The following is a 72,089-nucleotide window of genomic DNA, read 5'->3' as shown; positions in this document are numbered from 1 at the left end:
TCGCGCCACTGCACTCCAGCCTGGGCGACAGAGTGAGACTCTGTCTCAAAAAAATATGATAATAATAATAATCACATTTACAGAATAAAGGAAATACACATGATTATCACATTAAATAAAAATTATTCCATAAAAATATTCACTCATGATAAAGCTTCTTATCCAACTAGAAATAGAAGAACATTTTTTTAACCTGATAGAGGATATTCTGCCAAATCTGTAGCAAACATATCTAATGTAGAAAAATTAAAAACATTTTCTTTGAAGTCAGCAAAAAAAAAACAGCTATTGTTAATTTTGTTCAACAGAGTGTAAAACTGTAAATAAGTTGTAGAAGAGATTTATAAAGTTTCAGGGTTTTAAAGGAACCAACACAATTACATTTATTTATGACTGACATGTCTATATTATATATATCCATATTATTTATAGATACGAATTTCTAAATCATGCAAGAGATGATTGCCCTAGGCAATGAGTCATACTAAATTCAGTCTGCTGGTTACTACTGGGAAAGAGGGAAGAGGAAAGGGATTGGAGAAAGCTATGGAAAGGTCTTCGTACCTACAATTTTTTGTTTTAAGATCCAAAGTAAATCTGATTAAATGTCAATATTTGACAGCTAAGCAAGAGATATATAATGTTTGTCCCAATACTTTTTAATATTTTTCTGCAGGCTGTAATTAAAAAAAATTGCTAAAACCTGGTCATGCCTGCCTGGAAGTTTTTCAAAAAAATTTGTTATTATTTTTTTAAAAGGTACATTACCATTGTGTGATCCTGAATGGAAACAAAGCTGTGAACAGTGTGACTTTAAAATATAAACACAAACTATGACCCCTGAAATACATCTACGTACATATATGTGTCAGGGGAGTGTGTGTAAGTGGGTACATTTTTTTAAGCCATTGATGCTTACTGGTTTTGGTTATCAACTCATCTGACACCAGTCATTGGGCACTAAAATGCAGGTCGTTGATTTAAATGCTTTGTATGCAATTTTGTTCCTAGAATACATATAAGATGTAATAATAGAATAGTAAAGCTATCTAATTTGAGGTTTTTAAACCATCATATTCATCCTCATTGCTGAGACACCACTGAAATGATAATGAATAAATTTTAAAAATATGTAACCTTATGATGGCTTACAGGACAATACAAGGAACAAGAGAGTGCAACAGATCTTTGAAAAAAGCCTGTGATACAGAAAAGAAAGTTGGCCAGGTGCGGTGGCTCATGCCTGTAATCCCAGCACTTTGGGAGGCCGAGGAGGGCAGATCATGAGGTCAGGAGTTCAAGACCAGCCTGGCCAACATAGTGAAACCCCGTCTCTACTAAAAATACAAAAATTAGCCGGGCATGGTGGTGTGTGCCTGTAGTCCCAGATACTTGGGAGGCTGAGGCAGGAGAATTGCTTGAACCCAGGAGGCAGAGGTTATGATGAGCCAAGATTGAGCCTCTGCACTCCAGCCTGGGCAGCAAAGTGAGACTCTGTCTGAAAAAAAAAAAAAAAAAAAGAAAGCCAAGGAAATGGAAAATCTCACCCTGGAGAAAACAGATCATGCAATAGGCAGAAGCCACCTTCTTTCTTAACCTAATTACCATATTAAGAGAAATTTGAGACTATATTATCTGCAATGGATGAAATATTTATGTCTGCCTTGTACACTAAAATCCTAACCCCAAGGTGATGGTATTAGGAAGAGGGTTCTTTGGGAGGTGATGAGGTCATGAGGGTAGAGCCCACATGAATGGGATTAGTGTTTTTAAAAAAGAGGCCCCAGAGACCTCCCTGACTTCTTCCACCCCGTGAGGACACTGCAAGAAGACAGATCTGTGAAGACAGCCCTCACCAGACACTGAATTTGCTGGCAGTTTGATCTTGGACTTCCCAACCTCTAGAACTATGAGAAATAATTTCGTGTTGCTTATAAGCTACCCAATTCGTGATATTTTGTTATAACAGCCCAAATGGACTAAGACATCGTCCCTGTAAAACAAGAACCAGATACCATGATAATAGAAAGAGAGCAAGAAAGAGTTCTTAGAAATTGTGTGTGTGTGTGTGTGTGTGTGTGTGTGTGTGTGTAAGATGTATTGTTTTATGAAATCTCTATACCCAGGGAAAGTATCAGTGCAGTGGGAGGGCAAACAAAGGCATTTTTAGACATGAATGGATTCAGAAAGTTTAATTCCTAATTCCTACAAAATAACTTGAGGATATGTTTTAGAAAAAACAAGGTTGCAACTAGAGAAAGAGGAAAATATGTGACCTAAGAATAGGCAAAACAAGCAGTAAAAATAAAGGAAATCCTGGGACATTGGGGTGCAGCTGCCCTGGAGCACTGTCTTTATAGATTTGCTTATTCTGGACATTTCGTATAATCAGACCAGAAACGTTTTTGTGTGAAATGTCTGTAGAACGTAATAAACCCCATTATTTTGAAAATTATCGGTGGCACATTTTTACCTTTTGATTTTTGAAAATGATCAAAAGTCACTGAGAACCCAAACTGTAAATAAAGTCAAAGATAAAAGTGGGTAACACTGTAAAAAAGGCATGATGTGACTATAAAGTGAGGGTAACTGGTTTCCTTGTATGGCTTATAAACTGGCTATAAAACTACAAAAAAGTTTCAAACAATGAGAGAAGAGCTAAAATATGTATGTAACCTTCCAAAGATTATGTTGTACCTATTCTACACCACTCTAATGTACAAGCTTATTACTCCTTTTTCAACTTCATTACACTATTCAACTATAAAGGCACATATTTAGAAAGAGAATATTCAATACATTCTAAACTTAAATTGGAAATTATGACTTTAGTCTTTTCAGCTGAGATGTACACAAAAGAAGCTATCCTTGCAGCTAGAAAGATTGAGCATTAATTGCTTATTTCCCGTCTCACATTCCTAGATGCATAGAAACCAGGTAGTTCTCCTTCTATTATTGATAACCTGACAGGAACATCAGTCTATTTGTGGAGGGCAACAGAAGGAAATTATGCAAAAGGAAATGATGTTGAGCTTCCGCTAGCTACTTTCAGCTCTGGTGATAGAACAAATAACTGGTTTGGAGCATGAAACCCATGACTCTGGTCATAAAGCATTGACCAATAAAGTGGTCCATAGGGGCCTCTGGCCAGCCCTGCCCTGCCCTGCCTTGGGCTGGGCTTCATGCAGGGTCATTTGGCTGTCCTGGTTGCCTTGCCGGTGCCTAGGGAGGGATAAATAACATCATCCTTCACCTTGCTGTATCAGAGAGTCTGATCTCTTCTTTCTGTCTCCATCGAAGGAAGTAAAAGTAATGCAAGAACATTCATTTATCCTTTTTAACAAGTATTTATGAATTTTTATAGAGTTGTGTACTCATCAACATAATCTAATTCTAGAACATTTTCATCACCCCCAAAAGAAACCTTACCCCAAAAAGAAATCTTACACCCAATAGCTACCACTTCCCATTCCTCCTCCCACCCTTCAGCCCTAGGAAACCACTAATCTACATTCTGTCTTTATAGATTTGCTTATTCTGGACATTTCATATAGACCTTACAGTATGTGGCCTTTTGTGATAGCTTCTTTCACTTAGTGTAATGTTTTCATTTATCCATGTTGTAACATGTATTAGTACTTCATTTTAAAAAAATATCGAATAGTTTCCCATTGTTTTACCACACTTTATTTTTCCATTACCAGCTCAGGGACATTTGACTTCTTTCTCCATTTTGGAGAGTAAGAATAATGCTGAACAATCAACAAAGAGATAACCTACAGAACAGGAGAAATTATTTGCAAACTATATCTGATATGGTTAGGCTTTGTGCCCCCACCCAAATCTCATCTCGAATTATAAATACCCAGTGTTGGGGGAGGGGCCTGTTGGGAGTTGATTGGATGATGGGGGCAGATTTTCCCCTTGCTGTTCTCGTGATAGTGAGTGAGCTCTCAAGAGACCTGATGGTTTAAAAGTGTGTGGCACTTCCCCCTTCTCTCTTTCTCTCTCTCCCCTGCTTCACCATGGTAAGGTGTGCTTGCTTCCCCTTCACCTTCTGCCATGATTGTAAGTTTCCTGAGGCCTCCCAGTCATGCTTCCAGTTAAGCCTGTGGAACTGTGAGTCAATTAAGCCACTTTTCTTCACACATGACCCAGTCTCAGGTAGTTTTCTATGGCAGTGTGAGAATGAACTAATACACTATCCATCTGACAAGGCATTAATAACCAGAATATATAAGAAACTCAAACAACTAAATGGCAATAAACCCCAAATAATCTGATTTAAAAATGGGCAAAAGACCTGAGTAGAAGTTTCTCAAAAGAAGACATACAAATAGTCAACAGGTATGTGAAAAAATGTTTGACATCACTAATCATCAGGGAAATGCAAATCAAAGTCACAATGAGATATCACCTCACCCCAGTTAGAATGTCTTTTATCAAAAAGACAGAAAATAACAGATGCTTGCAAGGATATGGAGAAATGGGGAACACTTGGATACTATTCGTGGTAATGTTAAGTAGTAGAGCCACTAAAGAGAGCAGTATGGAGGCTCATCAAAAAAACTGAAAATAGAGCTTCCATATGATCAAGCAATTCCACTGCTGAGTATATATCCAAAAGAAAGGAAATCAGTATATCAAAGACATATGTGCATCCTCATGTTTTTTGCAGCACTAGTCACAATAGCAAAGCTATGGAATTAATCTAAGTCTCCATCAATGGATAAATGAATAAAGAAAATGTAATAATACACAATGGAATATTACTCAGCCATGTAAAGAATGAAACCCTGTCATTTGCAGCAACATGGATGAAACTGGAGGTCATTATGTTAAGTGACATAAGCCAGGCAGAGGAAGACAAATATCAAATATTCTCACTCATATGTGGGAGCTTAAAAAGCAGATGTAATGGAGGTAGAGAGTAGAATGGTGGCTACCAGAGGCTGGGAAGGGTAGAGGGAAGGAGGAGGTAAAGAGGACTTGATTAGTGGATACAAAAATACAGTTAAATAGAAGGAATAAGTTCCAGTGTTCAATAGCACAGTAGGGTGATTATAGTTAACAATAATTTATTGTATATTTCAAAATAACTAGAAGAATTGCAATGTTTTCAACACACAGAAAAGATAAATGTTTGAGGTGATAGATATCCTAATTAATCTGATTTGATCATTACACATTATATGCACATATCAAAATATCATGTGCACCATAAATACGTACAACTATTATGTATCAATAAAAAAGAACAATGATGCCATGAACATTGATACACAAGTCTTTGTGTGTACATATGTTTCATTTCTTTTGGGTAGAGACCTAGGAGTGGAATTGTTGGATCATATGGTAACTCTATGTTTAATATTTTGAGAAACTGTCAAACTGTTTTTCAAAGTGGCTGCACTATTTTACATTCCTGCCAGCAATGTCTGAAGGTTTTAATTTCTCCACATTCTTGTTAATACTTGTTATTGTCTGGTTTTTTAAGTTACATTCACTTCGGGGTTGTGAAGTGGTGCCTCATTGTGGTTTTGATTTGCATTTTGCTAACTACTATGTTAAACATATTTTTACGAGCTTGTCATTTATATATCTTCTTTGTGGAAATGTCTATTCAAATCTTTTGCCCAAGTCTGCGTTCTTCAAACATTTTTAGCTCATATACGCCCTAGAAGAATGTTGAAAATTCATTGGATTCTTTTCTTAAGTTTAGACAGTTGCAAAAGATGTAATTTCCATTTTATTTTATTATTTTATCTTATTTTGAGACAGAGTCTGGCTCTGTTGCCCAGGCTGGAGTGCAGCAGTGCGATCATGGTTCACTGCAACCTCCACTTCCTGAGCTCAGGTGATCCTCCTGCCTCAGCTTCCTGAGTAGCTGGGACTACAGGTGTGTACCACCTCACCTGGCTAATTTTCGTATTTTTTGGTGGAGGTGGGGTTTCACCATGTTGTCCAGGCTGGTCTCAAGTTCCTGGACTCAAACAATCTACCCGCCTTGGACTCTCAAAGTGCTGCGATTACAGGCATGAGCCACCATACCTGGCTCCAGTGTATTTAAAGTATAGGTATTCTAAAATAAAATTGTGAAATTAGGCTTGGTGTGGTGGCTCATGCCTGTAATCCCAACACTGGGAGGCTGAGGCAGTAGGATTGCTTGAGGCCAGCAGTTTGAGACCAGCCTGGGCAATATAGTGAGACCCCTGCCTCTACAAAAAATAAAAATCTTAGTCAAGCATGGTGGGGCATGCCTATAGTCCCAGCTACTTGGGAGGCTGAGGTGGGAGGATCCCTTAAGCCCGGGAGTTTGAGGTTACAGTGAACTATGATCATGCCACTGTATTTCAGCCTGGGTGACAGAGTGAGAACCCGTCTCTAAAAATGTGAAATTACTCTTTTCAACATATCAAATGGAACCTAAATGAAATGCCAACATGTACCTATCATCATCCAATTGACACTTACATGAATAAGCTCTTCTTTACCCTTCACTAATTTTATAGTTCCTTTTTCTCCTTGGACTCTTATTTCTATTACTCTTCCCCACATTGTTTTACCTTTAATATATTTTACATTTGCAAATCTTTTTGCTCAAAACAGGACCTTATAAATTTTATTAAGCAATTATTAAAATAAAAATAAACTTTTCTTTTTTTCAGGATATGCCCACATACACATGTACTATAAAATTACTGAGAAACATAGTTTACCAAAATAAGTATGTAAGTATACAAATAAGTATATAAGTATACAGGAATACGAGCTTTACATTAAAAGTTTTATACTAAGTTATAGCAATGTCACTCAACATTTGAAATGTTTCCAAATTTTAAACCAAAAAGCACATGTTGACCTATTATAAAATGTATTTATTTATTTATTTTTATTTATTTTAGAGACAGAGCATTACTGTTACCCAGGTTGCAGTACAGTCACACAATCATAGCTCACTGCAGCTTCAAACTCATGGGCTCAATTCATTCTCCTCCCTCAGCCTCCTGAGTAGCTGAGACTAGAGGCACACCGCAACATTTGGCTATTAATTTTTTTTTTTTCTGTAGAGATGGGGTCTTGCTATATTGCCTAGGCTTGTCGCAAACTCCTGATCTCAAGTGATTCTACCTGCCTAAGCCTCCCAAAGTGCTGGGATTACAGGCGTGAGCCACCATGCCCAGTCCTATAAAAATACTTTCATGATCAGAGGATTAATGGATTAAATACTCCTTTGAGTTTGTTAAAAGCTGAGAATAGGGACGCACTTAGCTTGCATAGGAATTTCTCTCTAGCTGATTAAAGTAAGTTACTCCATTTCTGGGAAATACACCAAAAGAGGCTTTACCAAGTCTTATCAAATGACCCTTAATTCTACCTAGTTATTTTTTTCTCTTAAAAACACTTTATTTAACCCATTAGACTTATAAGGATTGGAATAAGAATACTTTTAATTTCAATGCATCTTTATCAATGCAATATCACAAAATTATTTTCTTATGTGACTTAAATGCATTTTTGTCAAAATCTTACTGTTGAAGATTTACCTCATTCGCTTTAGGGTAGAGGTGGGAAGGAGAATATTTGCAAGTTTGAAAGCAGATTGATTTTAGAGAAAACTACATATGGCGATGGGAGATCTAGAAATAGATTGCCTTTGTACTATCTATGCCTGTGAACCCCTTAGAAAGATCTCCAGTCTCCCCAGGGGAACATATGGCCCAGTTTGAAGACAGTTGTTCTTGGTTAGTGGCAGAACTAGGTCTAGAATGGACACCTCAACGTCAAATCCAGTACCATTTCTACCCTCCATGCTATTCCCAAAACTATATAGACTTTCACAATTACACACAGAGCAACATGACATCCATAACATTTAGTTGTCAGGAAAAGATGCTGCTGCATTTGGCTGGCTTCATTGACACTTTTTCTTTTTTGAAGTAAGAGCAGGCTCATCACTCACATCCCCTAAGATGTGTCACCATAGTAACACCTAGAGATTGTTGGCTTACCGTCTCTCTAAACCCCAGGCTCCACCGTCTGCTATTCCCTGGACTTTGCAGACCAATTTATAGTTACTTTCTTCAAAGGGAAATCAGCAACACACAAATTTTAGGAAGAGATAAAGAACCAAAGAGTTAGACAGTAGGCACTGGGAGAGAGACTATTCAATTCCTCATGCTTGGGTTTGAGTCTTAGATGAGAAAGGTGAACGGATCTGAGTACATGCTCCTTTCCACACTTAATCTGAAAGTGAGAGTAAGAGAAGCATCTGCTTTTCTCCCCTTTCATTAATAATGAACCCATGAAAAGAAAAAAAGATTGGAAGAAGGAAAGTGAATATTGTTGTGTTACATGAATGGAAACCAATTCAACTGATTAATATTCAGCTGTTTATTACTTAGCCTTATTCTGTAGGAAAGATGAGTTCAATGCAAATAAGCAAATATATGTTCCCCAAAACTTCAGTTAGTAGCTCTCTTTCTTCCCTCAAAAATCTCATTCTGCTGGCTCTTGCTCATAATTTGTCTTTTTGACTCATCTCCAAACTAAGATATTAGCAAGTCTCAGTTTGGGGACAAATGCTGTGCTTTTAAGCTCTCATTCATGATCACTGCAAGATGGGAATTCTCCTTGGCCATAGCTTGTTCAGTACTTTAAACCTTTTTAGTTTTTTTGAATCAGAGACTCTCAGCTTGACAGACAACCAGAGAGGCCATCTAGGGTCAAGGCCAGCTCAGAGGTGAAGTGCTTTTTTTTTTTTCTTCTAAAATGCTCTTGCTTCATGCTTGGAGCAGTTCCTTCCACCTTTGGACAGCTCTGAATGTTACATGCAGCTGAGCGTTCTCTCCCTATAACTCCCATCCATTTGTACACTGAAGAGTGTTAAAACAGAGCTATGGGCTTTACTTAAGTAATCTTTCTAAATTTCATTTTGGGAACGAATTTGGAAGGCAATTTTAATTTGGATAACTTCTAAAGTAAGTATTAATCAGTGTAATGGGCAAAAACTGTTTTGGCATGAGAAAGAAAAAAACACTTTGCAAATTGAAATATCTAAGGCCTATTCAAAAGCACATCTGTTATCCTAATGTGATTTGGTAGTGCAGTTTATTAGATTTCTAGGATGAAGTGATCCTGAAAGCTGCAGGGAATCTTTGTTAGAGTGGTTTTTTTTTTTTTCTCTTCCAGATAACATAATAACAAAAGGAATTGCTGGTTAGCAATAAGACATTGAACTTGTATCTGGAGAGAGACGCTCTAATGCAATTTGGCTCTTATAAGTTATTTTAGTGGATGTCTATTTTTGCAGGCTGCTAATAAAGCAGAGTGTGGACTTACTTGGCTTGTGTCTGTGCTGCTCTGCTCAAAAGACGATTATATGGATGAATGATGTGATTTCAGCATTTTTGACTCTGATTATTGCAGTGGGGTTTTTTTTTTGCATTAATATATAAATTTAAATTTTGTAGGAGAAATAAAAAAGAGTGTGAGATCTTATTTGCACACCATCTCTCAGGAATCTTGCACTTTGGTCCTAGCAGGAAGTGTGAGAATTCAGCTGGACCTTCTCCTCGCTGTGTGACTTTGAACAATAATCATAAACTCTCTGAATTTCACATTCCTCATTGTAAAGTGAAAATAATGCTTACCTTAGCAGGGTTCTGTGAGGACTTAATGGCTGAGTTCCTTTGGCATACTGTTAGTTTAAACCTTCATTATTATATCTTTGAAATGAACATGATTTTAATACCTAATTCATTGGGACTTTGTGATGATTAAATGAAATTATCCAAGTAAATTACTTTCCATGGTGCTTGACATAAAGATACTATTAATATTATTGCACATAATTATGCTTAATGAATGCAAATTCCCCTTTCCCTTATCCTCTTAACTTACAGGATTATGATTTCATTTTCCATCAATCCTCCTTGGTTTGATTACCTGATGTGTGGGTTATTCTGCCATTTTGCTTCTCCTCTTTCTATTTCCTACTCCCTTTGGCCTTTTCCTGGTTGCCCAGCACCTTGCTGGAGTATGTAAGAGTTGAAAAGGAGCTTGAATGAATGCCTGTCAATGTACAGATTATTTTTCCCTAGATACAGGGTCTTGCTCTGTTGCCCAGGATAGAGTGCAGTGGCACATTCAGAGCTCACTGCAGCCTCAAACCCCTGAGCTCAAGCAATCCTCCTGCCTTCAGAGTAGATGGGACTAAGGCACGAGTGCCACCATGCCTGGCTTTTGTACAGAATTTCTTTGGCCAAACGTCAGGTGGGGAAAGACACCCAAAAGAAGCTTTAGTGTTCTCCCTTGATTTAAATACACCCAGGATTAATTGACTGACATATGAATTATAGCTTAGTCAATCACACGATGGAACTAGAGGCCTTTGCTTTAGGCATGGCAAACTCGAAGTCTATGAGGAATATTCTGCTTCCAGCCCCATTACTATTCTGGCTTCTTTGACTGTCCACTTCATCCTGGAAGTGTTGAGTCTCCTTTTTCCCTTGTTGCCCCATACTCACTGCTCAAGGTCCTCAAGTTTTCCCCTCTTTTTTTTTTTTTTTCTCAAAACTGTTATGAGCCTCATAGTCAGTCTTAGATAGAAAACTTAGGTATGTCAGCTTTAGCCCTTACCTCTTCCACTGATATTGGCATATTAACAGTGATTGAAGGTAAAGAGATGAAGCTCTGATTAGAGTAGTTACACATCAAGTATCTGATCAGAAGTGGGCAGCAACTGGGACTTCCCTGTCTTTCTGGAATTGTACCATGAAAGGATCCAAAAAAGGATTGGCCTTGTACATGTACTTATAAAACTGAAAGATTTAGGGGGAAAATTCCCAGTGAATTTGATAACATGAAAGCTGGATTATACTCATGGCTCCATTGCTTATAGGAGATATGGTTTGGGGTGCATCCTTTACTTCTCCAGCCCTCTCACCATCCTTATATATCCAATGAGGATGGTGACATCTGCAAGATCTGCAGAAGCCTCAACGGGTTGCTACAGGGAACCAGTGATATAACTCATGAATGCTTGGGAAACCTCATCTCCCCATTTAAATATCACGACATCATCTCTGTTATGGGAGGATGCCATAGGAATCAGATGGAAAAGAAATTTAAGTGTGAAAGTGAAAGTGAAAAACCAAGGCTCATTTCTGGACATCAATGCCTCTGCTTCCCTAGAAATTTCTGCTCTGTTCCGAAGTAGTGCCCAATGGCTGCAGTGCAGGGTATAGAAAGAAGATAATCCACTTTACAGGAGGATAACCAAAGCTTTCAAAGGTTAAGCCCTGACAAAGATAAAGAAGCAAGTGAAGGTCTTGACTGGAAGACATTTAAACACTTTCCAATCCCAAGACTCTATGATACACAGTGTATAAAGCACATTTCTGATGTGTATTAAGTTAAAAAAATTGGCACATTTGTTCATTATAAAATTTTCCCTAAAGTTGAAAGATTTAAAATGATTTCAGCAGGTTTGAAAAATGAACTGGAAGTATTTATATTAAAGATTAGATTTAAAGAAAATAAAGGAAAGTTATATTTTAGGTTTTTTAGAAAGCCACAGTATAAATCATTTTCAATGTTTTATAAAAGTTGATGCAAATTCAATATAAGGCAGCAATGTAAGATTGCTAAACATTTTTAATGCATGATGAAGATGAACTAATAGAAATATTAATACTGTAACTACTCATCTTTAGAGCAAAAATAAGAACATCCACTTCATAAAGCAGCTGTGAGAATTAAATACGATACTTTCAAAGCATCTGGCATAGTAACCAGCCATAGACACAGAAATGTTGATTCAAGCCCACAGTCGCTGCTCCCTTTTCTAAAATCATAGCAGTTATTGTTTGTACTATTTTCTTCTTCCTTCTGACATCTCCTAGAATTCTTTTATCATTTAACTTTTGCATAGTTCTTTGAAATTCTATGTGTATATATTTTTTCTGCTTAGCTATTTTAACATGATTTGTTGTATATTTATAAATTTTTAAACTGTTATATTTATTTTGATAATTATATGTAATCTATAAATGTGTATATACACATTCGGTTTAGTTTTCTTCTTTTGATGTAAAATTTTCATTTAATAAAATGCACAAATCCTGGTACATTCTATGCATCTTGACAAATGGATACATCTGCACAATTCAAACTTCTCAAGACACATAAAAATACCATCACCCCAGAAAGTTCCCTTGTGCCTCCTCCCAGTCATTTCCTACTCCACACTCCCTGAGGAAACCACTGTTCTGATATTTTTTCCACCATACATTAGTTTGCCTGTCCTAGAATTTTATATAAACGTAATTATACAACATGTATACTTTAAGCCTTCTTTCACTCAGTATCAGTATATTGTTTTTGAAATCTACCCATGTTGTATGTAGTAGTAGTTGGTTTCTTTTTATTGTATTCAGATATTTTTCAAGGCCTTCAAAGACTGGGCCTGGGCTAAAACTCCCTGCATCTCCCATGGCACTTGTACAGAATCCTGTACCTTGTAAGTGTTCAGTTAACATTTGACGACTCAATGGATGAATGAACATTTGAGTTATATAATTAATCAGTAAGCCATTTAGACACAATCAAGTTTTGCTTTTCTTATCCGGCGAGTCTTTTACATGTTCAACTTACCATACACCGGCGTTACATATCCTGGCTGCAGAAGCCTGCCTGCTTTACTGTAGGAATCCAGGGATCCGCCCATATGCAATTCTGCAGCCTTTGCTGCATTGATGCAGCAGTGAAGTACTGGCGAGAAACTGAACTCCTGCCCTGGACAGCATCCAGCATGGCTGTGAAAGAGCCAACCTCGGGGCTTTGTCTCTTGCAGACAGAAATGCTTATCCTCTATCTTTGCAAACATTAAAGCTCACATTCCTCCCATTGATTTATTAAACCACTGTAAAGGTCAGCAAAGAAATTCAGGTGCCGCATGGAATATATATGTATTTTTTTGTGGCTGGTTGGTGCCCAAAGTGTAGAAGCAGCATGTATTTCCTTGCGGTCGGGAAAGCACAACTGAGCAAACAGGGTTAGTACTGTCGGCTCTAACCGATTTCCCTGTGACCTGCCTGAAATGGCCGTCCCCAGTGTAACCCTCTTACCTCTGAGTCTGGTGATTATGATTAAGGACAAGGCATAGTAGAGCAGGCCTCTGGGAAGAAAACACATTACCTTGGCTAGTTTTCTGGAGCGAGCATTTAGGAGTTTGAACCTATCACCATCATTTCTGCTTGGACAGCAGTGAGTTCCCATCATTTCTCATACTGCACGTGTTCTGAATATAAACGTGGTTTCCATCCTTAATCTATTCAAATGACATTCTTGTTCCTGCTGCAATCTAAATTTTATATAGCCACATAGCACACTTTATGATGCATCGCTTCAAAATGTGGTGCTGTAAAATAGACATACTTGATAATAAAATGGGAAAAGTCTTCTTTCAAACAAACATATTTCCCAAGAGATGAAGGAGATTCACGCATGATTCCTGTCGTGAGCGAAATATACAAAGAAATAAACTGGCTACAAGAAACAGAGATGAAAGATCTTTGTGATTTCAACAAGCTATACATTTCTGTTGACTTTATTTATGCTGCTTTTGAGAAAGTTAAAGACCTGCAGAAAGCATTATAAACTCCAATAATGAGGTGTTCAGTGCCAGCATTTTTTTCCTTTATTCCTTAGAGCAACTTTTAAGGTCACGTTTCCAAAGAAAACCCATTTACAAGGGTGGAAAATGAAGATACTGTAATTAGAAAAAAAAAAGTGGAAGTCGTGATGTGGCTATTTTAAAGAGTTAGGTCAGCTAATTTACATTTTAGCCTGTTAATTCCTGAAAGGGTGTTTTGTAAATTGATGCTTAGAGTTGTATCTAAAATGTTACAGTGCCAGTTATGTGTCATGTTCCACTGGCCACACCCATTTTATTTTACATTGGGATATTTGAGAAACCTACAACAATCATGTAGTTTTTTGCTGCCACTAGCTGCCCAAATGGGGCATGCTCATTAACGGTTTCCTCATGGTGCGGAAGAATTCAAATTGGTGTCCCCAAAGCAGGATAGGTTTATTATATGCACGCTAAACTCTGCAGATGGCAGACTTCACTTATCAAATTCCACGGAGACATAAGGAAGCAGTAAATGCCAATGGCTGCAGTTTGTGGAATGAGTAGAACCCTCAGTCTGGAAGCAGGTAGAGCTTAGGTTTGAAGGAGCTGTGTGAGTTGGCAAATTACTTACTTCTCTGGGCCTCAGCTGTTTGCTCTGAATAATAGTAACCATCTCCAGGTGATCTTGTCATTATTCAATACAAGATAGCAAATGCCTGTCATATAGCAGGTATCTTGCATGCATTTATTTACTGGGTTTCCTTGCATCCATGTACCGATGCCAGCTTTGGTGACACTGATGTATCTACCTGGTGGTGAGATGGATGGAGACTCATCTGCTGTTCTTTTTCTTTTCTTTTTTTTTTTTTTTTTTTGAGATGGAGTCTCACTCTGTCACCCAGGCTGGAGTGCAGTGGCGCGATCTCAGTTCACTGCAACCCTGCCTCCCGGATTCAAGCAGTTCTCCTGCCTCAGTCTCCTGAGTAGCTGGGATTACAGGCATGTGCCACCACACCCGGCTAATTTTTTTGTATTTTTAGTAGAGATGGGGTTTCACCATATTGCCCAGGCTGGTCTCGAACTCCTGACCTTGTGATCCACCCACCTCGACCTCCCAAAGTGCTGGGATTACAGGCATGACCCTCCGCGCCCGGCCGACTCATCCGCTGTTCTACCCTAGGACTTCTGCCAGAGCTTATTGGTGGTAGGAGAACTTGACTCTTTTGACTCTTGGACTGAGGCTTTTCAAGGGCCCTACCCTAAAGCTGACCTTTTCAAAAACACATGCCAATACAGAACTTCCTGCTTTCCCAAATGGCTTTAGAATAATAAAATGAAAAGTCATCAGTCGCCAGATCCCATCTATCTGAAGCTTTCAGGCTCTGCTGGCACTGGAGAAGAAGTAAAATGTTTTCAGTGGTTCTGAGTTATGCCTTATTTTTTTTTATTATTACTGTGAAGATATTTACTTTTTAACTAAATGACCTGGGACAGTTCTTTGGAGGGTTACAGAAGTATTAAGGATAACTGGAGTGGTAGGAATTCTGTTAAAGGGGTCATCAACATACTTCTATATTTTTAATCTCCCAGGAGCATGTTTTGTTGATAGCCCTCAACCAAATTCAGGTTTGCAGAGAATATGTTTAAAGGGGAATAAATGCATAAGGGTGTGACAAGACTCAAAAGCCTCCTTCTAAAGAGACTGCGACTCTACTACAAACAGCACTAATCAGAAACATTTATGGTGAGGGAAAGAAAAAGTCAATATATATATTCTACCTAAATAGGTTTTCTAAAGTTGCTCACTTTGCTTTGCCACACAAAGCAATGCCATGTGGGCTTTTAGAGCAAAATGCTGGAAAGAGGATTCAAAAAGGAGGATGACTGGACAGAATATTAAAGAAGAGGCAGGCACCTGGCAGAGGAAGGCTGAAGGTAGAGCAACCAAAACTCAGACCCAGGCTGGGTTCAGGAGTCCAGCAAAGCAAGGCTGTCCTGGAGTATGAGGTGGCCAGGCCAGGAGCTACTAAAAAAGACCAGAGATCGATAAGCTTAAACGCGGTGGATCTGCCCCTTCCCCCACTTTGTGGGCCGGGTTCAGCACAGGAAAGGGTCCCATTCTCACCCTTTGCTCTTGTGTTCCTCTTTTTTCCAGCTACCCAGGGGACGGCAGGCAGCAGGTGCCCCAATGGTTTCTTCTCTCTGAAGCATCCCCCTGCAGCACCTGCCGCCCCTCTCCTTTCTGGGCAGCCTCCTCTGCAGTCAAAGGCTTCAGGGAGGAGCCGCGGAAAAAAAGAAAAAAAAAAAAAAAAAAGAAAGAAAGAAAGAAAAAAAAAACGCTGATGGACTTAAGATCTGAGGATGACCTGAAACTCCGGGGAAAGACAGCTGGCACAAAGGAAATGAATTCATAAATACCTGAGAGTGTGTTTTATGCAGACTCACACACACTGAGTGTGAAACAATGAGGTTTGCAGGGAGCAGGTTAACAAAATAATCCATTCTGCCACGCTTCATCTACATACGGGTAATTGGGAGGAGACGACTCTATGGCTTATCTAGGTCCTTGTTCCACCCCCCGCCTCCAGAGAAGCCTATTCCACCCTTGAATTTCATGAGTGAAAAGATCAAGGATAGCTAGGCTATGAAAAGTCAACAGAGTGAGTACCCTACCAAGTCTGCCAGGGACAAACAATATTCAGGACAGCCTCATGAACTTAGGCTTGAAATCTAGAATATTTGGGCATGGATGGTCCTCTGAGATCACTTAGTCTTGATAGATTTAAACTACTAATTTCAATATTTCTGAATTTGCATTATTTGCGACAACAGACATTGTTTAGAAACCCGAGGAAAGTTACCTGCTGCAGTCTTTCTATCATGAGGACGGTGGGCTACCACAATCACAGGTTTTTTTGGGGGGGGGAGGGGTGGGTCAGAAAGGGCCTCTGAGGGTAAGCCTCACCCCACCCTTTCCTCAGGAGAGGAGTGAAATGTCTCCAGAAGCAACTGCACCGCTGCAAATACTTCACCCTCCAACTATTACAGGGGAAGCCATTCCGGCTTCTCTATTTGAAAACAGTTACCACATTCCCCCTCAGTTTGCCTCTTAAAAAAAACATAAGTTGCACATCAAATGCTGCGATATACAAATAAAACAAAAACTAAATGCTTGCTCAGATAAATCTTAGGTGTTTCGTGTAAATCTCTGCAATCCCTCCATGAAAGCTGGGGGACTCCTAACATCCTGCGTGTGAAAATGCCCTGTAAACCGCAGGGTTGTATCCACGTGCGCTACCGCGTGCGCCAGTTTCAAGCATCTGGGTGCTTCCTGAAGGAAATCCATGCATTCCTGACTGCATCTGTTTTCGGGTTATTACAGTGTACCGGGGGAAGAATCACGCGGCTATGGCTATTTTCTATCCGTTCCTGAAGAAGCCTGGGTGCCGAGTTCTCCTCCCCAGAGACCACACCCGGCGCTCAGGGCTCGCCGCAGCGGCTTCCCTGAAAATCAGCCACCTGCGAGGCTTATCGAAATCATCAGGTCGTGTGCTACACATGTGTAAAAAGAGGGAAGCGGACTTTAAATGTGCTGCGGTTGATGGTAGCAAGCAGGAATTTAGCTTGGTGAGGATCTAGGCAGCTTGAAGCTGCCGGTTGCAGAGCGCGCGGCTGCCTCAGCAAGTCAGTCTCCGTGTTTCCAACTCTTTCTCTGCCCTCCGCCACCCACACACTGCAACACGTTAAAGCCATCGGCGGCTTCATTCTCAGTTAAGAAATGTGAAAATCTAGAAACACTAACAGGCGGATTAACTGCTCTAAAGGTTTAAAAATGCTAAACCAACACCTGCAGTAGTGCCGCAGTTTCACGAGTGTGTGTGTGCGCGCGCGCACTCGCGCGCACATTCCCTCTGTGTTGAGAAGCAGCGCATTAAAGAAAAAGAAAAATAATCAGGAGAAAGGAAGATGAATTGCAGAAAGTGCCAGAAAGCTAGAAAGAAATTAAAACTCTTCTCCATACATACTGCACACACATAACCTAGCCTATTTATTTGTATCTAAAATCCCCTAGCCGCACCATCACCGTAAACACCAAGGGGAATAATTAAGGAGGTTCCTGGTGGGAAAAGGGCGAGTTGGGGGGACAGGGTGTCTGCGAGGTGACGGGATACAGAAAACTAGGGAGTCATAAGGGAGCAAGAAGCTGTTTTAGGGACAACTTAAGGATCCAAGTGTCACGGGGTCTGGGAGATGCAGGACGGGAGGGGCTGCGTGAGTGAGTACAGAAGGGAAATGAGTGAGGGGGCATGGGATCTCAGAGAAAATCAGGGCCCTCTGAGCAAAGTGGAAAGGACGAGCGCCGCAGCTCCCCGGGCCGTAGCTCGACCCCGCCTTCCCTTTTGCGCAGAATCCCCGCCTTGGCTGCAGCAGCGCGCTGCCCCCACTGGCCGGCGCGCCGTGATCGATCGCAGGCTGCGTCAGGAGCCTCCCGGCGCATAAATAGGGGTGGCAGGACGGCGCTGAGCCGCACACAGCCATCCATCCTCCCCCTTTCCTGTCTCCCTTGTCCTCTCTCTCCGGGCTCCCACCGCCGCTGCGGGCCGGGGAGCCACCGGCCGCCACCATGAGTTCCTTCAGCTACGAGCCCTACTACTCGACCTCCTACAAGCGGCGCTACGTGGAGACGCCCCGGGTGCACATCTCCAGCGTGCGCAGCGGCTACAGCACCGCACGCTCAGCTTACTCCAGCTACTCGGCGCCGGTGTCTTCCTCGCTGTCCGTGCGCCGCAGCTACTCCTCCAGCTCTGGATCGTTGATGCCCAGCCTGGAGAACCTCGACCTGAGCCAAGTAGCCGCCATCAGCAACGACCTCAAGTCCATCCGCACGCAGGAGAAGGCGCAGCTCCAGGACCTCAATGACCGCTTCGCCAGCTTCATCGAGCGCGTGCACGAGCTGGAGCAGCAGAACAAGGTCCTGGAAGCCGAGCTGCTGGTGTTGCGCCAGAAGCACTCCGAGCCATCCCGCTTCCGGGCGCTGTACGAGCAGGAGATCCGCGACCTGCGCCTGGCGGCGGAAGATGCCACCAACGAGAAGCAGGCGCTCCAGGGCGAGCGCGAAGGGCTGGAGGAGACCCTGCGCAACCTGCAGGCGCGCTATGAAGAGGAGGTGCTGAGCCGCGAGGACGCCGAGGGCCGGCTGATGGAAGCGCGCAAAGGCGCCGACGAGGCGGCGCTCGCTCGCGCCGAGCTCGAAAAGCGCATCGACAGCTTGATGGACGAAATCTCTTTTCTGAAGAAAGTGCACGAAGAGGAGATCGCCGAACTGCAGGCGCAGATCCAGTACGCGCAGATCTCCGTGGAGATGGACGTGACCAAGCCCGACCTCTCCGCCGCGCTCAAGGACATCCGCGCACAGTACGAGAAGCTGGCCGCCAAGAACATGCAGAACGCCGAGGAGTGGTTCAAGAGCCGCTTCACCGTGCTGACCGAGAGCGCCGCCAAGAACACCGACGCCGTGCGCGCCGCCAAGGACGAGGTGTCCGAGAGCCGTCGTCTGCTCAAGGCCAAGACCCTGGAAATCGAAGCATGCCGGGGCATGAACGAAGCGCTGGAGAAGCAGCTGCAGGAGCTGGAGGACAAGCAGAACGCCGACATCAGCGCTATGCAGGTGCGGCACGGCCAGAAACACAGCGGGGCGGGGGACTCGAGCAACGGGGAAGAGTTGGTGCGCCCAGAAAGTGGAGACCAGGGGTGGTGCGGCTGCACGCAGCTCTTAGGGATAGGGCTTGATTCCTTGGCCACTGTGTGGGAGGGGTGGGGCACTTGAAGGGCGTGAGTGCGGGCGCGACTGTAGTCTGGGAGTGTGCTGGGTGCTACTGCACCGGCGTTCCGCATTAAAGCTGCCCAGCCCTTGTGGTTGTGGGTGGGGGAGGGGAAGACGTGGGAATTGGGCGTTGCCTCCGGCCTGCGGTGAGATCTGCTCTCTTCTGACCTGCATTAACCACAAGTTACTTTGCAGCAACTATCGGATCATCTGGTTAATAAATAGTAGAGTGAACAACTCTCAATTAATTCTGAAAGATTACTGTGACCAGCATGCTTTATGACTAGTTTTACCAACCACTCCCTTCCTTTATTTAGTAGGTAGACAGGAAGATAGTCAACATTGTTTTAGGTAGTTAACTAGTGATGTTCATAGTAAACCATTTCCTTTTACCTTTTTTTTTTCTTTATGTGTAAAATCTACAACATTTCTGTTTAAACATCTCCATCTTCTGGGGAGCAGAAAAAATACAATTTTAAAAATCTCCATTTTAAAAGATCTCCATCTTCTGGGGAGTAGAAATTTTTTTCTTCTTTTGGGGGGTAGAAATTTTTTTCTTCTTCTGGGGAGTAGAAAAAATAATTTAGATACATAGGAAATATTTTATAGAAAATAATTTTTTTTCTTTTTTTTTTACATCTGGCTATTTTCTTCTCATAAAGAAAGGCATTAGTTTCCTGGCATGTAACCCAGCTAAAGAAGAGTTAATCAGTGAATGAGAGACACAGTTTTTCTATCAACTTAGTTTGTTTGCAGGCATTTTATGATGATCATTAAACAGTATTAAGTAAAGAAACAGAAGAACAGAATTTTCTTCCATCTTTTTTTCATCTCAGGCTTCATGAACTTGGGTATTTTAGGCATGAAAGTTTTTTAAAAGATACAGGAAGTTATTCTAGGAGAGATTTTATCAAAGGTGTGCACCTTGATTTTAATTGAAACTAGGCCTTTGCAACTACACTACAGTGAAATAATAGAAGGGATTTATGCTCGGATTTTTTTTTTGTTTTATTTTTGTCTTCAAATAGGACACGATCAACAAATTAGAAAATGAATTGAGGACCACAAAGAGTGAAATGGCACGATACCTAAAAGAATACCAAGACCTCCTCAACGTGAAGATGGCTTTGGATATTGAGATTGCAGCTTACAGGTGAAAATAGAGGGGCAAAGACAGCAGCCATTAAACCTTAGAAAGAAAATCAGATCCCATTTAAAGTTATGTTGGATCAGAAACCTTCAAGAATAGTCCTTTTGAAATAATGAAGTGTCAGTTTTTGGCTTCTTCCAAGAAGAAGGTATTTAGATATATAAGAATTTAACCCTGTAATTAGGAGTCCTGTTTTTAGCTTCTCATTACACTTTAAATCTAATAGGATGATTTATTTATTTTTTTTCTGGTCTCCATCAAAAAATCCCCAGGCATTAAGTATTGATAAATCCCAGCCCTGCTCCTGCTTGCCTTTGTGTTTAGGGTACTCAGAGCAAGTCGTGAAACACAGGTGTTTTTTAACCTCACCTTCCATCTGCATCCCCAGGAAACTCTTGGAAGGCGAGGAGACCCGACTCAGTTTCACCAGCGTGGGAAGCATAACCAGTGGCTACTCCCAGAGCTCCCAGGTCTTTGGCCGATCTGCCTACGGTGGTTTACAGACCAGCTCCTATCTGATGTCCACCCGCTCCTTCCCGTCCTACTACACCAGCCATGTCCAAGAGGAGCAGATCGAAGTGGAGGAAACCATTGAGGCTGCCAAGGCTGAGGAAGCCAAGGATGAGCCCCCCTCTGAAGGAGAAGCCGAGGAGGAGGAGAAGGACAAGGAAGAGGCTGAGGAAGAGGAGGCAGCTGAAGAGGAAGAAGGTATGATAAGAAAACAACCCCTGCAACTTCAAGTGCAAACTGGGTGTGGAGATTTGTTAGGAGGTGGATAAGACAAATGAAGCCTTGCTCATTTATTCATATAGGACATTAGAATCATAAATAATTTTTCTGTTTGTTTAGCAAATCTTTCCTAAGGCACCTACTCTGAATGAGGTGATTGGTCAAAATTTTTGTTTTTTCATATAATCATTTAACACAGCAGGTTGGTGTCCTAAAGAACAAAAATAGATACCAGACACATAATGAAAGAAATATTGAGGTTAAGTCTTGGAGAGGAGCAGAGCTTCCCATACCTAGAAGTGATCTCATTCGATTTAAATATGTGTTCAGTGGCAAATTATTCATGGCAAGCTTTGTCTGTTACATGTGCTTTTGGAGAGAGTGGAGCTGGGAGGTTTTGGTGAGCATTCTGACAGTTGTGTTTGCAAATAAAACCTTTGCAGACATGTTTTGACTGGACTTACCCTGGATTTGGATTTTGTACGTTTTCTTTTTATGTTAAAGCTGCCAAGGAAGAGTCTGAAGAAGCAAAAGAAGAAGAAGAAGGAGGTGAAGGTGAAGAAGGAGAGGAAACCAAAGAAGCTGAAGAGGAGGAGAAGAAAGTTGAAGGTGCTGGGGAGGAACAAGCAGCTAAGAAGAAAGATTGAACCCCCATTTCCTTAATTATTTCAGGAATAATTCTCCCGAAATCAGGTCAACCCCATCACCAACCAACCAACCAGTTGAGTTCCAGATTCTATGTGAATTAAAAAGTCAATATATGTATAATTCTGAGATGACTTAGGTTGGATATTCAATGTTGTGCTATGAATTTCCTCTTTATGCAGAGTATCTGTTTGCTTGCAGAGTGGCTTTCTGGCTTGCTGCCAGCCTGTGCATGGTCCACGCTTATGAGTTCAGGATCTATGGCAATGTGAATCATTCAGATGTTTACAATAAAAAACACCACATGAGTAAATGAATTCACTAATGTTAATGTTAAACTTCATGGAAAAATAGTCCTTTGAACCTTCGGTGGTTAGCAATTAAAGACCCTGAGAGTTATGTGCAATAAATAGTAAATAAAGTTATACCGAATGATGTATTTTTTGCTGTGGTTGTTACTTAATTAAAATACCTTAAAGATGGCACCAATATAAAGTATATAACAGAGGACTATTGACCTCCAATTTTTTAAAAAAATCAAAATTTTAACAATTACCAATACTTTTATTTTCTTCCTTCATTGGAAATTCTGAGGGATACAGTTATATCGTGATTACTCGTGAAATCTCTCCCCACAAAAATTTTACTGATAATCAACATGAGTAAATGAGAAAGTCTATAAATAACAATAGACTTTGCCTCATAACACGTATTTTGTTAGGTTTTGGGATGGCTTTCTAGGGAGCAATTCTGAAATTACTTGACAGATACACTCTTTATGGTAAACAGGTCATTTCAGAGTCTAGAGTGCTAACCATTACACTATGGAACCATGATAAATAGGTCATTTCAAACTGATATGTCATAATGCAATATGGATAGAATATGAATCCCATACATTCATCCCTATAACTGCATTTTAAAATATAGTCTAAATATCATGGGAGGAGGTTAAAACCTGAGAACATGGTACAATAAGAAGGAATAATTTTTTATCTATATATAATTTCAGGAGAAGGGATTAAAACTACCAAAGGTTACTTGCCACTCCACTGCAAACATGTTGCCTGCAATCCTGAGCTCGTGATTTAGTGTGTTGTTAAGCATCATTCTGTTGCCTCAAGTAAATACCACTTAATGCTACACATTTTTAAACCTTTAAAAGCTACAGACACAAGTAATGAAATTATGAGTCACTTAAGGGGGGAGGTAATATGCTTGTATGTTACATTGACATTGCTCTGCATGTCTCTATTGGGAAATATTTGGATTTCAATGATAGCTTGACTGGTTGGACATTGCATCAAATACACGCCCCATGTATCCTTTCTGTCCATTGTAAAGTTAAAAACTCTCTTGCACTTGCATCTGATGTGGAATAAATATAGATGATATTACTATCTGCTATTCTGCCTTTGTTCTGAAACAATTGCTTTGTCAGCTAATTTCATTCAATATTTGTTTTTTAGATGATCTTTATAAGTTATTAATTTAACCTGAAACCAAAGTGGTCTCCATTTAAAGTTACTTAATCCCTTTGTACCACCTATTTCTAGTTAAATATATGTTGCTATGCAAATAGGTAAGTGCTTCTTTGCCATGATGGTATGGATTGGAACTATGAAAGCTCTCAGTGTATTGGCTTCTGTAAAGATGAGGCGTCTCCTCAGAAACAAAGCTTTTCACATTTCTGCTTACTAGACCTGGGATGATGTACATGGCAAGTCTCAAACAGATGCAAGCTACATGCAAAAAGTAACTTTAGCCAAATGGAAATAGCTGGATGCTTTGAGAATTACTTGGTTGAAGTAAGAAAACTGTACCATCCTCTATCCTGTGTGCCATAATAAAATAGTAAAAAACCTAAATTGAGCTTAAAGTCTTTTTTAACATTTCCCCAAATTTGGTACTGTGGTCATTGCCCCTTTTAACCTGCAGTTCTGTTTCAGTATTCCCTCTCCTAATGAATGATACCCTCTCTGTAATCATCTGATTCCATTAAACGGACTCCTTGAATGACATCCTACTTCCCATTACCTCTCCTCTGCCCCTCTAGACTAACCTATCACTGAGTTATAGTGAGAACACCTCCATGTCTTAAATCCTTCCACATCTTTCAATTTATACTGCCACCACTCTAACCCTTCTCCCAGGGCCTACTCTTGGTCTCCTTCAGTTAGCACCCTACAGCAGGCTAATCTTTTAAAAAGTAAATTTTGATCGTGGCATCTCCCTGAATAGAACCCTCTAATAGCTTCCCACTTTTAATATGAAAACCAGAATCTCAAATGTGATCTTCAAGGCCTGCCTAGTGCTGACCCCTGCCTACTTCTCTAACCTCATCCCATTGCACACCCCTTTCCCTCCACTTCCGGCACTCCAGTCACCCTGGTATTCTGTTCTCCCATCTGTCACAGGATTTTTGGTGATTCCTCTTTCTGGAGCACTCATCTTTTCTCTCCTTTCCTCAGCCTTGCCCAGCTGGTTCCTACTGACCATTCAGATTTAGGCTTAAATGTCATTCTCTAAAGGAAGCCTCCCTTGACCTCTTCTAGTGGGTCAAATTCTTTGAAATATGTACATAAGACTTTGTAGGCTTTTTAATTCTTGCCATTAGCATCTATTTGTGTGATCAGTTGATGAATGTCTGCCTCCCCCTTTACATTGGGATCTTTACAAGTATTAGAATCAGATCTCTGTTGCTCATTAATTTAGCCCCAGTATCCAGCATAGTTCCTGCCATAGTAGAAGCACAGTGGATATTTATTTAATGAGTGACTTTCCCTATCGATTAAAATCCCTTCAAGATGACTGGCAAGTCAAGAGTGTTCAATAATAAGTCCCAGTCTAGTCCATATCTTCTTGTAGAAACAGCAAAGAACCAAGAATCAAGAGTCTATCCTAGGTCCTAGCTTTGCACTATTATGGAACATTGGCCATTCCTGCCTAACCTCAATTTGCTTATCTACACAAGGGTTCGGTGGTGGACATCTCAGATCCATTCTAGATTCATAATTCAAAAACTCCTGAAATACCCTCACTGCTTTATTTTAGAAGTCAAGGCTAAATGGCTGAATGGAAAACACACATATGACACTCATGTCCTCACTAAAAATCCATTCCTTAAAGGGAATTGCTAAACTTAGTGTGAAGTTTCATTGCTAGCAATTTAACTGCTCAAACTGGTAAGCAATTAACTTCCTCACTTTTCTACCCATATGGAGATTCCAGTGCTGTTGGAGGGGTGACTATGTCCCATGACGCTATTCTAAGTACATTTTCTGTATTAACTCATTTCTTCCTTACATACAACAATGTTCTGAGTCCAGTATGATTATCATCCCCCATTTTATTATTATTTTAAAAATTATTTGTATTTTTTAAAAATAGTGACAGGGTCTCACTACATTGCCCAGGTTGGTCTTGAACTCCTGGGTTCAAGTGATCTGCCTACCCTGGCCTCCTGAAGTGCTGGGATTATGGGTGTGAGCCACTGCGAGCAGCCTATAATCCCCATTTTACAGATAAGAAACTAAGGTTAAGTGACTTGACAAAGGTCATGTAGCTGGTTGGTGGCAGGGCTGAGACTCAGACTCACCCACCTCACTGCTTCTCCTTTGTAGTCCAGCTTATAAGGTACACTTGTGGCATCAGAGTATGTTTCCACAGGCATGGTTTGTGACAGTGGTTGGGGAGTTCATACAATAGTCAGAATCCTTACAAGGCAGTCCTGTACCGTTCAAGAGCCACACATACACTCACAGTGTTCCGTTGTAGTTAGGATCAAGGTTTTCTTTCACCCCTTTGATGACTTATGTCCATATCTTAGTTCATCTGCTAATAGAAGCTTTCAGAAGGCAGGAGTCAGGTCTTGTAAACAGAGATGAGTTTGACATTTATCTTCAAGGATCACCAACATTCAAGATGCTGGTTCTCATGATGTTATTCTTCTACCTGGCCACGATTTTCTAGTTCTGTTGACATTTTAGTAGTCCTCAAGTTTTTCTTCTCCTTCTTTTCCTCCCTTCACTCTTTGCCCTTCTTTTTTTTTTTTTTTTTTTTTTTTTTTGTCTTCTTCTTCCTTTTCCTCTTCCTTCCTCTTGCAAGTCTTCTTACTGCAAGCAATTTCAAATCATTTTTGGAGGGGAGAGGAATAAAAATTGACTGATTAAATAAATAAATGTCCTTGTTTCCCTTCACAACACCCGACAAAGCATGTTGGGTTGAGTGGGCATATGTTTCTGGAATGGCAAAGGTTTAATACTTGTGAGAAGTTTCCATAAACATGAACAGCATAGAGAATGTCTTCTTTCTCTTTTGGGGACAGAGTGAGATGTCAGAACTGGTTCAGCCATGATTCATTTGCAAGGGGCTCCCAGTGGAGAATTCAGAATATTTATTTCTTAGGAAAATGTCCAGCAGAGTGAAGTGCAGTGAGTTATACAAGCTAGGCAGTGAGGACCATTTCTAGTTTAAGGTCTTCTAGAAAATTCCCAGTGAAGAGTCTTAAATAAGAACTAGAGTGTTAAAAGATAAGGCAACATGAGAAGAAAATAAAACCCTTAGCAGCCCCAGAAAGTAACTATAGTTTTTTTAACCAGTCTTTTAATTCTACTTCAACATAGGTAATTATCTGCATATGAGGATTTAAAAAATAATATAACAATGTTATTAAAAACAAATTTGAAAAGAAAACACATTTCCTCCATTTAAACCCAGTTATTTTCATTTATATGTTCTGTTTTAGTTCTTACTTCTATTTATGTATATTTTGACACTGATCATCCATTCATTCCACAAAATTAATCATTCGCTAAGTGCCAGATGCTGTTCAAGTTACAAGGAATAAAGCAGAAAATGTTCCTGCTTTCGGGAACTTAATAATGGTGTGTATTTGCGTGTGCGTGTGTGTGTGTGTGTAAACAGACGGTGAACAAGTAAACAGGTAACAAGTAGGTAATCTTTGGTCAGAGCCAGGCATGTAAGCGTATGGGGTATGAGTGCTCCAGGTGGTGGGAACTGTGAGTACAGCAACCTTGGCTTCTTTGAACCCAGAAACATGCATTAAACTCATTGCTCAGTCGTATGAATGAAACACAAATGAGATTATTAATGAGAGTAGAAGATAGGGCTGAGAAAGGCAGGCAAAGTCCTGGTTATGCGTGGGCTTGTAGGCCAAAGAATTTAGATTTTATTCTTTGTGAATTAGAAACTTTTGAAAAGGTTACTCAGGGGAGGGGTGATATTATCTCATTTATGCTTTATAAAGACCACTCTGGCTCTTGTGTGGAGAATAGACTCTAGAAAAACAAGAATCAAAGTAAGAGACTAAGAGACTGTTTTAGTCCAGATAAGAATAGGCAGTGGCATTAGATATGGCACTACATGGTATGATTCAAGAAATTCTTAAGGTATTTCTTACTGATGTAATAAATGAATGAAGAAGGAAAGTTGTAAACAGTATCTTTTGATAACATCATAATATTTCAACACGTTAATATGTAGTATGTGTTAGTTATTTGTTGCTGCATAACAAATAATTCCAAAGCTAAGTGGCTTTGAACACCTCAATTACTCATTCTTTCTTAGTTTCTCCAGGTCAGGAATTTGGGAGTGGCCCCGTTGGGATTTTCTGGCTCTTGGCTGCTGATAGACTTGCAGTCAGATGTTGACTGACGGTACTATTAACTGAAGGCCTTGATTAGGGATGTAGGATGCCTTTCACAGTGGCTGATCAACTTGGCTGTCAATTGCTTCTCCATGTGGGCCTCTCTAAGGAGCTGCCTGAGTATCCTTACAATATGGTAGGTGGACCTCCCCAGAGCAAGGCCTCCAAGAAACCAAGGCAGAAGTTGCAATGTCTCCTATGACCAAGGCTTGAAAGTCACACACCATCACTAACACTGTGTACTACCGGTCACAGAGACTAGTCTGCCTGATTCAGTGTGGGAGAGATCTACACAATGGCATACACCAAGGGCAAATAGCAAGAAGGGAATATCATTAGAGGCTACCGCAGATAGCTAGGCATGTGGATATTTCTTTTATGAAAAACAGGCATGCATTTCACAGATTCTGAAATAATTCCAGTTTTAAATATTCTTCTGCTCTAATTTCACCAGTATACTCATTCTTATCTGTTATGTGTGTCCCAATTTAAGTTTAAAAACATGTTCATAAAAATTCTAGCTAGCATGGCAATAAATATTCAATGTATGTCTTCATGTTTACCCTTCTAGTGAAGTGTTTCTTTAATAATTCTCTCAGTGGGTTTGTGTATTCAAGATGTATCATGTACATTTTAATAGCACCTGATGTGTAATCCCATATTTCTGTTCTATAAAAGGTGATAGCTATATTTTAAGAGCTTTACTTCCTGCATTCATTCATTTTAAATGAAATGTACATTACTCTAGTTAATTGGAATAAATATGGTAGCAGCTAATATGTGACAAGGTAAATTGTGACAGAAAAATAAAACTTTATTGTTTTGTTGGGAGATTAAATGCATCCCAGTTGACATCTTAAATTTATTTTTAGGGGCTGGCATGATGGCTCATGCCTGTAACTCCAGCACTTTGGAAGACTGAGGTAAGAAGGTTGCTTGAAGCCAAAAATTTGAGACCAGCCTGGGCAACACAGCGAGACCCTGTCTGTACAAAAAATATTTTTTTAAAAAAACAATTAGTTGGGCATGGTGGCACATGTCTGTAGTCTTAGCTACTCAGGAAGCTTAAACAACTAATTTTTAAAAATACTTTACTTTTGCACATGATTTCAAATGGGAGATTTTTAAGAAACAATAATTTATGTTAATTACAAGTAGTCTTAATATAAAATGATAAAACCAAAAACATGAGATTCTGCAGTTGAGGTTCAGGCTTCTTGTAGCTATTAAAGACACTTTCATGTGTGTAATGGTGGTCACTAATCCTTTTACTCTTAGGTAAATGTCTTTTCAATTTATAACCACCCCACATCCTTATATGTTCATGTGGAGTATAGGCTGTTTCCTGACACGATCATTAGACAAAAGACAAATAGCAACTAGCAGGATGCTTTGACGCAGCAAAATTAATGCTCCCTTTTGCTGTGTATCTACCCCACCAGCAAAGACAGAAACCCTACATTAAAAACTTTATCTATGTTTTACCTAATCATCTCTAGCTGTGAGGCAGGAATGATCTGCTTGTTCTGATTTGTTAGTTTGTTTTGAATCATTTATTCACTGGAAAACTCCATCTTTTTAACACACAAACACACACACACACACACACACACACACACACACACACACACAGAGAGAGAGAGACAGAGAGAGGCTGGCTTTCTCTCTTTCTCCTCCTCCCCATCCTAGATGCACACAAAGGAGAATATGTGTGAGCGAGAATCTCACCTGGAAGCCACAAATCATTCACAGAGTTTAAGGCAGAAAAATTGGTGTCAGACATGTGAAACTAACTAAGGATTTTTTTTTTTTTTTTTTTTTTTGAGACAGGGTCTGGCTCTGTCACCCAGGCTGGAGTGCAGTGGCACGATCATGGTTCACTGCAACCTCAACCTCCTGACCTCAAGCAATCCTTTGACCTCAGCCCACACCACCACGCCTGGCTAATTTTTGTACTTTTGTAGGGACAGGGGCCTCCCTATATTACCCAAGCTGGTCTGGAATGCCTGGGCTCATGTGATCCTCCTCCCTTGGCCTCCTATAGTGCTGGGATTATAGGTGTGAGCCACCTCCACCGCCCCAAGGGTGAAAGTAAAATGCAGCGCCTTCCCCAATGGGTTTGTCAATTGGCCCCTATGGTCAGCAGGATCCCAGTGTGAACCCAGGACTCTGGTTATGGGACACTTAACCAGAGAGTGGCTTCCCCTTGAGTGTGTCTGTGGAAGTGACTTCTTAGTGTGAACCAAATCCCTAAAGGGCCACTGTGACTTAATAGGAGCACCTGGGACTCAGCTTGTTCTCGATTTCCCCTCTGAACACTGACACCTGCCCTCAGGTCCTCCTACTCCTACCTGAGCAGTGAAAACTAGAAAAGACAAGTGTGACTTCTTAGAAGTCAGCTGAAGCCTGCAGACAGGAGTGAGTGGAAGTTGTTTTCAGCATTTACAGCACGGGTGCAGTTTTCCTGGGGTGGCACACAGCCCCGAAACAAGTGGCCCCTCCTCAGCCAAAGTAAGCAACCTGATGTGTTGGGGTGGGTGCACCGGTGAGTATGTGTTGTTTAGACACCATGCTCTTAGCTTGTTTTTGTATGAGAGGGGCCAGACAGGCATCTTATTGTTCAGGGAGTAGAAGCCCAGGCGCTTTTAGAGCCCAGTGGCTCTCTCCAGCCGGCTTAGGAAACAACACTTTGCTCAAGTTTATGCATAATTTAAGCAAAATGAGTGGAAAAATACTTCCTTTCAGGCCGGGCGCGGTGGCTCACGCCTGTAATCCCAGAACTTTGGGAGTCTCGGTGGGCGGATCACCTGAGGTCAGGAATTTGAGACCAGTCTGGCCAACATGACGAAACCCCGTCTCTACTAAAAATACAAAAAAATAGCCAGGCATGGTGGCGATACTCGGGAGGCTGAGGCAGGAGAATCGCTTGACCCTGGGAGGCGGAGGTTGCAGTGAGCCGAGATCGCACCATTGCACTCCACCCTGGGTGACAGAGTGAGACTCCATCTCAACAACAACACCACCACCCAAAAAACTTTCTTTCACCCAGTGGCAGCAGGTTTCCCGAGGTGATGAAAGCCTGTTTGTGGCTTTCCTGCCTTCCCAGGGCAGACCTGTAAGGGCAGGCTACCCTTCTCTGCCTACTGCTCCCCACCTCCCCCAAATCGGTGTGGAGAAAGAGGAAGGGTCGTACGACCTCAGCCCCTATTTCCTTCTTTTTCCTTTCCTTTCTTTTTCTTTTCTTTTCTTCTTTTCCTTTCCTTTCCTTTCCCTTTTTCCTTTTCTTTTCTTCTCTTTTTTCTTTTCGAGACGGAGTCTTGTTCTGTTGCCCAGGCTGGAGTGCAATGGCTCCATCTCAGCTCCCCGCAACCTCTGCTTCCCGGGTTCCAGCGATTCTCCTGCCTCAGCCTCCCAAGTAGCTGGGATTACAGGCGCCCGCCACCTTAGTAGAGCCGGGGTTTCACCATGTTGGTCAGGCTGGTTTCGAACTCCTGACCTCAGGTAATCCACCCGCCTTGGCCTCCCAAAGTGCTGGGATTACAGGCGTGAGCCACTGCGTCCGGCCCAGCCCCTATTTCTATCTTCCCGGAGCCTCGTGACTACCAGCTCTGGGGATCCCTCTGGAGGGGGTGAATTGTGCTCCTGGACAGGGCGGAGCGCATCAGAGCGTGCTTAGGTTTACACTGAACATACGGATCATTCGAATATATTTTTTTAAAGTAACCTAAACACGCCTCCCTAAACCCGTGGGAATCTAATGAGCTGAGATAAAAGGCTTTGAAAAATCAAAATGGCCAGATACCACTTTTTCTGGTTTCACTGCCGCGATCACCGCTCGCTGTTGCCCGGAGCCGCCCCCTTGGGTTCCTGCAACTGTAGCTCTGCCAGGGCGCCACCCACACTCGCATCGCCGCTGGTCACAGCCACTCTGTTTCTTTCCTCCCTGCAAGGGCAGACTGGATGCACATGTGGTCGGGGGAGGAGGAGCTGTGGGCTGGGGAGGGAAGACCAGGGCTGAGAGAGGAGTTTAAGAAGCCTCTCCGCCGGACGCGGTGGCTCACGCCTGTAATCCCATCACCTTGGGAGGCGGGCGGATCATGAGGTCAGGAGATCGAGACCATCCTGGCTAACACAGTGAAACCCCGTCTCTACTAAAAATACAAAAAATTAGCCGGGCATGGTGGCGAGCGCCTGTAGTCCAGCTACCAGGGAGGCTGAGGCGGGAGAATGGCGTGAACCCGGGAGGCGGAGCTTGCAGTGAGCCGAGATTGCGCTACTGCACTCCAGCCTGGGCGAGACTGTCTCTAAAAAAAAAAAAAAAAAGCCGCTGCCGTCTCCTTAGTGGGTGGGCACGACCCCAGGATGCCTCCCGGGGGCAAAACCTGTGCGGGGTGCAGCCCCTGCAGCCCCTGCAGTAAGAGATCCCTCCCCTCCCCCTAAGGTACAAAATGCTGCAGCTTCCAATTCCTTAACTATTGAGACCCCCATCCCGCAAACGAACAAGTTCCAAGACTTTTGAAATACTTTAGAGCTGGTAGAGCCACGCGCCTTTGCAGAAAGCTCCGCCATTGGAGATGGAGCGGGGTGGGGGAGGGAGGAGTCGCCGGGAATCAGGGTTTTGCTGGATCTTTCTCCAGGTGGCCGCGCCCGGAGGAAGCGGCCGCGAGATCCACGGCCAGAAACCCACTGGCCAGAGGACTGAGTAGGCAGCGCGGGGAGTGGGGGGTGGGTATCGCAGTGTGTGTGGGGGCGGTCCTCTTAGGGAACTTCTGCCGCCTGCCCTACTCGGGGAGCCTAGGGGTGTCTCCTCCAGAGCCAGGCCTGTTCTGGGACCCCAGACTCCAACATGGGGTTAGGGAGGGGGCATCCGCAGTCATTCTGGAAACTGCCCCTCCTCATCGAGGCCTGGCCCCGGGAGCCACGCCCCAGCCGCTCTGGAGTCTAAATTTAATGTGAAGAAGCTGGACTCTGAGGGTGCGGCGAGGCTGCGGTGGGGATGGAGAAGAGAGGGGAAGAAGAAGGGGAGGGAGATGGGCAAAAAGGAGGGAGGAGAGGAGGGAGGAGGGGTAAGGAGGAAGAAGGAGGGGGAAAGAGGTTGGGGAGGAAAGAGTAGGGGGAGGGCGGCCCAGCACCAGGCCACCGAGAGGCGGGGCGGGGCCTCCTACGGATTCCTGGGTGGAGTGTGGACTAGCAGCCTTTGCATCCTTCGCCGCTGGTTGGAAATGCAGTTTTGGCCTCCCTCCTCCCCCGCCAGGGCTCCCACCGAACCGGAATCTGCATTTTAACCGGACACCCAGGCGATTGCTGTGCACATTAAGTGTGAGACGGCCTGGTAAACATAACGCTTATCTGCAGCTCACTCTTAAACTGGGGTGTGGAGAAGGGAGGCAGAGGAGGCAGCAGGCTGCTTTTCATAACAGAAGAGAGGCGAGAAGAGGAGCAGCTTCTCCCTTTGCCTTATAAGCTAAGGGCAGGGCTGGCGCGGTGGTTAACACGTGTAATCCCAGAGCGTTGGGAGGCGAAGGAGGGAGGGTCGCTTAAGCCCAGGAGTTCCAGAGCACCCTGAGCAACATAGCTGACCCGGTCTCTACAAAAAAATAAAAATTAGCCGGGTGTAGTGGCGCCTGTAGTCCCAGCTACTTGGGAGGCCGAGGCAGAAGGATTCATAGAGCCCAGGAGGTTGAGGCTGCAGAGAGCTAAAACAGAGCTATTGTATTCTAGCCTGGGCAACAGAGCAAGATCCTATATTAATAATAATAATAATTAATATTTAATAAGCAAGGGGAAGGCCTGGCCAAGGGAAAAGCTCATTCCTGACCATCTTCTAAACATCCCCTCACTATCCTGGGTAGAGTTTGATAAAGGAGCTTTTGCAGACCCTTGAGGGTCAGCACTTGGCTTCCATTTGGAGGCCTGCTGAGGTCAGGCCATTGGGCACTTCCTTACCCTCAGCCCCTTGACCTGCTGAGGCTGTCCAAGCCCCGGTGTGGGAGAAGTGTAAACTCATGGAGGCAAGGGGTGGGGTAGGACAGAACCCAAGTGAAAATGAACATTCATGGGCAGGGCAATGTTTTCCTCACCCCCCGGGTGCAAATCCTATCTGGCTTCGTGTTGCTGTCTGTAAAGCTCCTTGCCAGTTACTTCCATAAGACAGGCCTCACTCATCTCCTCAAGCAACTTTCACCTGTATAATATCAACTCTGCCTTCCCCCCAGGTTGGGGTGGTGATGGTTGGAAAACATGCACCAGATATTTCTCTGGACCCTATATCTATCCCAGGGAGAGCGTTAGCCTGGCCCCAGGGCCAAGCAGACCTGGTGCTTGGAAGGCGCAAGCCTAGGAAGAAGAAGACAAAATGCGAAAGAGAGCTCAGGGCCTGAGAACTCAGGAGCTGGTCAGTTTTTGTCAGCTTTAACATGAACGCTTTCTTTGGAGCTGAATGCCAGGTTTGGAGGCTTACTGTAGGCTATATCTCCCAGTAAGGATGCCAGTAAACTTATGACATCCTTTCTGTAGACTTAAAAATCACAACATCCATAAATTTGCAAAGTAGAGTTTTATTTCTTAAAAAAAGTTGCAACTTGCAGGCTGGGAAGTGGAGTCTCCTGTGCAAACTAAAAGCAGGCACTCTGCCAGAGCAAGGGTGGGACAGGAGTGTTATGCTAAATGGGTTGAATATAATATAATATTCATTAGGTTACAGGAGGAGCTATGAATATTCATGAATAGAGGATCACGAACATACGTTGTAAGCAAACATGCATGTTATGCATGTCCCATGTTCACTTTGAAGTGGAGACAACATTTAAATGCATTAAAGTTAGGCTCTATAAGTGAAAAGGTAAAGCAAAGGACACAGAGTGTCTTGTGCGCAGCATCTGTAAACCAGTCCATGGAAAGGAATGCATGGTGAAACCAGTTACCTGCTGTGTCAAAACCACAAGAAGGGAGGGGAGTTGGGTTGTGGTATCTATCTGGCAATTGGCTGAAGTCAGAGATGGAGCAAAGCTTCCATTCTTTGTTTCTCCAGGACCAGTTTCTGTTTAATTGTTAGGAAATAATCTGGTAAAGATTAGTAAGAAAGATGTCATAGTGAGGCATGACCAACCTCCCGTCTCTTCATGGCTGGGAAACTTAAAGGTTTTCTGGGATCTCCTTGGCCGAGAGGGTTCCTTTTAATCTGCTGAAGGTGGGGGGAGTTGGATTTCATTTTTATTTTACAATTCATTCATTCATTCATTCATCAGATACTTTCTGAGTACCTATTATGGGCCAGATACCATCTTTAGGCCCTTGGGATGCAGCATTTACAATACTAATTTTCTGTTTTCACAGTGGCAGATGATTTTTTAAAAAATATATGCTGGCAACATAATGAGACACCATCTCTACAAAAAATTCAAAAGATTAGCCAGGTGTACTATCGCATGCCTGTGTGATCCCAGCTACTCAAGAGGCTGAGTTGGGAGGATCACCAGAGCTGGGGAGGTCGAGGCTGCAGTGAGCTGTGATTGTACCAATGCGCTCCAGTCTAGGTAACAGAGTGAGACCCTGTCTCAAATACACACACACACACACACACACACACACACACACACACACACGCATATGCTATGTTAGGTGATATGGGCTATGGGTTATAATGAAAAATGAAGTTGGGTAAATGGGATTGAGTTGGCAGGAAGGTTGAATTATGCCTTGGTTGGTCAGGGAAGCTTTCTGTGTTGACATTTGTACAGAAACCTGGAACAAGGGAGGAGGAAAGCTGTGCAGACAATGGGTTAAGTCCAGCCCGGGCACTCTGAAGTGGGAGCATGCTTAATGTGTTGGAATAAGAATGAAGAGACTGGTGTGGCCAGAACAAAATAGACACGGTGAGAAGTGAGGGGAGATGAGGTCAGGGAGGAAGTGAGTACATCAGGTGGGGCCTTACAGGCTTGGCGAAGGCTTTGGATTTTACTATGTGGGAGATTGAACACCATGGGAAGCCCTGGGAGAGTTTCCAGCCATGCTGTGGCAAGAAGTGACTTATATTTTTAAAAGATCACTCTGGCTGCTGTGTTGAGGATAAGTTGCGGAGGCTGGAAGGCCAATTACAAGGCTGCTGACTTAAATGGAAGTGAGAAATAATGGTGATTTATTGTTGGGTGATTGTGGTGGGCAAGGTGGGTGATTGTAGGACTCCGCATGTATTTTGAAGGCAAAGCCACTGGAATTTTCCGGAAGATTGGATATGGGAGAATGAGCAGAGTCAAGGATGACTACAAAGTTTTTGATCTGAGAGAGTGAGAGAATGATGTTTCCATGTAACACAATGGGAAAACAGAGGATGTAACAGGTTGTGGGAGTTGCAGAGTTGTGGGGCGGTGGACATCAAAGGTCAGATTTTGTCTATGTTACATTTGAGGCAGATGTGTGGCAGGAGATATAAATCTCAATAGTGTTTTAAAGTTCTCTCCCTCAACACTCCAAGCCCTTATAAGAAAGTTCTCCATGAGTGCATAGTGCCATAGAATTAGAGAATTCCAAAATTATAGATGCTACTTAAGAAATTATTTTTATTTTACATATGAGGATATTGAGAATCAGGGCAGGGGGAGGGTAAAGTGGCTCACCAAATATGATGTAATTGGTAATAACAGAGTTGGGATTAGATTCCAAAACTCAGTGTGTTTTCCCTGCACTAGACAGCACTGCCTCCCAAGAAATGATGTTATTATTATTCCTGCTCTTTCTTTGGTGGCCAAGATCAAGTAGACTGTGTAGTGAAAAATAGTCTTGTTCAGTTACAACAACATTGGTATAACAATGGGTGGTCTGTACCATTTAACACGGAACTATCCCTCCCTCCCTTCTGCCCTCCTTCCCTATCTCTCTCTCTCTTTCCCTTCCCTCTATCTCTTTCTGTCTCTCTCTTTTCCTTTCCTTCCCTCCCTCCCTCCATTTTTCTCTCTCTCTCTTTCTCTTTCTTTCTTTCCTTGTCTCTTTCTTTCTTTCTTTTTCTCCTTCCTTCTTTCCTCCTTCCTTTCCTCTCTCTCTCTTTCTTTCCTTCTTTCTTTTTCTTCCTTTGTTTCTATCCTATCTTTCTGTGTTTCTTTATTTCTTTCTTGAATTTTAGGCTTTATTACTGATAATTTGGTAGCCACTCCATGAAATAGTTCCATCAGGAGTCACTTATTGACTTGGAAGTAAATGTACAAATCAGAAAAACTCTGAGTGTTGTTGTACTAGTCCATTCTCATGCTGCTAATAAAGACATACCGGACACAGGGTAATTTATAAAGGAAATAGGTTTAATTGACTCAGTTCCTCAGGGCTGGGGAGGCCTCAATAAACTTACAATCATGGTGCAAGGGGAAGCAAACATGTCTTTCTTCACGTGGTGGCAGCAAGGAGAAGTGCCGAGAAAAAGGGGGAAAAGTCCCTTTTAAAACCATCAGCTCTCGTGAGAACTCACTCACTAACATGAGAACAGCAGCATGGGGGTAACTGCCCCCATGATTCAATTACTTCCCAGTGTGTCCCACCCATGACACGTGGGGATTATGGGAACTACAGTTCAAGATGAGATTTGGGTGGGAACACAGCCAAACCATATCAGTTGTGAACCTCATCTTTTTTTTTTTTTTTTGCTCTTTAGATCAACAATGAATTGTTCATGTAAAAGAAGTGCTCAGGTTGGGTATGGCGGCTCACATCTGTAATCCCAGCACTTTGTGGGGGCTGAAGCAGGTGGACCACTTGAGGTCAGGAGTTTGAGATCAGCCTAACATGGTGAAATCCTGTCTCTACTGAAAATATCAAGTTAGCCAGGCATGGTCGTGCATGCCTGTAATCCCAGGTACTTGGGAGGTTGAGGCAGGAGAATCGCTTAAACCTGGGAGGCGGAGGTTGCAGTGAGCCGAGATTGCGCCATTGCACTCCAGCCTGGGCAACAAGAGTGAAACTCCATCTCAACAACAACAACAAAATACTCAGTTCAAGAAATACTTGAAATTTTCTTCTTTTTAATGGATGCTTGCTTTGGAAATAGTCGATCTGAGTTTAACTAATTGGTTTTCAGTTCAATCAACTGGTTAAATACATTGGACTTCACACATTGGGATTCATTTTGTGCTGTTTCCTGTAGAAGAATCCTGACATTCTAGGATGGAGAGTGAGGAGGACGAGTTGAGTCCATGCACTGGGTGATCTTGGAAAGGATGGAGCTGTCACTCCAGTGACACCAAGCTTGGAGCTCTGCCTGTTGTAAGAATTCCCATCCCTCAAGACACACATGTGGGGCATGTCATTGAACAAGGCTAAAGCATCATGAAATAAAGCCAACCATTTCTTCCTTGACCAATCAAATTGCTAGTCATAATTCCTAAGGAATAAAAGCAGATTTTTTGGACTAGGAACAATCTGATTGTGAAGCATCAAAATGATATAATTACTTTGAAAGACTCGAAAACCACATGGGCCAGCAGCCCAACACATCATCTCCAAAGTCACATTACACTGTTAAAGCAAACACATTCATTTTACATCTATGCGATCAAGCTTGTTTTCTCCTCTGTCCCAACCTACTATCCATATGGGGCCCAATTCCCCATCTGTCAATTCCTTTTGTTCTTCACAGTTGAGATTCTAATTTCAGGGATAATAAAAATTATCACCATCATCAGGTTTGGGTTTGATGATGTGTTTTCCTTTTTGAAGCACTCTCATCCTTTCCCACAATACAGAGAATTGGGAGGACACGTATTCCACACATTTTACGGGTGGAATAAGCAGCACAGGGCCAATGGCAACTGGTCTCTCTTGAGATGCTGTCTCCACTTTAATGTCTCATGGGCAGTCAACTTCTCATGGCAAAGCCACTGTCTGGGTTTCCCTTCCTCTTCCTTAACGCTGTCCACTTCTAAAGACGTCTCACTCATTTTCATATCAATAGATGGAAACTCCATCCTTTTTCTTCTCCAGGACACACATTCTGGGCTCACCTTTGTTTGGTTTCTCTTTTCTCTTACTCTCTACACATCACCAGCAAATCTCATGGCCGTCACTTTCAAAATATGCTCAAAACGCTGTCTAGTAGTTCTCTTAATCGCCAATGCTTGGTCCTAGACACCAAAATCTCTTACCTAGATTATTGCTATAGCTTCATAACTAACTCTATCATCCTCAACTCTTCCTGTCCCCCAGTAGACACTCAACAGAGTAACTAGAGTGCTTCTTTCCAAATTTATCAGTGTCACTTTTTTACTAAGAACCCTCCAAAGCCTTGTATGTACTGTGGCCTTGTATGTACAAGGTTCTCCATGACTGAGCCCCTCTTATCACTGGCCTGGCTTCCCTCTTGTCCATTTCCCTCCTACGAACCTGGCCTAGATGTTATTCTATAACTTGCCAATAGAATTTTTGCCTTAGGGCTTTTGTACTTACTCTTTCTGCCTGGAATAGATTCTCTCGTATATATCCAGGTATCTTTCATAGACATCTGCATATGTATGGCTTATGAATAATCTATTTAATTATTAGAGCTTAACTCTCCTATATGAAAGACCAACCCTTTTCTCCCTGTTCAACCCTTCCTAATCTTTTTATCTTTTTTTATCCAAAACAATTATCACCCTCTGAATCCTTTATATTTTTATTTTGCTTTTTTCCTACTTCCTTCTACAGGAATATAAATTCTGCAAAGGCAGGGACTTAACTTGTTCACTGCTATATTGCCAGAGCCTTGAGCTATGCCTCTCTCATGCAATTTTTGTGCTTACCAATACTTGTTAAATGAGTAAGCTGATGAATTCAAAGACAGAACGGGCCTCCTTGGCTTATAGTAGACACTGGGAGTTTTCCAATATTGGTACTATGTTATAAAATGAACCTAATGATCTGAAGGGTTGGACTAAGCGAGATGTCCTTTAAGGACAGCAGCATAGTGGGGGGTTGAGAGCATGTGTCAGAGATAAGTGATTTGAGTTTTTTCTCTGATACTCCTGTGACATTGGATAATTTATCGAACTCTCCTAATCTCAGTTTCTTTGTTGGAATGGATTTTATGCTTTCTGTTTCATAGTGTGGTGATGATGATAAAATTAAACAACATAATACAAACCAGAGAACACATGTAAGATGTTTAGCCTGGTTCCTGACGCTTACTTAATAAATAATGTGGCAAACATTAACTATACACTTACTCCTATCTCACTTCTAGAGCTGGTATGTCTCCTGCATACTCTGGATGCTCAATAAACTGTTGATTATGCATTGGTAGCGTGGTCTTCAAGAAAGGGCCAAGCACAATCATGTCTCTTCCAGCCTCTGGATTCTGAGGATCTGTGAAAGGATGGGCCCAAGGCTACCCAGGATGTGAATGGACTTTTTGGCTATTTGCTGCATTATGTTTTTCCTGCCAAATAAATTGTTAGTTCTTTTCCTTTAGGCTTCCTTCTTTAATTCTGGTAAGATTCCTGACTCTCCTGATCCTCCCTTGGTCTCTAAAATTGCTCTTTATCTTGAATTTTTTTCTCAAACCTGTCTGTATTAGACCATTCTTGTCATGCTATAAAGAAATACTTGAGACTGGTCAACTTATAAGAAAATAAGTTTATTTGGCTCATGGTTCTGCAGGCTGAAGCACAGTGTCAGCAACTGCTTCTGGTGAGGCCTAAGGAAGCTTTCAATCATGGTGGAAGATGAAGGGGGAGCAGGTGTTTCACATGGCTGTAGTGGAAGCAAAAGACAGAAGGTGGGGGAGAGATGCCACATGTTTTAACAACTATATCTCATGAGAACTCACTCACTATCATGAGAACAATACCAAGCCATGAGAGATCCGCCCCCATGACTCAAACACCACCCACCAGGCCCCACCTCTGACATTGGGAATTACATGTCAACATGAGATTTGAGGGGATGAATATCACAACTATATCATTATCTTGCTTACATCTTGACCTTTGCCTCTGATATTTATTTTGTCTAATGCAAATTTGTGAACCCCTAAAAAATCCCACCAGATTGCTCATGCTGACTCAGATTTAAGTGGGATGAGTCAAATACCAGCTCCCTCATTCCTATAGCTGGTATTCCTCCTGCAGAAACTGGATGCTCGATAAATATCTGTTAATTATGCACTGGTAGCATGGTCTTCAAATGAGTTACTAAATGAAATTATCAGAAATGATCACAGCCATATCAAATTTGTGCATATGGAAATATCAGAAAGAAACATACTGAAATATAACAGTTATCTAAGGTGGCAGTAATATGGGCAAATACAATGCCATTTTTCTACAGCAAATATTTGTTACACTTAGAAATTAAAATGTAAAATATATTTCTTAAAAAAAGTCCTAATAATACATATGGTAGGTCCTACTGGTGACTTTCTTCTGATAGAAGTAAATCACTTCTCTCAGCTTCTGTGTCTGCAGATTGAAAAGAGAGAGCACAATATCTGTCCAACATACTCTAAGGTTTAAACAGGATGAAATATGTATTAGTCTGTTTTCACGCTGCTGTTAAAGACATGCCTGAAACTAGGCAATTTACAAAAGAAAGAGGTTTAATGGACTTACAATTCCACATGGCTGGGGAGGCCTCACAATTATTGCAGAAAGAAAGTAGGAGTAAGCCACATCTTACATGGATGGCAGCAGGCAAAGAGAGAGCTTGTGCAGGGAAACTCCCATTTTTAAAACCATCAGATCTTGTGAGATTCATTCACTATCATGAGAACAGTGCAGCAAAGATCCACCCCCATAACTGAAATGCCTCCCACTGGGTTCCTCCCACAACATGTGGGAATTGTGGCAGTTACAATTCAAGAGGAGATTTGGGTGCGTACACAGCCAAACCATATCAATGTGTGTGAAACTACTTTCTAAACTGGAGAAAAATATGTGAGATTTAGGTGTTTTGGTTACTGGCACTGCTGTGGAGATGGTTGTTATATTGCCATACAGATATACAATATACAACTGCCATACCTTCTGACCTTCTGTCTTTTTTTTTTGGACACAGTCAGGTCTCACTGGGCAAACATGTTTGATGTGCTCATGTTCAACTCTTCAGGAGAAAGGCCTGGAATAAAAAATTACTAGTAATTCCAACAAGATTCTGTCTTTCCTGGCACATTTGTCCTGAAACAATTCCTTATTGAGACTTTCCTTGAGTGGCTAAAAACTGGATTTTGAATCAGTTTACTCTGGGCTTCCTGTTCGTGGTCTCTCAGCTGCATCCTAATTGACTACTCACTGTATTTGTATCTGATGCCCAACACTGTTCTTGTTCTACAAGCTGGGAAGATGCTTTTGCCTTGATTAAAGCAGCAAATACCCTAGCCTCCTCCCGGAGATCGCTACTTTTGGACTCTTTTTGTCTGCAATGTACAATTTTTCTAGAAAGTGAGAAGCAGAGTGGTTGAGATCCATTCACATTTGCCATCTTTGCTGGACTGTCTCTTCCTTGTAGGCAAGGATATGACCTTGGTAAAATAGTATGACCTTCCTTTTGGCTGAGAAGTTCATGTGGAGGGGCATAAGCTGAGGGTCTTCTAATATCCATTATTTGTCTTTTGTCATCAAGGGACATCTGCTAAGACCTTCAGTCCTGAGCAAGGTGAGCCATTCCATAAAGAAGATATCTACACAGAGTGCCTATGCATTCCCTGGGTCTAAGGATGCAGCTGGGGAAAATATCTAAATGGATAATAAATGGATTAAAAATCCATTAATTATCAATCCATTGATTAACCATCTTGATTATCATACACAGGCACACATGTATACTATCTTGGAACTTTTGCACCAGAAGGGACTTGTGGATGAGAGAAAAAAATGAGCCTCAAATGGAAGGAGGTAACAAGGGAAAAAGAAGTAGAGAGTAGAAAGGAAGCATGAATGGACACTCAGAAGTTGTTTTAACCTTCCCAGAAGCTTCCCTTTATAAACAGCTAGACAGCTTGGTTCAAACCAATATTTGGATTTTCCTGAAACTGGCTAAAATAAAAGTTCCCTAACTAATAATAAGCAGCATTTATTTAGCGCCTACCATCTACTAGAGAACTTACACTGCCCTAAGAGCTTCCAAATAATTTTATTCCTGATGCTGATAAAAGAAAAAACTTTACCTGAATTAAATTTAAAGGAGTTTATTGAGCAATGAACGATTCATGAATTGGGCAGCCTCTTGAGCCAGAGTAGGCTCAGAGACTCCAGTGCACTCAGGTGGTAGAAGAAGATTTATGGACAGAAAAAGGAAAGTGATGTACAGAAAATGGAAGTGAGGTGCAGAAACAGCCCGACTGGTTACAGCTCAACATTTGCCTTATTTGAGCATGGTTTGAACAGTGGGTTACATTTCATTGGCCTAACTTGGTGATTGGCACAAGTGTAGGCTACAGTCTGCTTATACCTCCACTTGTTATAGTTCATGATGTACAGAACTCCAACAAGTGCAGGTATAAACAGACTGTAGACCTTTAGGCCTGTGAACCCTGAATATCTGAAACAGGTCTGGGTTAATTTAGAAAGTTTATTTTGCCAAGGTTGAGGACGCATACCTGTGACACAGCCTCAAGAGGTCCTGACAACATGTTCCTAAGGTTCAGAGCACAGGTTGGTTTTATACACTTTAGGGAAACATGAGACATCAATCAACATATGTAAGAGGAACATTGGTTTGGTCTGGAAAGGCAGGACAAGTCGAAGCAAAGGCAGAACAACTCAAAGCAGGGAGGGGGCTTACAGGTCACAGGTAGAAAAGAGACAAATGGTTGCATTCTTTTGAGTTTCTTTTTTTTCTTCTTCTCCTCCTCCTCCTTCTTCCTCTTCTTTTTCTTTCTTCTTCTTCTTTTTATTTATTTATTTATTTATTTATTTATTTATTTATATATATATTTTTTGTTTCTTGAGATGGAGTCTCACTCTGATGCCCAGACTGGAGTGCGCTGGTGTGATCTTGGCTCACTGCAACCTCCGCCTCCCAGGTTCAAGTGATTCTCGTGCCTCAGCCTCCCAAGTAGCTGGGTTTACAGGCATGTGCCACCACATGTGGCTAATTTTGGTAGTTTTAGTAGAGACAGGGTTTCACCACACTGGCCAGGCTTGTCTCGGACTCCTTACCTCAAGTGATCCACCAGCCTCGGCCTCCCAAAATGCTGGGATTACAGGCATGAGCCACCACGCCCAGCCTCTTTTGAGTTTCTGATTAGCCTCTCCAAAGGAGGCAATCAGATATGCTTTTATCTCAGTGAGCAGAATAGAATGGGAGGCAGATTTGCCCTAAGCAGTTCCCAGCTTGCCTTTTCCCTTTAGCTTAGTGATTTTTGGGGCTCCAAGATTTATTTTCTCTTCACAGGCCAAACTTAAAATATGCCAAGAGGCAGCTTTAGGCTAAACTTGATTTAACAGTGATCAAATTATCTTTTATTGGCCCCATGTTTCAGATGAGAAAAGGGATGTGAAGAAAAGTAGGATGAGTTGCCTAGGGTCACATGGTGAGTGTGCCATCATCTGTCAATGCTTGTTCTCAGCTCAATTTCTCACACTGACCCTGCTCTACTCTTTATCACAGGCACTGCATAGTTCAGGCTCCCTTCTTGACTAGATTCCAGATGCTACTGGCTCATGGCACGAACCAGAGAAAGGGTAGACAAGGGAGGAGGTACAAATCAGAGAATACCTGCCACCATCGCCTCCCCAACTTTCTTCCAGGCCTGACGTCCAGCAGAGATAGTGTCTCCTTTTCCTACTTGAGTTCTTGAGTATGGCTTCCCTTGGACACCTCTCCTCTCCGTGGTCTCAGTTCTCACCAGGCTGCCCCTGCTGCCGTAATTCTAGCTCCCTCTGGATGGTCCTGGGTTCTTGTCTCTGGTAGCAACATCTACTTCTTGTGTGTTGCAACCCTAGAGGTGATAATGGCTTTTTTACATTGCTAATTTCGGGGTTGCCCCATTATCCCCTGTGATGAACGGAACTGTTCCCTCTCCCCCACCCCAAATTCATATGTTGAAGCCCTAAGCTCCCAACGTGACTGTATGTGGATATAGGGCCTTTAAGGAAGTAATTAAGGCTAAATGAGGTTTAAGGGTAAGACCCTGATCTGATTGGATTAGTGTCTTTATAAAAAGAGACACTGGAGAGCTCATTCTTGCTCTGCCATGTGAGGACATGATGAGAAGGTGGCCCTCTGCAAGCCAGGGAGAGAGCCCTCACCAGAACCTGACTGTGCTATCACCCAGACCTTTCTGTCATTTAAGTCACTGAGTCTATATTTTGTTATGGTAGCCCACACTGACTAGAGTTGAATTTGTTTCTCACCTTTCCCTTAACTTGTGGTATATTTCCTTGTATTATATTCCATTCTCTTTGGAACTCTTAGAATGTTCTTTCTACTCCTCCTCCTCCTCCTCCTCTTCCTCCTCCTCCTCTTCTTCCTTCTCCTTCTCCTCTTCTTCTTCCTTCCCCTTCTCCTCCTCTTCCTCCTCCTCCTTCCGTTGACTGGCCCCCAACATGCTAAGTCCGCTAGGAAGTTTAAAACTGGAACTTGAACCAAGATCTAATTGGATATCAAAATCTGTGTTCTTAAAAGCTACACTGTACTCTCTAGATTGTTTTGGTTGTCTGAGGAGATATGAGGAACAGCCAAATAAATAATATGAAAGAGGCTCTGTTTGATTAATGACACTAAGAGGGATGGAAATGGAAAAAAGTTTCAAGTTTTCAGTGGTTATAAATGTGACATTTTAGACCCATCCTTTGTAATGACAGGCTGGAGGTTGGGGGTCTGTGTGGAGAGAGAGCATTCCAGTTAGTGGCCTTGCTGTCATGGACAGTAAGAGGGGTAGGGATATTGTACTGATGGAATATGGACTTTGGTGTTCCTTGACAGCATCTTGAATGGCATCGTGATATGGCATGCCAAGCCCTGAAATATATATTAGCTGGCAGTGAATATATGTTTTTCTTTTCTGATAACACATGGAGTTATAGGCTGTTAATGTGGGCAAGGTACGTGTCTTTAATGTTATTAACTATTCTCATTCTTTGACAAATCCTTCATTTCTCCCCAGCAAGATCTTGTTCACATCTGTTGCCAGAAAAAGGGGTTCCGATCCAGACCCCAAGAGAGAGTTCTTGGATCTCATGCAGAAAGCAATTAAAGGCAAGCCCTTGAGTACAGTGAGAAGACAGAGTTTATTGAAAGCTGCTCAGTAACAGAGTAGGGAATCCTCAGAAAGCAAGAGAAGGGATGTGCCATGTTTGTTTTAAACTTTTCTTATATAGGGGTCTTATCTGTGTAACAGTAAATTATGTCTATGTGCAGGTGGACTGAGAGCATGACAACATTAATACTTTGTTGACTTCAAGTTTTCCTTGGCATTTTAGTGAGTAAGTACATCAAAGCATGACTATAGCTATCATAAAAGCACACACTGTTATGTGGTAGTGTGTCACGTAACTTTATCTTTAAAGTTATGGGATCTTTAGTGTATCACTTTTCTGGCCAGAAACCTCTGTGGCTATTGGCAGCTTTGCCTGAGTTCTTATCTTGTGTACAGGAAGAATGAGGTATGCCTACAAGTGGAGGGTGAGCAAGACCAAGAGAAGCTTTATGGAGTGCTAGAACAGCTCAGAGGAGACATGCAGGGGGCAGCTCCTCTCTGTAGGCAGGTCATTTTGTTCAGTGTTCAGCTCTCAGCAGAAAGGGGCCCTGGAGTGGGTGGCTCCTCTCTGCAGGTAGGTTGTTCTGTTTGCTCTGCAGCTCTCAGAAGAGAGGAGGCCCTGGAGAGGGTAGCTCCTCTCTGTAGCTGGTCATCCTGTCCTCTGCTCTGGCTGAGCCTGGGGCTTTTATGGGCGTCAGAGGGGAGGAAGTGCGTGCTGATTGGTCCATGGGCAGACATGGGTGGGCCTAGGAAAAAGCACCATGATTTCCCCCTCCCTTCTTCAGGAATGGCAGCCCAGCCCCCCAGGCTTCAGGCCCACCCTAGCCTGAAGGTGGGGCTTCACTGGGGACCTACACACTTCCACCCAGGAGCCTGTCTGCCTCCCACAGCCATCCATTGCACCAAGGGGCACATGTGGGGCAGCACCTAGCTGCCCTCAGCTCCCCTTAGCTTCCCCTCTCATGCTCCTCAGCTGATCAGCACCCAAGGACTGGAGGGGGCCAAGAAGGCAGGAGGCTGGCATGTCAACACTGCCCCAAGCATGTGCATACCCAGCCAGGCTGTGACAGCACCCGGGTTTGGCCCCAGCTCTGCTCTGAAATCAAAGTGGGTGCCAGGGAGAGGCTAGGCAGCAAGAGCAGTCACTTCCAAGCCTGCAAAGGTAAGAGTGCAGGGATGCCTGGGTCTGCAGCCTTGGTTTGGGTGGCTGCACCTATGCAGGGTGGGGTATGAGGTTCCTGTGTGCTCCTGGCTCCCAAGAGCATAGGGGTGCTGGGGTTGCAGCTGTGACTTGGGTGGCTGCAGTTGCACCTGGAAAGCTCCCCGTCACCAGGCGCATGACCTGGCCTGACCCCATCTCAGCGGCCCCAGGGCAGAGGCTGCTAGGGGAAGGTGCCGTCTGCCTCCTCCCGTGCCCTTCCTGCAGTGGCCAGCATGATGGCAGATGGCTCACTGCTGCCATCAATATTGGTACATCTGGATATTCTGCTGTCACAGGAGTTTGTCCTTGCAGGCATGACTAAACTGCTTCCTTAGCCACAAATGTCTTATGACCATGGGTTGTGACTGGTGAGGAATGTCCCTTGCTAGTTTTAAGATGGAGTTGCTTTTAAAATGAGGCACCCTGGCTCTCCTGTGCTCCTTTTCCCCTAACACTTCTGTCCACCAAATTTAAGGAGGAAGCACGTACTTTGGGTGACTTCATTCACTTTTCCTTCCTTGGCCTTACTTTTTCATATGTCTTGATGGGGATTTTGAAATTCATGTGTTTTCTTGAGCAAATCCTGTAAGCAAATTCCTGATGAAGAACTGGCAAAGCAGTTTGCTAATTGCCAATGAGAAAGTGTTACTTTAGAATCATTTATGGCATATTTAATGGGTGGCTGATGAAGAATGGAGATCGGCATTAGCTCTCCAAATGTCATGGACACACGATTTCCTTCTAATGATAATGTTCATTTGAATATGCCAAGGGAATGAACTCAATGGGTGGACATGGTCAACTGCTTTCCCAGGAACATGGTGATTATTAAGCTTCATAATCAATAATGTCCAGCAAAGGAAATTTAATCTCAAACTATGATAGTAACAGATGACAGTGCGTGGGATGTGAAAGTGCCATACAAATTTGTCCAAATTTCTAACATGTGACATTCAAGGCATTCTTTATTAGAACTGTCCAAACCTGTCTAATTGCTGATGCATAGAAATAATTTCACTTGATGCTTTATCACTTTAATTCAACCTAAATACTTCCTTCGTTGCTCTGGCTGAAGAACAAAATGTTGATCAAAGGTGATAGGCAGATAGATACATGTTGCTGCTCCCTATGAAACTGGTTATGTGTTATAGGTGAATAACTACTAGAAGAAAAACTTATTTGTTAGGGCATTGTCTACTTAAGAATCTGAGAAATGGAAAAATAGAGACATGAAATAGCACATGCACCAATCAGAATTTTAATATATTTTATTTTGTAAAGAAGATACCACAAAATAGTGTTATATATCCAGGCATAGATTAGTGAAACCTAGACTGTAACCTAGGATAACTCATCGTTGAGTTTAAAATTCCTGCCGTCTATATAGCAATGAGTTTTAAAGTAACACTTCCCCAGATCAGTTAATTTTGACATAAATGAAAAACTGGAGAATGGGGACTACTTGAGACAGGCTCGGCTCAACAGGTAGAAGGTTCATTCCAAGGCTGAACACATGTAGTTACATATGTTTGCTGTTTTGTCTATTAAAGTATAAAGTAGAAAAGTCATGGGTTTGATATAAAAAAATGCCTGGGTTTATTATGCCCAAAATTCTGCAAAAAAATGGTGTTAAAAATAATACCTGCATGTATGTTTGTTATGAGAAATCATGGATTTATTACAGGTGATGTGCTTAGAAGAATACCTGGTAGGTAGTAAACTCAACAATGGTCATTACTGTTATGAGCTGCTTGGATTTGGACATGGCCGTCTGTTTTAGTCCATTTGTGTTACTCTAAAGGAATATGCGAGGCTGGGTAATTTATGAAGAAAAACAGTTTAATTGGCTAACAGTTCTGCAGGCTGTATAAGCAGCATTTGTGCTGGCATCTGCTTCTGCTGAGGTTTCAGGAAGCTTACAATCATGGCAGAAGGCAACGGGGAGCCAATATATTACATGAGAGTTCTCGAGCAGAGAGTGAGGTGGGAGATGCCACACACTTTTAAACAACCAGATCTCATGAGAACTCACTCACTGTGGCAAGGACAGCGCCAAGTTATTAATGAGGGTTCTGCCCCCATGACCCAAACACCTCCTATCATGAGATTTGGAGGGGACAAATATCCACACTATACCACCTTCATCTCTCTGAAAGTCCATTCTGGGGAAAAGGGAAGTGAGATTTATATGACTCCCTGGAATTTGAATCAGTGGATGAACGTTACAGGGGATCAGAGATTAGAACAATGTAAAGAAGTTTTTCCAAACAGTCCAAGTTATCTGTTGGGATGGCTTGCAGCAAAGTAACTTCCCTGTCACTGTAGATATTCAATTATAGGTTAGGCAGCTGCTTTTTAGGCATAAGAAAGGTGGGTTAAATATTATCAGCTAATTCAACCTTTAGGGTTTTATGATTCTGAGTAGCATATATATAGTAAGTAAAGTTTAGTGCAAAGGTATCTACTCTTCTACTTGAAGCTTTGCTACAGGTTTAATTTTTGTGTGTATCTCTTATTGACATGGTAATTAATATACATGACTATTTTAGTTATTACTTTTATTTATTTGTTTATTTTTATTTATTTATTTATTTTGAGATGGAGTCTCGCTCTGTCGCCCAGGCTGGAGTGCAGTGGTGTGATCTCGGCTCACTGCAAGCTCTGCCTCCCAGGTTCACGCCATTCTTCTGCCTCAGCCTCCCGAGTAGCTGGGACTACAGGCGCCCGCCATCATGCCTGGCTACTTTTTTGTATTTTTTAGTAGAATCGGGGTTTCACCGTGTTAGCCAGGATGGTCTCAATCTCTTGACCTCATGATCCGCCTGCCTCGGCCTCCCAAAGTGCTGGGATTACGGGTGTGAGCCATCGCACCCGGCCAGTTATTACTTTTAAAACGAATATTAATAATGGCAATGAAAATTTACCATTAATTAAATGCCTACTATTTGTCAGACATTGTTATTCTGTGTCTTATATTTGTAATTTTATTTGGGGCCACTGAGAAGTCCAGTTCAGAAGTAACTAGGCAGCCATAGTTAGGAAGAAATCTGGGGAAGAGGGAGGTCAGTTTTTCTATTTCTCTTTCTGATATTCATACATTATATACTTACATAGATAAAAGTAAATGACTTTTTTTTTTTTTTTTTTTTTGAGACAGGGTCTTGCTCTGTCACCGAGGCTGGAGTGCAGTGGCACAATCATGCCTCACTGCAGCCTCGACGTCCCAGGCTCAAGCAGTTCTCCCACCTCAGTCTCCTGAGTAGCTGGAACACAGGTATACGGCACCATGTCTGGCTAATTTATTTTTCTTTTTATTTTTTGTAAAGACCAGGTCTCCCAGTGTTGCCCAGCCTGGTCTCCAACTGCTGGGCTCATGCGATCTCCTCCCACCTCACACTCCCAGTGTGCTGAGCCACTGTTCCCTGCCCAAAAGTTAATAACTTTTAACTTTTTGTTCTTCCAAATATTAGCACACAGTATTTTAAGTGCAGATTCTCCTTAAGTTGAATTACTCTTTTTGGATAAGAGTAAGTTTTTGACATATGAATCAAGGAAGATATAAACACATCATCACAGAATTCAACATACACTTGAATTTTCCAAGTTAAAATGGGAGGTCTGAGGTTTTGTCACTTGTATAGAGGGCCCAACCTTCTAGATCCCAGGGCAAAGAAGGCTCTTTGTGCTATACTCTGTGGTTTCAACTAATCTGTGATTTTCCAGCAGAGATGATGAGCAATTACAATTAAGCATATTCCAAAGCACTAATGCAAACCAGTAATTTTACCCTCCTCACGGAAATTTATTTGAAATTTGAGAACCAATAGGAAAAGGAGCCCTTTTCAGTCCTTATCTCTTTTTGTTGTCAGGGTTTACTCTCTTAGGAATGTGAGAACACCAAAAGTAGAACCTATGATACTTGAAGTTGGCCCCTGACTTGTGATCTTGTGATCTCAATGCAGAATCAAAAATTCCCGGTGTTTGCCTTCAAATTCTGGGGCCCTTGATTCTCTGCTCTCCACCCGCTACTCACCTCACCCACCCACATACAAAACAAGACTATAGCATGGGCCTATGTAAGTGGTCCTTCCTACTTAGCCCTTTAGAATGATTATGCTTTTCATAAGCTTAAAAAAAAAGCCTTTTTATGTAGTCATCTGTTAATTTTTTTCAACTCTGTTCTCTTCTAAGATAAGAATGCTAATTAGAGTTAGGGAATGATTTAAGGAGCATTACCTAAAATGAATACCTTATTGAAGATGTGGTAACTTTTCAAAATACCTCAAATAGGAAGTCAAAGAGAATCCTGAAAGCCCTGCATTATGGTGTTGAGTACAGTTAGCATGGATCTGGGGATTTCATGCTGTCTTCAGAGGCCTAGCACAAAAATATTTCTCTCTCTTACTCTCAATATGGTTTTAAATAATTTGCATCAATAAACTTTTTTTTTTTTTTTGGTTGACGCGGAGTCTTACTCTGTCACCCAGGCTGGAGTGGAGTGACACGATCTCAGCTCACTGCAACCTCTGCCTCCCAGGTTCAAGCAATTCTGCAGCCTCAGCCTCCCACGTAGCTGGAATTACAGGCGCCCATCACTATGCCCGGCTAATTTTTGTATTTTTAGTAGAGACGGGGTTTCACCATAATGGCCAGGCTGGTCTCAAACTCCTGACTTCAGGTCATCTGCCCACCTCGGCCTCCCAAACTGCTGGGATTACAAGTGTGAGCCACCATGCCTGGTCAAGAAACTTTTAAGCCCCATGATTATGTAGATGGATTCTTGGGTGTCTAAGCAGCCTATATAGATTAATGCAATGAAAAATGCAGTGATTTTCCACCCAAATTCTCTATATGGGTAATGAAATTATGTGTACACTGATGAAGAAATATATGTGTACATGAGGAGTATATTTATATTCATATTGTGTACTTATTTTGGTAAACTCATCATTGCAATCTGTATTGAAATTATATATAAGAAAATTAAGCTACCAGTTAATTTCTTCTCTTTAAAAATTCTGTACCTATAGCTGTGATACAATTTAAAATTCATTATCTTTAACAAATGGTTTTGATTGGCTACCAAATGCCTGTTACAGTGTGGAGCATTTTTATAGGTAACACCCCATCACCTCGGCAGCCCTGTTTTACAGAGAAGGAGGTGGAGGCTTAGAGGGTAAATATAATGGACCCAATACACACAATTTTGCTATCTACAGCCTGGGACTTGAACTCTCATCTGTGATTTTTGCCAAGCTCTAAGGGTTGAGGGGCCCTAAAAATAGACAAATTTTATGCAGATCTAATAGAATAATTCACTTAAAAATAGCTCCTGGTTCCCTTTGGGCAAATTATATAAAACACTAGGAAAAAAATAACTTGCTCCAAACTGGAACAACCAACCTATTTGTTGTGGAAATGAATATCCTAATGTTTTAATACTGTTTCTGTCTGCACTGACTGGCAATAGAAGGAAATGCACTAGAAATAACTCTGTCTATTGAACATGAGAAAAGTGTTTGGCACTTGCAAGCTGTTGTGATAGAAGGAATCACCACTTATTTTGCATTTGAGTATTTATTCTTTTCCTCAAGATGCAAACACAGTACCATAGAGAAGTGATATTGTATCTTTTTTTAAATGTAAAGATATATGCAAGTATATTAAATGAATGATTTATAGTATTCCTCTGTTTTCTTTTTTTCAATTTTAAAAGAAAGAAATGACCCTAGCTTAACATCCTTATAAATGGAGGTGGCCACAATGGATACATTTGAGGATTACTACAGGACAGAGGTTAAGAGTGTATGCTTTGGGCTGGGCATGGTGGTTCACATCTGTAATCCCAGCACTTTGGGAGGCTGAAGTGGGCAGATTGCCTGAGTCCAGGGGTTTGAGACCAGCCTGGGCAACATCACGAAACTTATCTCTACAAAAAAACCCCACAAAAATAGTTAGCTGGGCATGGTGGCATGTGCCTGTAGTCTCAGCTACTCAGGAGGCTGAGGTGGGAGGATCACCTGAGCCCAGATGCTCCAGGCTGCAGTGAACCACGATCATGCCACTGAACTCCAGTCTGGGTGACAGAGTGAGAGCCTGTCAAAAAAAAAAAAAAAAAAAAGAGTGCATACTCTGGACCTTTCCTATGAGTTAAATCCCAGTTCTATCATCTACTAGTGTGTGACCCAGAGGAAGTTTTTTCTTAAAAAAAATCTGTTCTTATATGTTTTAAGATTGAGAATAAATGAACTTTGATAATCCTCACAATGTTTAAAATAAAATAGTGTCTCCAAGACAGTCTACTGGCAAGGTAGAAATTCTGTTTTTCAATGCCTTAATGTCATTGTCCCCAGAGACCTATTGTCGTCAGAGGAAAGGTACTCATATCCTAAACACTTGGAGATTTGTGATTAGTTTAAATGTAGTTTCTCCCTGTCACTGAACATATTTGGAAACATGAATTTCAAATTGCTTTCTCTTTCAATAATAGTGTAATGGCTGGCAGTGACAACAAAATAAGTAATTTTATAAGAGAAGACCATTGTATCTCCAGTCTCTAGTCCTCAATCAACATTTATTGAATTAATGAATCAACCAGGCAATTGATTGACTTAGAAATACCTGCATGGGTTATCAAAAGTATGTTGTTCTATTTATTTATTTATTTTAGAGATGGGTTCCCACTACTTTGCCAGGGCTGGACTGAAACTCCTGGGCTTGAGTGATCCTCATGTCTCAGCCTCTGGAACAGCTGTGACTATTGGCCTGTGCCATTGCAGCCAGAGGTGTTCTGTCATTTTTAAAGGGTACAAAATAGTGATTTTGTTTTACAAAATACGTGGCAATATTATTGAACGTCTTACCTTCTTAGGAAAGAAAACGAAGTGGTTGAAAACAAAGAGCTGAAGAGTTAAGTTTCTGGTGCCTGCGTTGGAGTTTTGCTGATTGATCCTGTCATTTTTAAACAATATATACTACCAAAAAAGAAAGTCTTCTAAGCCCCAGGGTCCAGTGCTGGTAAGTGAGATGATTTTAGGTGCAAATGTGTATTTTTATAGTAATGATTATATATTTAGTGGGTATTTTAAAAATTCACATAGATCGTATCATATAACTCCAGCCTCCATTCCTACTTCTGATAACAGCTCCCAGACTTTTCTGTGAAGAGCTGCAGTTCTGCCATTGGAGTCAGTTTGGGTGGGACTATCAGTCAAGGTGCTCCTCTTTGCTGGCAAAGGTGTGTGGCAAATAGATGATGCTCTGTTCCTGGAATTCCAATGAAGTGTCACAGAGTTTTCAGTTTAATCCGCCCTGTGACTGCATGATGATTCCTGAGACCTCTGTCCCTGAGGCTGTCTGAGCTACTCTCTCCCAACACCTGCCTCCTCTGCTGATGTTTTCACTCTAGGAGTTACCCTGTATCCTTCCAATATGCTCTTTTTTATTTTTAAATTCTGTATCACTAGATCAGGGTTTTTTTCTTTTTTCTTTTTTTGCTGATTATATTTAAATAATTCCTGTGTCACTTTGTGTGTCATGGATATTTTTGCTTCAGAAAAATTAACATCTTAACATAAAAAATAAATTGTTTTAAAGAAAGAAATCTGAATACATAATTGTATAGATGATACTCAGATGTAGCCAAAATTGTGAGGATTGGCAAATGGCTAATGATTGGGAAACAATAAAAACTGCCATTAACAATTAGCTTCCTTGGTATGTTTAGGCATTAAAATTGGAGTTATCTTGAAAAAGTCACTGAAAATATTATCAAGGATTGTATTATTGAGCTGATCCTATTAATGAAAAAACATGGACTTGGACAGGATAATGTGCTAATTAATATATTAATGGTCTTCAAGGCCTAAAACAAGTTTTGAAAAGGGGATGGTAGTATTTCCTTGGTCAAGATCATGTCTTTTTATTTAAAAACACTTATTGCCTATGTCACAGAATCTCATTTTTATTTTCTCAGGTAGGGTATTTAATTTATTTTTTATATTATTTTCCCCAATTAGTAGAATACTAAAGGTGTAAATCTCTGTCAGCCAAATCAAGCATTAGTGATGCAGACAATGTGTATGTGTGTGTTTGTGCACAGGAGGCATGCCTCTGAGGCTGGATAGTTCCGGGTAGGAGTGTTAGTGATGTCAGCCCTGTCCCCGCTGGACAGATCATCATAAATGCCATGAGCTCCTCTGTCTCTGTCCCAACTCTAAGGCACAAGTTATGAACCCCTCCTTTATTGGTCCTCTTACCTAGAGGTTCTGAGTTCTGTTTTGGGATAGAAACAAACACTGAAGATTTCTATCCCACCAGATTCCTATTTGTATCTGATGCTTTTATTTTTATTTCAAAAATATGATTTTAAAATTTTGGGATGAAGACCGGGCTCAGTGAAGATGTTGACACCTGAAAATATCTTCAGCAATTACGTTTTCCAAGTAATCGCTGTCAGGGAGATAGCAATAAGATGTGCAGTTTACTTATGACTCCCCCCAATAATCTATTTCAGGGCAAGAAAGCTTCAGGTAGTGGAGATTTTACTTTGAAATGGCATAACAGGCTGGGCGTAGTGGCTCATGCCTGTAATCCCAGCACTTTGGGTGGCTGAGGCGGGAGGACTGCTTGAGGTCACATAGCAAGACCCCATCTCTAAATAAAAATAAATAAATAAAAATTTAAAAAAGAGAAATGACATAAGACTCAGCAATTGACTATGTTTCCAATATGACCTTTATTGAGCAAGTACTGCTGTGACATTTAACATCGATCAACATAAGATTGCAAACTGTGCATGTCAGCAAGGTTCTCCCATGAACAAAAGTCCATTTTAAATGCACCAGTGAGGTAAACATAATTATTCATATATAGCTTTCTTAAGGCTGAGTTCTGTGTTTCATTTATTGTTTTTGGCTCAGTTGGTACTTTGCATAATACATCTCAAGACATCCCCCCTTAAGTGACCCCCTTCCAACAGCTTAGGAAATTGGCAAATTTCCCAGGTACATACAATGTCATGCATTTGAATCCCCCAAAGACTGAGGAGGGAGCACCCTGAGCTTGCATGCAGTCCCCTCATATTGCACAAAGTAAAATACAATGTCTGGAGCCCCCATGGGAGAACCCGTTCTGTTTTGAAGCTGCCAATCACATGCATTTTGAAATTGTCATATGGCTTAACCTTTTGCAATGGACTCAAATCTTAGTCACTCTGGGTGACTTCCTTTACTATGGCGTGTGAAGTGACTTTTTCTACCTTTTTAGTAGACACTAGTTTCTCCTCAAAGGTCTCTTCATGCTCTTCAACCTTTTGAGTGACGGTTACAGATTTAGTGATATATTTGGTAGCACCATCTCCCCCCTCACTGGTGATTTTTTCTACCGTTTTGGTCACTACCACTTTCTCCTCACTTTTATCACCCCCCTTCTTTTCATCTGCCGGGCTCAAGTCTAGGCCATTGGTGACAACGCCTTTCTCCTCTTCCCTCCCACTGCCTTTTTCCTTGGTCTCCTGCTCTACCTCCTCTTTTCCTTCTACCTCCCCATTGACAGCTATGTCTTCCTTCCTGGATCCCTTGGCACCTTTATCACTCCCTTCCTCCTCACTTCCTCCCTCTCCTCCTGCTTTCTCCTTCTCTTTCTCCTGCTGCACTGGCTTCCCCTCTTCTTTGGTCTCTTTCTCCAAGTGTACCTTTACCGATTTGGTGATGGTGACCACCTCCGCCACAGCTTCCTCCTTTACCGGGGACTCAGCTTTCTTCTTCTCTGGCACATCCTTTGGTTTCTCTTCCTTTTTCTCTACCTTCTCTTCTTTGGGAGCTTCCTTGACTTCCTTTTCTTCTTCCTCTTTCTGTTCACCTTTCCCCACTTCTGCTTTTGACTTTGCCTCTTCCACTGGTGATTTTGGCACAGGAGACTTGGCTTTCTCTTCCACTGGTGATTTTGACACAGGAGACTTGCCTTTCTCTTCCACTGGTGATTTCGACACAGGAGACTTGCCTTTCTCTTCCACTGGTGATTTCGGCACAGGAGACTTGCCTTTCTCTTCCACTGGGGATTTTGGCACAGGAGACTTGGCTTTTTCTGGCTTTTCCACCTTGGCATCTGCCACCAGCTCCTCCTTGGTAGCCACTTCCTCACTCTTTTCCTCCACTTTCTTTTCCTCTTTAGCTTCGGCTTCCTCTCCTTCAGCTTCAGCTTCTGTTTCTCCTTCTTCCTGCTCACCTTCCTCTTTTTCACTAGAGCCTTCCTTCTCGGATCCTCCCTCTTCGGCTTGGTCTGACTTAGCTCCCTCCTCTTCTTCCTCCTCTTCTTCCTGGCCTTCTTCCTCCTTTTCCCCTTCTTCCTCTTCTTTAACTTCAGGTGCAGTTGCTTTCACTGGAGACTTTTTGGCAGCTACTTCTTCTTCTTCAGCTTCGGGTTCCTCTTCCTTTTCTTCTGCTGCTTCTTCCTTCTCTTCCTTCATGGAAACGGCCAATTCCTCTGTAATGGCTGTCAGGGCCTCTTCCATTTCTGATTTCTCATCCTCCACTTTGGTTTCCTCTATGATCTCCTCGACAAATTTGTGTTGGACCTTAAGCTTGGGAGCTTCCACCTTGGTTTTCTGAATCTTACTGGTTATTGTGACTGGGGGTCGGTGTGTATACAGTGGCCCAGTGATGCTTCCTGCAAATGTGCTAAATCTGGTCTCTTCACCCTCCAGGAGTTTTCTAAGCAGAAAATCAAAGAACATAAGACATAGTAAAAATTTCACTGGGCCTTCTGAGCTTCATTACATTCTGGGTATTGTGGTAGCTACCTTTGAATAAATAGAATTACATAAGTAAAATATGCTATCAATTCAGTATAATACCTGCTATCACTTACTGGCATATTACATTATACTCAGTGACAGAGAAAGATTCTCCTGGACTGCCAGACGGTTGCCTCCTACAATGACTAACCTTGCCCAATAGTCCACTAACCACACCCAACTACTAAGTCTTGGCCCTGCAGTAGAGATCCATTAGGTACAACATGAATATGCTGAAAAACTTGTTGGTGACCAAATAGCAAAAAACAAAAACAAAAACAAAAAAACAAAAAGCCAGAAACAAAATGCCCCCAAACTCCAAAGCCAAACAGCCTTTCTGAGAGTAGTCACTTTCTTAAACATTTAGATTTTCAGGATATGTACTATTTTTAAAGCAAATATAACTTTCATAAAAATCTTACTGTTAAGCATATTTCAGAACTTAGCCAGGTGTTAATATGGGTGTATCGAGTTACAAATTGGTTGATAATTTTTATCATAAAGTGTCTATTTAATGTAGTTATTCAGGTTTCCTGAAAAGAGAGATAGCTCTGTAAATGCAATTTATTCTCATTATATTATAACTACCTTATTGGTAGTAGAAAAATTTTAATCAACGATTTTGTCCTTTGCGCTTAGTCAACAGCAAGGTCACACCAATTAATAGACCTATAACCTATCTCACTATCTATAAAAAGATCATACATATTTGTGTCTATATATCTAGATTTATATGCATATGCACATATATGTATCTATAGATCTAGATTAATATCATACATGATATATAGATATAATTTATACTGCAGTCTAGCATAAAATGTAATACATATAAATTATCTACATATATAGAATAACTGTATCTGTATTCTATCATTCTATATCTATTCTCAGCCAGATGATGGCAATAGTAAGCTATATAACAGAGAAACAGAGAAATAGAATGTCCTGGTGTTTGTCCTTGACATTATACATTTGAAAAGCTGAAACCACTAGATGAAATATTAGAAACCAAAACTCTGTTCATGCTTCCAGCATTTGAAAACATTTTTCCATAAAAAGTTTAAGCATATGCATTGAGATTAATCTGCACCTCCTTCGTGTAATTCAAAAACCTTTTGTTTCTACTAGTATTCATTCTTTTAAAGCTGCATAAAAAGAGGTAAAACTACACTTGCAATTCTTTAGAATAATTTCTTTTTAAGTAAGCAAGAAAACCAGGTGCTGAGTTGATGCCTGCACCCTGCCTGCTTTAACTTAAGTGGTGGAAGCTCTGCCCGAACAGCCTCTGCACTGCGGTTAGTGTTCCGGCCACGCACATAGTAAGCACCGTACCTGTACGCAGCGATTTCTATATCCAGAGCCATCTTGACGTTGAGGAGGTCCTGGTATTCGCGCAAATGACGAGCCATTTCCCACTTTGTGCCCCGAAGCTCATTTTCCAGCTGCTGGATGGTGTCCTGAAACAGACACAGAGAGTCTCCCTAGACTCATCCTTGCAAACAGCAACTTCCTTCGCAAACCACTTGCTACCCCTTCCCCCTCGCCTCCTCCCGTCTCCCTCCACTTCTGCAAACCTCGCTGACACCCGACTCCCAGCCCCCCTCCCCCACCCCCTTTTTCTTTTAAATCTAAGGGATTCTCAAACGAACATACAAGATCAGTAAGACAATAGGACACTTCCTGGGCACATCACGCACGGAGACCAGTGGACTTAGAACACGTCTCAACAGGACACAAGCATGCATGGGGAAACTCCATGGCTGACCTGGCCATTCCCATCTGAGCCCTTTGGGCTGAAGCCAATTTTGAGAGCTCTTCCGATCACTGCCGGAAAAGTAGAGAATACACGCGTTTCTGCATAAGCTATCCTAAAGTTGCTGATTTATCCACTACCGAATTCATCCCTCCTGCTTTAAACGTGCAAGCGTGCAAAATTAGAACTGGAAAAGATGCATGTTTTTTGAAAAAGGTCAAGACCCTTAGCAGCTGGGGCAGGTGGGTGGGGGCGGAGTGTGGAGGATGAGAGGGGCGAGGACGCTGATCCGCAACTACCCTAGGTCGGCGGCGCGCGCGCTCTAGCGAGCGGCCACCAGGGAGCGCCGCGGAGAGGGCGCCTGGGCACGCGCCCAAGTGTCGGGGGCGCGCGGCGCTGGCGCTGGCGCAGGCTGGCCGCGCAGCCGCTGTTCCTACCTGGTAGCTGCTGAGGTCGTGGTTGTGGCGCTCCTCGATGTCGCTTAGCTGCCGCTCCAGGGACTCCTTGGTGCCGCGCACCGACTCTAGCTCGATGCTTTTGGACTGCAGCTGGCGCCGGTACTCGGCGATCTCTTCCTTGGCGGAGCGGATGGCCTCCTTGTTCTGCTCGGCCGCCTCGGTGAGCTTGGCGTAGCGGCATTTGAACCACTCTTCGGCCTGGTGCATATTCTGGTCTGAGTGGCTTTCGAGCTGGGAGCGGATTTCCTTCAGCGCCGTGGAGATGTCTGTCTTCAGGTAGTCTTTGCGCTCCACCGTGATGTGCGATGCCTGGATCTGGGCCAGAAGGTCGGCCACCTCTTCCTCGTGGTTGCTCCGCAGGAAGGCCACCTCATCCTGCAGCGACTGCACCTTCTTGTCCAGCTCCACCTTGACCAGCGACGCCTCCTCGATGTCTTTGCGCAGCGCGCGGATGGCCGCCTCAGTGTCGTCGCGCAACCGCGCCTCCTCCTCGAAGCGCTCCTTTAGCCGGTGGATGTCTTCCTCCAGGTGGTCCGAGTCCAGCTGCACCTGAGCCTTCTCGTGGTTCACCATCTCCAGGGTGGCGCGCAGCTCGCGGATCTCCTGGTCGTACGCGTCGCCCAGCTGGGCGTGCGAGGCCTGCTTCTGCCGCAGCGCCTGGATCTCCGCCTCAATCTCCTTATTCTGCTGCTCCAGGTAGTGCACCTTCTCTATGTAGCCGGCGAAGCGGTCGTTCAGCCCCTGCAGCTGCTCCTTCTCGTTGGAACGGGACAGCTTGTAGTCGCCGCCGGGTCCGGAGCCGCCGTTGAGCAGGGACGAGGACTGGCTGAAGTCAAGGCTGCTCTCGGCGGAGCTGAGCATGGCCGAGCTGTAGGCGAGGCGCGGGGCGAGCATGCTGCGCTTGTAGGAGGAGGACACGGTGCTGGGCGAGCCGCGGGACCACGACTGCGAGCGGAAGCCGCTGGACGGGGAGCCGCTGACGCGGCTGAAGCTCGAGCGGGTCTCGGTTACCCGCCGGTAGGCGGACGGGTTGCCCAGCGAGTCCAACGTGTAGCTCATCTTGGAGGCCTTGGGGTGTGTGGCTGTCACAGCGTTCTGCCGGCCTCGCCGCAGCCCGTTTATAGCCGCGGCGCTGGTCCCGGGCCAGGGCCCCGCCCCGTGGAGGCGGCGGCCGAGGAGGCGGGGACTGCGGGCACCGGTCGGGGAGGAGGGGAGGGGGGCGGCTGAACGGTGATTCAGCGCCCGCTCCACGTGGGCCCAGGCCGCATGGGAACCTGGACTTTTCTGCCCTGGGCCCAGCCCCTCCCCCAGGTCCCCTTTCAGTCCCAGGCTACTTGTAGCCGGGCATTCGCCTTCTTTCCATTTCTCACTTCCCGATTGCGTTTCGCACCCTTGGTGCGAATATCGCCAGCGCCCTTTCTTTGTCACTGTCCGGCCGTTCGGGCAGCGCTTCCCCGACCCCGTGGTCCCCTTGTTCTTTAGCCTTCTACCCTCTTATCCTCAAGGCTTTCTCTTATTTTGCCCTTTCCCCGGTACTTTTTTCTTTACCCATCTTCTGTGCTTAATTTCATCCTCTTCTTTTTTGGCCCCTCTTCTCCCTCCTACTCTGTCTGGCCTTTAGTCCGGTTCACCCTGCCCTTCTCTCAGCCCCTTCCTCGGGGACCCTTTTCTTCCAATCTTTCCTTCTCCCCGTCTCCTCCCTCCCTCCCCTTGCATTCCCTCTTTTCCCCTCCCCAACCCTCATCTTTTCTTGCCTCCCTCCCCTCCCCCCACTCCTTGTCTTAAAGCAGCTGGAGATGAGCGCCGAGGAGCTGGGTCTGGAAGACAAAACAAAACAAAAAAAAGACTTTGAGGAACGGTCTGCCTGAAGGCTTCGGGAAGGGGACAAAGAGAACAGGCCGGGGTAGTTATTTGTATAAAAAGTGGGATATGGCGTTTTTAACGTTTGGGGGACGTCCGCAGCTTCCGCAGGGGCAGAAGGTAAGGCGCTTGTGCTCGCTATGGCGCCGGCAGCACCAAGGACAGCGCCCAGGTCGGTGAGCGGGAGGTGCAGCCACCCGAGGGGCTTGTCACCCAGCCTGGCCTGTCAGGTTGGCAGGGGGCAGGGGGTTCCCTTCCCCCTCTTCTCTCCGAGTAAATACAATTTAAACCTGCCTGTAGTGACTCTCTTTGCAGGAGCGAAGCTGGAATCACAGGCTAAGACTTCCCTGCAATGCAGGGCTGGCACAATGAACAGATTGCAGATTTTGAAAACAACCAAAATTCATTAAAGTCAGTTAACAGAAATATATACTTGTAGCCCAGTTTGAGTTTTCTAACATATGATGGTATAGGAAATGAAGAGATACAGGGCCTGAAATGTGAAGGTCAAATACTCCTTGGAAAGGAGAATTTGAAATCTGTTGGGATGAAAAGTCCAGGGAAATATAGTTTTTGTTAAGTTTGGACACAAACAATTGCCTTGTCATCTTTCGGTTCAGTATTTCCTATGTGTAACTGCAATGATTGAAAAGGCATCTGAATTAACTTTAAATTGATTTAAAAGTTGCGGAGCAGATTCACCACAACCTTGAATAAAATCAGATGTTTTCCCTTCATTTAAAATGTAATATATTTTTCGCTTTAGATTTTAATGATTGATTTGGAATAGATTTTCTATATCATTAAACATGTTTATGCAAACAAGAACTCTACACAGACTTCTTGCTGTCTGGTGTACTCCTAACTGTTAAGATGTCTCTTTATTTTGGGTAGTGCTTTGGGGGTAATTCAGGTTAAAAAAGTTCAGAATACTACAAGATAAAGTGAAGAAGAGATTGCAGAACTAACAACAGCGCTGGGGCCACAGGTACAAGTGACTGAATGTGCAATGCTTGCTATGGATGAGAAGAAACTACTGCTTATAAAAAGTAGGGACTCCAGACCGAAATAGCTTCTTTTCACAGCATGTTTCCTCAAGTCCCTGTTTTATTAAAAGACAGGATCATATTCATCAGTAAGTAATCAGGAAAGGGGTGGGTTTCTAGAGGTTTTATTTTTTATTTTTATCAGGTCCCTTGGCCCATTTGTATTAAAATAGAAATAATGTTTTAAACAGGAGGTGCTAATTTTGGGAGTTACTTTTGGTTTATTAATATGAAACTGCAGTATCGCAGGCCATGTAGGAGAAGGGTGTTCTAGTTTGCTGAGAGACCTTAGGCAAGCAGAGCCCATCCATGTCTTGAGTTGTTGAGAGAGACAGATGATGGAATGAGGGGACTGACTTGTGAATACTGTAAAAACAGGATTTTCTGGTTTTATGTAGATAAGTAAAGGCAAAGAGAAAGAAAATTTCCTGCCTTCTGTAAAGTATTGCGGATGTCAGGCCGGACTCAGCAGGATACCATCTAGATAAGACCAAATGCTAATTATGCAGTAATTTTGCCTTTGTTGCTTATTACTTTCTGCTTTTATTGAAATATATAAAAATCCTTGGCAATTTCATGGTGCACATTCACTGCAAACTCTGCAATGAGAGTACATGGTTAACCGGCAGAATCTGCTGTTAGTTTTCTTTAGGGCTTTGGAAACGAGATGACTCTGCAGAGAGACATTTACAAGGAAACACATGTTTAACTTCACAATTACCCAGTTTTGCCTTGTATCTAAAGTAGCTCAGAAATTGTTCAGCTTCCAGCTGGTTACAGAAGGAGGAAAGTGTTGCATACAAACAAAATAAGTCAGTTACTCAGGCTACATCTAGTGCCTATAACTTAAAATTGTAACTTCAATGTCACATGATACATTGTTCAATCGGGGCACTACAGGATAATGCAAAGAATTAAAACGGTTGCTTTATTAAGAAAAAACAGTTCCCATGGCTTAAAAAATGATGGATCCAGTTTCACATTTAGCAAAATGTTTTCTTTTATATTAAACTCTTCCACTTTAACTACTCTTCCTAAAGGTGATTTGAAGGTTATACCCATCAGTAAATTTAGTATGAAAACTTTTTTTAAAAAGCTATAAAAGATGTTTTTCCCTTTTTGTCTCATAGTTTTGAAGAACATTTACCACCTTAATAGTTTTCACAGAAAGAAATGCTTTTGCATTTTTTAAACCCTAACAACACTAAGGCTATGAAGTCTTCTCAAAATATTAAAAAGAGAGAAAACAATCATGGCAACTCACCCAGATTAACCACACTGCATTCATGGAATTAAGTTTGACTACAATACTTTTGTAATTTATTCTAAATAGAAAAGTTACTCATATGATTTAGATGTAAGACATTTTAAATGAGATTATCTCTGAATTGTTGTTTCATAAGCTACAGTCTGTTTTGAATCACTTTATGGAGAAATACAAGGCATGTTCCAATCTATATGTTCCTTCAGTAGGGAAAGTGCAAATGTTAACTTCGCAGCTAAGAGATAGCCACTGTCAGGTTTTGTAGGGTGTCATCTAATACTGGGAAAATATCATTTGCAAAGGTGGTATATTTATTGGATCATAAAATAAAGATAAAAAATAAGGAGTTGGGCATTTTCTCCCATCTTTCCCTATTTCTTTACATTTCTTCTTTTAAATAGTATTTTTGGATATAAAAAAATGCAAGGAGGATGGGATGTAGGAACCGGATAGCAAGCAAGATACTCCAGAAGGAAGACATCACTGTCAAATTGGTAGGCTGAATCCATCCAAGATGAGATGATCTGTACTTTCTTTCAACCTATTGTGTCTTGAACCTAATCCGTTTGCCTGGGATCTGGTTCTAGAACTCATAATAATTATTTATAACCTGTCCTCTGCTAATTATTTAAGAGGTTGTTGATGTAGGAAGCTAGGGACTTAGTCTGCCGAAGCAGGAACATAAGAAAAAGGAAGCTATATTACATATTTCTGCTTGATCCTCAGGATGTCAAACTTTAAAAGCAGCGTTGACTTTTGTTTTTGTTGGTGTCAAAAGTTGAAAGCAAAATAAAAATATTCTCAAGGGGGAAAGACTGTTTCTTGTCAGGGAAATTGGGATGTACATGTATGTCCCTATTGTCTTTAATCAAAACAAATTCATCTGGACCACACTGTTCCTTTTCTGTCATTAGGCCACTGAAATGGTGTTTGTTTCCCTTGCCAAATATTTTATTCTTTGAATATTGCCTTCTATTTGTCAGTTACTGTTATGATGAAGTTAATCGAAGTATTTATAAAACTTAAAACATTTAATCTTTATTTTATTCCAAATGTTAAATTAGTCAGTTTTAAAATTCTATATCTGGAAATTTCATGTGTGTAGTGGGGAAAAATTTAGCTTTCAGCTCTATCATAGCTTGCTGATTTTTTTGCTGTGTAATGCTTTCACCTCTCCACTGTGAATCCTTTCTGTGAAAGCCAGGGGAGAAAGATTTAGAATTTTAAAAAAGTACTTAATAGAGCCTTGGTAAAAGTGACTCTAAAAATAAAGTTCAGTAGATGCATAATAAAATAGTACTCCTGTATTAATTTTCAGCATGTTTTTAATTGAACCCATTAGCTTTACCTGTAAAGCAGCAACAGATGTTGATGATATGCACTCGAATTTTGAAAACCCTGCATTGCACGTAACTGCACCAGTGCAGCTATGACATGTTTGTGACATAATTTATCCCAAGCTTACCAAGGCCTGACTTAGCAAGAGACATAATTCTTTTATTAGAAACTCTTAATTAAAATAAGCTTTGTAAAACTAGAACAGATCAATGATCTTTGGACCAAATTTCTGAAAAGAGCTAAACCTGGGAACGTAAAGTCACAAAGAAGCCCCACCTAATAATTCAGTCTCATTGTCCCAGGACTGGGTGATTTTTTTTCAATCTCTGCAATTTTGAAAATCAATATTCTTTCATAATCCTTTGAAAATGGGCTCACTGTCATAGCTCTGTCTTGTCACTTAGCTTACTAAGAAAAGCATCTATTTTAGAATACTTAACTCACTTTTTTAGTTAAAATTTATATATATATGTAGTGTAGAAATTTACAAAATGGAGAGAGACAATAATTTAAGTATTTTCTTCTAGTCTTTTTCTCTGTAACTTAAATATAAATAGGATCTTTCTGTTTATATAATCCCATGCCCTGTTTTGTAAAGTAAATATATCTGAATAAGTAGTTTGCTGTCTTTAGAGGAAAGAACATGGTCCTGTTTGCCATGAGAGATGGACTGTAGCTCGGTATTTAACTTGAATTTTTCCCTTAAAAAAGATTTGTAAAGACCCTTTAGATCAAGAATGATAAAATAATAATAGCAATAATTAATAACAATAGTAGATCGAGAAAGCCTAATCAGGACTGATATTAATTTCTGTCTCCTTTCTGCCTGCCTCTCTCTCTCTTTGGTTATTGAGAGGAATGTCATCATGAAGCTGAGGGCGGTGGTGTGACAGCTGGAGGTGGTAACTTGTAATAACTTGTAATGTGGTCTAGTCAGGCCTGAATACTGTGTTCTTTTACACTTAGTAGTACCCTAAATCCCAAGCCATCATCATCACCACCACCATCAGACTTTTACATTTGGACAATGCTTTATATCAAAGAAGCAAAGCAAAACAAAACAATGTATTCTCATCTGAGCTGTGCACAAATTATTATTTCTGTTTTAGAGTTGATTAAATTGCTGATTTGTCCAAGGTCACACATCTGGAAAGCAGTGGAGCCTAGGCCAGAACTCCTATCTTCTGACACCCATGCCAACATTAGAACAAGTTTGTTTAGTAGATTATAAAATCCAGTCTCAATGAGCATGAAAAATAAAAGTAGGCGGATCATAGTCATATCAATAAAAATAACTGGCATTTATTAACTACTCGCTAGGTGCTTGGCACTGTGCCAAAACTTTACTGGGTTATCTCATTTAATCATCACCACAACCCTTTGAGATGACACTTTTGTGGAAAGTGCAATTGAGCACAGAGGCAAAGGAAGGAAAGTACCACACACAGCTTGGAGGTGGTGGAATGAAGACAGGAATTTAGGAGATTCTGACTCTGGAGGACAATCTTCAGCACGATCATCAGGAGGCCATGCCCACCTTAAAAATCTCATTTAAAAGCTAATTGTTGAACTCCTAGGTCATGTTAAAAAGATTAAAGGGCCAGCTGGGTGCTGTGGCTCATGCTTGTAATCCCAGCACTTTGGGGGGCCGAGGCGGGTGTATCACCAGGTCAGGAGTTCGAGATCAGCCTGGCCAACATAGTGAAACCCCGTCTCCACTAAAAATACAAAAATTAGCTGGGCATGGTGGTGAGCGCCTGTAGTCCCAGCTAGTCGGGAAGCAGAGGCAGGAGAATCGCTTGAACCTGGGAGATGGAAGCTGTAGTGAGCCAAGATCGCGCCACTGCACTCCAGCCTGGGCAACAGAGCAAGACTCTGTCTCCCAAAAAAAAAAAAAAGATTCAAGGGCCACTATACATTCTTTTGCTGCATTTTTACTATTTATATAAAAATAAAACATTTTTATATTTTTTCAGCTAAATATTATTTCATGGTTTCTGACTTTATTAAAGACATTAAGAATAAAAACATTGAATTACTTGTCTTTGTTATATTGTATTCTAAATTAATTTTCTATGTAATTTGAAGTACATAAAATTCATTTGGCTAGTCCATGCTCTATGGATGATATCTCTATTCATGTAGCTATTATTTTTTCTGGTATACATTTATCATTCACATTTATATTCACTTTTGGTTTGGTTTTTGGGAGATTTTTAATTTGTACTATACATTAATTTATCATTATATCATTTATTTACATTTATGTATATATTTATACACAGTTGAAAAGACAATCTTTTAATCACGTATTCACAATTTTTTGTAGATGTTAGACTCTTTAAACTAAATCTACTTTGAGAGATCCAATAACAAGCTTTTGAATCTTGACAGAAGAAAAAGCTTGGCCCACAATCTTCAGCAGCGAAGGTTTACAATAGGATGGTTGGCAAGGAAGCAGCTTTTAAAATCTATTAAAATAGTGAAGAGCCAGACGTGAATAATTTTAAGTGAATCTCTTGATCATCTATTTTATATACTAAAATCAGGGTTATGTGACTGTACTTACATAGGTTGCCTAGAGACCAGTCAGCCTTAATCCATTTTTGTTATTTATGGGACAAAGTGCCCTGACTCAACCTTATTTTCATTTTTATAAATCTGCGTTGGTTTCTGCTTTATCAGATAGGGTCAAAGAAAAGAACCGTTTCTCATTTTTCCTGAGCAAAAGTTGGCCTTGAAAAGAAACGTCTATGCTATACTAGTCATGGCAGCAAGCAGCTTCTGTCTGGATCTAGATTACCTAAAATTATTAAGGAATGAATGCCTAGTGACAAAAATCCTTCCTCAGCCAACGTGACTCATTTCATACAATTTGTTGTGTTTTCTCTTGCCTCTTGGTAATATCTGTGGCCCCTTCTCTCATGCTGTATATACCTTGGAAGCCTGCACTTTTGGAAACTCTAAAGGGTGAGACACTTGTGTACTTTCTTGTACAAGGTGCACTCATGTTACCACCAAGCCATTCGAAGTTTAGTGAAGACCCTATATCACATTAGCGAAACTCTTCTCCCTCTGGCTAGCCAGTCTCTTGTATGCTTCCACGACCGGGTCCTAGGAAACCTCTACTTACCCTTCCCTATTTTTGACCCATGCATTCCTCCTCTCAGTCCGTGAACTTGATTGCCTGTGGTCTAGTTGGGTACTACCACCTGCTGGTCATTTAGATAATGTCTCAACACTTACCACAAAATCCTAACTGCAGTCTTATCTATATTTGTACATTCCACAGTGTTTTACTGATAGTGAGTGCCCAATAAATATTTGTTGTGCAAATGAGTAAATAAAGTTCCACCTTTTTCCCCCTAAAACTTTCATTCAACAATGTCTTCAGTATCAGACACTGTGCTGGCCACTGGGGAAACATGAAAGGCAGGATCTTAGCTTGGATGGACACAGTCTACTGGAGGATTCAGGCAAGTAAAGACCTAGTTACCTCGAGGGAACTGTCTCTAACATAGCTAGAGGCAAACAACACGTGTCATGAGAGCACGGAGGATGGGTGAGTAAACCAATTGGTAAGATTGGAGGACCCTCTGTGAGAGCTTTCTGGAGCAGACGGCATCTGAGGTAAGTTTTGGGGCATAAGTAGGAATTGTATAGGGAAGAAGAGGAGGAGAGGGCAGGCACAGTGTTATCAAAAACCTGCAAGTGACTGAAATAGTAGGGAGCATACCAGAATAGAGAGACGGGGTTATGTAGCACAGGCTGGAACACATGGGACACAGAGTCTAGGCTGGAGAGAAGCGGGGGACATGTAGCTCAGGAGAGAAAGGGAACATTTAGCCAAGACTGACAAGACAGAGAACATGGAGATCAGGCTGGAGAGGGAAGCAGAGGAGTGGCCGTAGGGGGCTTCCTATGTCATGACCAGACCTTTGCATTCATCTCAAAGATGATTAGAGGCAGTTGAAGTATTTAAGAGTGATAGTGATCTGGTCAGACTGGTTTGTTAGAAAAATCTTTGGCAGACGGGAGCGGAATACTTTGGTGGGTGAAAGGGATCAGACGGTGGAAAATAAACTTGGAGACTATTGCAGGAATCCAGATGAGATTAGAGGAAGATGCAAATTAAGAAAGGTGGATGAGAAGAGGAAGGTACTTAGAGTGGAATGGAAGGGCTTGGGGGCAGAGGGAGACTGCGATGCCATCCCCTGCATTTATTTCCTGTTTCTGCTGTAACAAGTTGCCACAAACCTGCTAGCTTAACAGAACACACATTAATTCTCTTGCAGTTCTGGAGGTGAGATGTCTAAAATTGGTCTCAGTGGGCTGAAACCAAGGAGCGGGCAGGCTGCGTTCCTTCCGGGGGCTCTGGGAGGGAATCCCCCGCCTTATCTTCTCCGGTTTCTAGGGACCACGTGCATTCTTTAGCTCATGGCCCCTTCCTCTGTTTTCCAAACCAGCAACGCAGCATCTTTTTGCCTCACTGACTTCTGCCCCATCTCACATGCCCTTCTCTCACCCTGACCCCCCCTTCCTTCTCTAAGACCCTCGTGATGACACTGGCCCCCTGATAATCTACATTAATTTGCTAGGGCTGCCATAAGAGACTCAGCGGCTTAAACAACGGAAGTTTATTTATTTATTCATTTATTTATTTATTTATTTTACAGTTCTGGAGGCTGGAAGTCTGAGATCAAGGTGTCAGCAGGATTGATTTCTTCTGAGGCCTCCTTAATTTGTGTAGGTGCCATCCTCTCCATGTGTCTTCACATGGTCTTGCTGCAATGTGCCTGCATCATAATTTTCTCTTCTTATAAGGAACCTAGTCATTGGATTAGGGCATATCCTAAGGACCTCATTTTAGTTTAACCACCTCCTTAAAGGCCCTATGCATATTCAGAGGTACTGGGGGTTAGGGCTTCAGCATATGAATTTGGGTGTGGACACAGTTCAGCCCATAACAGGATTCTTATCTTAATCACATCTGAGAAGTCTCCTTTGCCATGCAAAGTGACATATTCATGTAGTGTGGGGAATGGATGTGAACACCTTTAGAGAGGGGGTATTTTTCAGCCTAATACATCCCCCAAAATATAAAGTACAGGAGAAAAACCAAGTCCAGGGGTTAAGGCTGGATGCTGGAATTTATACATGCCAAACCTGGGATGCCTATGAAGCAACCAAGGAAAGACTCTTCCGGGTGATTGAATTTCCTTGACTATAGAGAAAGGCACTACTCTCCACTCTGTATACTGCATACAGTGTAGGGCCTAGTTATATATTAGGCTGGTGCAAAAGTAATTGCAGTTCTTATTGAAAGTAATGGCAGGCCGGGTGCAGTGGCTCACACCTGTAATCCCAGCACTTTGGGAGGCCGAGGCGGGCAGATTACGAGGTTAGGAGATCGAGACCATCCTGGCTAACATAGTGAAACCCTATCTCTACTAAAAATATGAAAATTAGCTGGTCATGGTGGCACGTGCCTGTAATCTCAGCCACTCGGGAGGCTGAGGCAGGAGAATCACTTGAACCAGAAAGTTGGAGGTTGCAGTGAGCCAAGATCGCACTACTGTACTCCAGCCTGGTGACAGAGTGAGACTCCGTCTAAAAAAAAAAAAAAGAAAAGTAATGGCAAAAACCACAATTATTTTTGCACCATCCTAATACAGTACTTTTCAATGATTTTCTTACCCCAGTTGGTCTTAGATTCCTAGCTAGATTGCAAGCCCCTTGGTGCTGTTGTCTTGTTACTCTGTTGTATCTAAACCACTCCAAACCTCCTTTTCTTAATTTGTGAAACAGCAATAATAATAGTACCTATTTCATAATGTGGTTTTGGGGATTAAATAGTGTGTATAAACTTCTAGTGCCTTTGACAGTGTCAGATAAACAGTAGTTATTATTATCATTATGATGCTCATAAACCTCACCTATAGTGGTTGGCATCGCTCTGGGCGTGTGGTAGGTTTTCACTATGCTAACGAGATGTATATCACATAACCTTTTCATGAAGAGTTTAAAGACTTGTCAGAGAGATAAGAATTTACCTAGGGTAAAAGAGAAGGAAATTGATGTGCTTTAGCTCACCAGGTTTGGCAATAAAAATGTTAGAATGAAGATGATTAGAGACCTGTTCAGCCACAGTGTTATTGGGTGCTTGATTTTAGGCACACAGTTCAATATCAAGATAAGAGGAAAAAAATTATTTTTGCATAAGACTGAGTATGTGCGTGTATTTAACAGGACATCCCTTCTTTCCCCTGCACTCAATTTTTTGCATATGAACATACATAATGAGATAGAAAGTTGCCAGGTTGCAGATTCTTTCTTTTGTAGGAGCTACGTGTTGGCTTAAAGTGAACAGATCATGTAACCCTGAATCTGCATTTAGCCTTGAATATAGATGAACTCTTTTGTCTCAGTGACACAAGTGACAGATCTGGCAAAGCACAAAGCTGAAGTTACAAAAAGATATAGACAACAGATTATACCGTAACAGGCATTTGGTATAATCTATGAATTTTTTGATAACCTAAATCCTAATTTTCTCGCT

At 42.1% G+C, this 72,089-nt stretch overlaps 2 protein-coding genes across 2 annotated transcripts; one reads left to right on the top strand and one right to left on the bottom strand.

The window, feature by feature from the left end:
• Positions 1–17,668: 17,668 nt before the first annotated feature.
• Positions 17,669–23,855, top strand: NEFL (neurofilament light chain). Its single transcript, XM_054499258.2, has 4 exons — positions 17,669–19,307; positions 20,492–20,616; positions 21,002–21,321; positions 21,847–23,855. Exons 1-4 carry the CDS (start codon positions 18,264–18,266, stop codon positions 21,987–21,989), a joined length of 1,632 nt encoding a protein of 543 aa, XP_054355233.1. The 5' UTR covers positions 17,669–18,263; the 3' UTR covers positions 21,990–23,855.
• Positions 23,856–55,731: 31,876 nt separating this feature from the next.
• Positions 55,732–62,299, bottom strand: NEFM (neurofilament medium chain). Its single transcript, XM_054499086.2, has 3 exons — positions 60,002–62,299; positions 59,144–59,268; positions 55,732–57,725 (listed from the first exon to the last, which is right to left on the bottom strand). Exons 1-3 carry the CDS (start codon positions 61,079–61,081, stop codon positions 56,219–56,221), a joined length of 2,712 nt encoding a protein of 903 aa, XP_054355061.1. The 5' UTR covers positions 61,082–62,299; the 3' UTR covers positions 55,732–56,218.
• Between the last annotated feature and the right edge of the window lie 9,790 nt (positions 62,300–72,089).

Source organism: Pongo pygmaeus, chromosome 7 (assembly GCF_028885625.2).
Source record: "Pongo pygmaeus isolate AG05252 chromosome 7, NHGRI_mPonPyg2-v2.0_pri, whole genome shotgun sequence".
Lineage (NCBI taxonomy): Eukaryota > Metazoa > Chordata > Mammalia > Primates > Hominidae > Pongo > Pongo pygmaeus.
The sequence above is the reverse complement of the archived record's forward strand: the minus strand, read 5'-3'. Positions and strand labels throughout refer to the sequence as shown.

Excerpts from the sequence above, each read along its gene's own strand:
- NEFL (XM_054499258.2), top strand. The coding sequence starts at position 18,264 with ATGAGTTCCTTCAGCTACGAGCCCTACTACTCGACCTCCTACAAGCGG. Across the intron at positions 19,308-20,491 it reads CCGACATCAGCGCTATGCAG|GACACGATCAACAAATTAGA; the intron begins GTGCGGCACGGC and ends GTCTTCAAATAG. Across the intron at positions 21,322-21,846 it reads GGCAGCTGAAGAGGAAGAAG|CTGCCAAGGAAGAGTCTGAA; the intron begins GTATGATAAGAA and ends TTTATGTTAAAG.
- NEFM (XM_054499086.2), bottom strand. The coding sequence starts at position 61,081 with ATGAGCTACACGTTGGACTCGCTGGGCAACCCGTCCGCCTACCGGCGG. Across the intron at positions 59,269-60,001 it reads ACGACCTCAGCAGCTACCAG|GACACCATCCAGCAGCTGGA; the intron begins GTAGGAACAGCG and ends TGTCTGTTTCAG. Across the intron at positions 57,726-59,143 it reads ATAGAAATCGCTGCGTACAG|AAAACTCCTGGAGGGTGAAG; the intron begins GTACGGTGCTTA and ends TTTTCTGCTTAG.